Source organism: Ailuropoda melanoleuca, chromosome 17, assembly GCF_002007445.2.
Source record: "Ailuropoda melanoleuca isolate Jingjing chromosome 17, ASM200744v2, whole genome shotgun sequence".
Classification (NCBI taxonomy): Eukaryota; Metazoa; Chordata; class Mammalia; order Carnivora; family Ursidae; genus Ailuropoda; species Ailuropoda melanoleuca.
In genome coordinates this window covers 22,286,993-22,359,081 of record NC_048234.1, presented here as the reverse complement: position 1 = coordinate 22,359,081, position 72,089 = coordinate 22,286,993, and positions in this window count along the sequence as shown.

Here is a 72,089-nt window from a genome sequence, read left to right as displayed (position 1 = left end):
CATGGAGGGGCTGCTTCCTGGCAGACTTCCATGCCTTCCTTTCACTCCATGTTACACCAATCATTCTAGCCATGAGCAGATGAAGGGCAACCATGCCATGGGCAAGAGGCAACCCCCTTCCAGGCCTAGAACTTTCTCTTTTTAGACTAGAAAATGGCAAATAAATAAATAAACTCTGTATAAATTTAAATAATTGGAAGGCAGCTTGACTGAAAAAGACACTTTTCTTTTTCACCACAAATGTCACCATCTGGACTTTTCCTTTTTTAATTTCTTTGGGACCTGACAAGTCACTGGGCTGATATAATCACACCCAGTCAAAAATGACAGACACATCTCGGCAACTTAGCCTGGGCACAGTTCCAGGGTGGCCAGCGAGGACCCAGAAACCAGTGGGAGGGTGGTTTCAACACCCCTCCCATCCCCTGCCTCCCCCAAAACACAAGAGCTCCTGAGTGTGATCAGCTGAAACACGCCCCCATCCCCCCACCCCACACACACTTGTGGATGTGTGCATGCTTACCACATAGCATTCAATTAACTTCCTAGTTAACTCATTTTCCAGTAAAAACTAAAGGGCAGGAAAGGCCATCCAGCAGACTGTGCTGCTATTAATAAACTACATGTGGCCATCCCGTTTCTGTGCTTGTCTTCATTTCTCTCAAGCAGCCCTTCACTGAGCAAGGCAGGAATAATCCAAGGGAACCAGCACAGTGAATCCAATTTCCTCTACTGGTCAGCTGAGAAGCTTTGTGTGGCCACAGGTCCAGACATACTCACAGCAATCACATATAGACATTCCTAGCCACAAAATCATCTTATTTACTATTTTATTTCAGCTCTTTCTGTGTTATTCTGGTTATAATTATCTGGAAAATACAATGCCTACCCTGTAGATCTTGGGGTCAGTATTTTTTTCAAAATGGGGAAATCGACCATTTTGCGAAGTGTCTTTTATGGCAATTTACAAAGGTCCAGTCTTTAGGATTATTTGCATATCACGTACTTTATTTGCATGAAACTTAATGTGTGTCTCCACACACATACATAACACATATATATGAATACGTAGATTCATTTGCTGCATTTCCGCAGTGTACTGGATGTGTGTGCTATGCTAGAATTACAAGGCCAACGTGTACAAGGGCAAGTGCTTTCCTGACTTGAATGTGCCTGTGCATCATCACCTTAGGAAATTGTTCACATGCAGAGGCTCAGTCCATTGTCTGCATTTCTCTGACCCCAGCCTACGGACCACACTGTGAGTAGCAAAGAGTTGGAGGAATTAGACATGATTTTTATATTAGAAATTTGTGAGTCCCCTTTGGGCATTTTCCTTGGCTTCACACCTTCACACCCCACACCCAATCATTAACCAGAGTAATCACTTCCTAAATACCTCCTGAATTTATCTTCCAGCCCCATCCTCACTGCCACTAGCCTGGCCCATGTCTGTCCCAGTCACTTGCCCCACAGCCTGGATCTGTGACCTCCCAGTGGCTTCCCATCTCTAGGCTTGTCTCTCTTGAGGCATCTGTAACACTGTAGCCAGGGTGATAGATGTAACATCCAAATCAGACCGTGGGCGTCTCTTGCTAACACTCTTAGATGGCATCCTATTGTTCTTAGGATGGTATCCAAAATTCTCCGCATGGCCTGGAAAGCCCAGGGTGACCCAGCTCTTTTCTGTCTTTTAGCCCCAACTCCCACCAGGCTCCCCAATCCGTCACCATACTTCATTCACCATGGCCTTCTTTTGGCTTCCTGCATACGTAAAATATCTCTCAGGGACCTCAGGCTTGACATTCGTACGCCCTGCCTGAAACTGTTTCTCCCCATTCCCTCTAATTCACATGAGCTCCCTTCCCACCAGCTCCCTCCACCCTCTGCCTCCATCATCCTCTAGGCCTCAGGGAGGTTTTGTTGCCCCATTGGATGCTATCAGAGCGTTCTGCATTGCGTTCCAGGGCACTTGGTAATGGATCATTCACATAGCTGTGTACTTATGGTAAGCTCCATTAGGGCAGTGGCCAGCTCTGCTCAGCCAGCATTGAACCACCAGCACATGGCCCAGAGAGGCCTCCTAGTGAGCAGTGCCTCTGAATAAGCGAGAAGAAACAGCTAGTGACAGGGGCTCTTGGAGTGGTGTATGAAGCCCCAGGGAAAGCCGGTAGTCCCTGAGAGTTTCCCAGGGCCAGGAAGGATAGGAGTGGAAGTCAGATGTTGTGATTCACAGAGGGCAAGGGTTTGCAGGGAAGGCACACTTGGGGGATACTGGAGGAAGAGTAGGTGCTCCCTGGGCACACATGAGGGCAGGGTCATTCCAGATAGCAGCAGGAGAGGGAAGCGGTGACCAAACACAGAGGACACTTTATGCCATGGCATACACTTTGGTCTTGACCTATAGGTGAGGTGGGGAGGGGGTCATGAGAGGTTTCAGATCTGCAGATGATGTAATTGATTTTGTCATAAGGAAATTTGTGCTGCGGAGACACCTCAGTGAAAGCATCATAAAATACAGGAAAGGTAAATATAGGATGGGTAAGGAATTCTGATATTAGCCCAGGTAAGACATGAGCAAGAACAAATACCTTCATAGGAAGCAATATTTTTCCCAGCATTCCTTGTAGCTCGGGCCTAAGCATGTGACCTGGATTCAGCCAATCAACTCCCCCTACTCCAGACTTCGAATTGAGAACCAGTGACTCAGAGAAGTAGGGGCAATTGAGAATCAGTGCATGCATGCGTGCATTCATTCATTCATGTGACAAATATGTACTGAATGCTTACTGCATGCCAGGTACTTTTCAAGGTACTAGACAGACAGCAGAAAACAAGGCAGACAAAAATCACTGCCCCCTAGAGTTCATATTCTCTAGGGAGAAGAAAATAGACAAGTACATGAGTGATCTGTGTGGTATAGCATATGCTTACAACTGATATGCAAAAAATAAAAGCAAACATAATGGATTAGAATATGCTGGAGGAGGGGCAGATGTGAAGGGTAAAATTTTAAATAGTATGATTTTTGAAGGCCTTCAAAAGGATGATATTTGAGCAAACACTTAAAGCAGATGGAGAACAAGCCACATGGCTTTCTGGAGGAAGGATGTTTAACACAGAGGAAAATTAGGTGGCGGTTACATTAACTTCATCCAGGAACAGCAGCAGCTTTGGTGCCAGGGGCCATATCCTTGCTCAGAGGCAGCAAGCCCCAGCTGTGGTTCAGGGTAGCCAGGGCCACTAGTGGTAGTGGTCTCACCCAAAAGTTCTGTGATATGATGTCGGCTGTGGTTCTGGCTACTGCTTGGCCTCCTTTTTCTCTTCCTGGTTTATGAACTTGTTTCTCCAGGCTTTCTATCAATTCTCTGAGCACCCTAAAATCCTTTTACTAAATTCCTATTCTTATGTGAGGCAGGAGTGGCTGACTAAGGACCCCAACTGCCGTAAACATTGAGTATCCGGTCCCCAGGGAACCAAGGCCTTGGAAATTAGGAGGAAACTTCTGTCCACTTCCCTCCCCTGTAGCTCTTCTTCAAGGTGGCATGAGAGATATTTAACTTCTGTGTCATGCTGCCAGCTGCCTTCCCCAGAAGAATGAAATTGCATGTGCATTTCTAAGAACAAGTGGATAGAATCACAGTCTTGAGATAAAAATGGGAGAACAAAGGGCTTCCTTTGGAAAGGACACTTTAGTGTCAGAAAAAGGAAGGACAAAAGAGACCCAGTTAAGACACCTGGGTAAAGTGCCATAGCTCCTGAGTTGAGATAATGGAACAAGAATCAAACCACTATGCAAAAAAAAAAAAAAAAAAAAAAAGGAGGAAATGAGGGGTGANCCTGTATCCATTAGGAATGTGTGTTTTCTTGGTTCTGAGTTGCATTATTATTATTATTATTATTTATTTTTTTTTTACAATTTAATGGCACTGAAATAGGCATGCATCTTACTTCCAGTTGTACATAAATGTAGTGTTGCTTCCCTCCACTTCTGGAAATACGTTATTAAATTACAGTACACCCTCTAATAGATGGCATTAGAGAATCAACAAAACAGGAACAGATGGCATCTTAGACCAGGGAGACTGTCTGTGACTTACACTCCTCTCCTGGTTAGCATACATACAGCTTAGCTCCAGAACTTAGTGAACGTAATGGAAATGCCAGTAACAAATATGCAACAAGCTCATTTTTGAACATGTAGACTCACGAGGCACACAGGACTGACCGGTTCTGTTTCTGGAGCTCACTGCTTTTGGAAAGGCCACTAACAAGACAGTGCAGGAGACGGTGCCCCAGAAACAGCTGCTTCCTGGATAGATGCAAAGTAACTTAGAAATCTCTTCCTCTGGCCTGGAGAATGGATCTAGTCCAAAGACATAAGAAGAAACTCACTGGGAGGAGAAAACACATGGTAGAAGCTTTATGAGGAGCAAACCCGCCGCGCTGATGTGCAGAGAATTGAAAGTCTCCCCGTCACAAGGCCCCTGGGGCACGGAGCATATTCTAGAAAGCAGAGACCTGGTCCTCTCCCTGTCAGTCATTCAGCCTGAGCCAGACTTCACTTTCTTCCTCTGATATCTCTCGTTCAGCATCCCCCATTTCTGCCAGGCCTATTTGTTCTGCTTAGAAAGGTCGTAGTCGGAAAATCCAGCAACTACAAATGGAACTGCAAATCCACCAACTGGGCGGCTTCGGACCAGCCATGACAGTCTCAGTTTCTCACTTTTAGAATGTGCTCATCAGCACCATTCCGCCAGACCTAAAGTATTATGATTTTGACTAAGTTATTGATGGGCTGTTATCTGAACTGGAAGGAACGGAGAGGTTCCTTCCTGAGGCTGGAGCCGGTGCCGTCTGTCTGTTCTCTGGCTGTTGTCCGCTTTCTCTATCTCAGCCACCTGCAGGAGGAGGTGGGATCACCGGAGTCCCTTTACTGTCTGTATTTGTTTGCCACGTAGCAGGCAATCATAAGGTCTTAGAGGCGCCCAACACCCAGCATTTATTTAGCTTATGTCTGGGGGCAGTGAGTGTTGGCTGATTCTGCTTGGGTCGGGCTGGGACAGCTCAAGTGAAGTGACTGTCACATGTGTCTTGTTCTCATCCTGGACCAGAAGGTTCACTTGTAGAACAAGTTCTCCTTGTAGAGCAAGCCCAGTTGAGCAGGTAGCTTCCAAGCCTTCAGTCACATCCCGCCCACAACATTCTATTGGCCAGAGTAAGATATTTGGGCAACCGCAAAGTTGAGGCGCAGAAAAGCCCCCTCCAGCTTGTTTCCCAGAATCCATGGGTTTTAGAGGGGAGGGGGGTGGGGGAATGGGCTAGCCTGGTGATGAATATTAAGGAGGGCACATATTGCATGGAGCACTGGGTGTTATATGCAAACAATGAATCATGGAACACTACATCAAAAGCTAATGATGTACTGTATGGTGACTAACATATCATAGTTAAAAAAATAAAAGAAAAGCCCCCTCCAAACACAGAGGAGCGGAGTGAACGGGGGTACTCACTGCCTCATTCCTAAGACTGACTGGCCCCAACAGGTGATCACTGGGTAGTTGCCGGGTTTGGACTCCACCTGGTTCTGATCTACTGGACTGCCCTGATCCTGGTTTATGGTTTCAATTCTTGTAATTAAAACGGATATTTATTAAGTATCTATGATAGGTAGGGAAGGTGCAGCTTACATGGTCTAAGCCTTAGTACGTGTCAGACCCTGTGCTGTGGACGAGGGGCTTTTGCTGCATTCTGTCATCCGTTCAGCTACTCCTACAGAGTAGTCGTCCTGTTTTAGTGAAGAAGGTGATAGTCAAAGTGGGTTGGTGCCTTCCAGGCTGTACTTGAGGTATGTTGAGAGGGTACAAATTAAATAAGCAGACTAGCCCATCACCCTCTCGGACATTACTGCTGTCTGGATTGCTTATTGTCCAATTGAAGCAAAATTCCTAATTTCATATATTCTTAACCATCCAAACCTTAGGTGTCAGAACTCCTGCTAACCCACCGTCCACCGTAGTCCTGATGTGATCCTTCAGAGGACTGAAAAACAGCTCATCTGTAGCACCCTGCTCATCATACCGACATAGCTGTCATACTTATTCCTTATCCGAGCTGGAGGGAACTGAGAGGCTTCATACTGAGGATGGGAGTGCTGATACTTTCTGTTTCCTAGCTGTTGTCTACTTTCTCCACCTAGAAAGCCGACGTGACAGAGTGGGATTCATGGCATGTCTTTGCTGCCTCTGTTAGTTTGCTGCATGGCAGAGAACCACAAAGTCTCAGAGGCTCACGACAATGAGCATTGACGCTTATGTGTCTGGGGTGAACGTTGGAACCAGACCCACTAACTGTGAATGTGGCTTGGCCGCCATTTTCCCATCAAAGAAGTGAAACTAGCAGTACCTCTCCTCAGCACTGGTGTGAAGATTTGCTGGATACCTTTGTGAAGAGGTACCTAATATGGAGCCTGGTATGCAAAATATTTATGGGTTATCCTCTCACTCTATATCCCATGGTTTTTGATCTCCAGTGGTTGCAACTTCAGCCGCTCACAAATTCCAGCATCAGAGTTGCCAGGACGAAAGAAATAATGCAACAACTTGACTCACGATGCTTTGTGGAGCCTTCATTTGAGTGAAAAATATGTATGTGACACCCATATAATGAATGCTTGATTTGCGTGTGTGTGTTAGAAAGGTGGGAGTGCATTGGGGGAAATGGAACAGAGCTAATAAGTTCCCGTCTGTGATTTGACCTGCTCTCCGCCTGACTAGCTGCATATTCATGTCAATTTTCTCCCAGTTACCTTGGGCAAGAAATGAAGAGGAAAGATCTTTAATCATTTTTTTATTCTAATTGAAACATTTTCCTTGCAAGTGGAGAGAGAACAGGTGCCTAACGAGCCCACATGATGATTCACAAGGTAGTAGATATCGCCACAGATATAATTAAACTGGAAGATCAATGAAAATTTCCTTTTTGGACTACTGCCAGGTCTGCACAGACTGGGATCCAGCTAGCTGTATTTATGCACAGCGATATCCAGAAGTGTGTACTCACACAGGTGTGCCCTGCAATCTCATATCATGATAAATTAAACAGCCACAGACTCACACATCGAGGATGACTTATTTTAAAAAAACACCGCTATTTCTATGTACAGTTAATGATCCTGGACTGCAAACATCATCTGTCAGAAAGGCAGACAATTGCTGCATCCTATCTCATCTTACTTTCCCTAGTCCTCTATTATGTTTTTCATTTTTGGTGGATAAAAAACAACCACATAAATAAGCTCTGGCCCAAAGGATCAAGACCTGAAAGAAAGGCAGGAAGGGGGAGAAATGGAGGGGGGTGGGAAGGGAGTCACCAGGGGAATGAAGCATTGTGAGCACATGGCCTCTTCTTTGGAGCTCCCTAAAATTGCACTGCATTTATGCCAGGATGTCTGACCTCTCTGGCTCTCTGGCTCCTCAGGCTCAGTCTGTAGATAAAGCCCATGCCCATCTTGCATCGGGGGTCTTCTGCTAAAAGGAGCGAGGGAAGAACTTAGGGGTGAGGGTTGGTGTTTGAGATCGGCACCAATGCAGATTTTGCAGACCGATAGAACTTTCACAGCCTTGTACTTCTCGAAATATTCTTGCAGAAGTGAAAAAAAAATCCAGTAATTCTTTTTAGTTGTTTTGTAGAAAGATTACAATTGAAAAAGAGCCACTCCTTGAGTTAGATACTGTCTTAGTCAGCTTGGGCTGCTATAACAAAATGCCATCGGTGGGTGGTTTAAACAACGGATATTTATTTCTCACCATCTGGAGGCTGGGAAGTCTGAGATCAAGGTGCTGGCAGATTTGTTGTCTGGTGAGATCCCTCTTCCAGGCTTGCAGATGGCTGTCTTTTTGTTCTGTCTTCTCATGACAGACAGGCAGCTCTGGTATCTCTTCCTCTTCTTAGAAGGGCACTAATCCCATCCTTGGGGGGGGGGCGGCCCTCGTGACCCATGAGCTCTTCTAACCTGATCTCCTCCCCAAGGCCCCACCTCCAAATACTATCACATTGGAGGTTAAGGCATCACCACATGAATTTTGAGGACACAAAAACACTCAGTCCATAGCAGATACCAAACGCTTTTGTATGAGTTCCGCAAAATAGAGGTTAAGCCTGATGCCTAAAGCTCATAGGAAGATCAGTACTTTGTGCATGTGTCAGCTAAGAGAAGACAGTGGAAACCATGTCCAAATACTGTGTACTCGTATCTTGCAAAAGAAAAGAAAGGATGTAGCAGAATTACCGAAGAATACAAATTCTCGTGTTAGAAAGATCCTTGAAGATAACTGTAGACCAACGTATCTGTTCTCATGAGGATAGACTAATTGCTGCCACAATTTCAAAATTGCAGTGGCATAACGGAAAAAGGATCTGTTCTCATTCACACAAAGTCTGATCCAGAGGTTCCAGGTTGGCAGATCTCCTTCATGCACTGAACTTAGGCATCCAGGCTTCATCTAGCATGAGGCTCTCCACCATTTCAGAGATTTTCAGAGTCCTTTGGAAAAGGTGGAAAATCACACGTGGGATTCCATTTTATGTCCAGGGTTGGAAGTGGCCCATGTTTCATGGGCCAGAGCTCAGTCTCACAGTGTCCTCTAGATAAAGGGGGGCTGGGACTCTGGTGTTCCTGTGTATGTGCGGGAAGAACCCCGAGCATTATCTCTTCTCTACCCTCCATGTTCCAGAGGAGGGAAGTGAGGCTCTGTAAACAGATCAGGTTTGTTCGGAATGAATCAATGGCAGAGCCAGGACTGGAACTCTGGTCTCGTCACTCCATCTTCTTTATTTCCTGTTGTCTCCCAGGCTCTTTGAAGAAGTACAACAGGACTTAAGGTTTCTGAAGGACAATCCATAGCCACAAGGAAGAACTTTCTTCTCAGCATCCAGTGTCAATCTTTAGTACACTTATCAGAGGATACACCTAGAGAGAATTTATAAAAATAAATTATTTGATTTCATCATTAAGTTTTTTTTTTCAAACGATTTCTTAGATGGTTCTTTGACTTCTGCAAAAGACCACACATTCCCTAAGGATGGGGGCAGCATGATACTTCTCTTTGATCCCTCATAATACCTAATTATAGGGTATGTGGTCATTGCTTAATACGTATTTGTTGCTGGGTGTGGTAATAACGGAGTCTGAAAAGATACCTATGTAAGAAAAGTAAGAGAAAGACAGGTGACTTTTTGATAAAAGGGCAGGCAATGATTCCATGGAGTCATCAAATACTGGTGAGGACCGAGTACATGTCCAGCATAGTCCCAAGAGCTTGGATATGGTGGAGAAGGAAACCGTGGTTGCTCACCCTCGCCTGATACCTATAATCCAAACTCTCGGTTCTCTGATGGCTGATTCTGCATAACACATGGGCATGCTTACTGGTCCTCTTTACCTCCTTTTTGTTAGTCGTAAAAAAGGGATAGCAGCAGTGATCTCATCTCTCTCTAGGCTGTTAGGCAAATGATCATAGAGCAAGTGGAATTTGAAAATGATAGGAAATAAAAGACCCAGTGATAAAGTTTCAAGGGAGGCAGGTTAATGGGGCATGCATGCAGAGGGCAGCCCGCCTTGGCCTCTACAGGCCATTATTAATCCTTTCTTCATAAGGGCTTAGCTTTGGGTTGCTGCTTCTGGAAAGAAGGTGGCAGTGACGGAAAATGCGGGGCAGCACCAAAGAAAGGGTTTAAGACAGCCATATTCATATGAGGTGAGTTCATCAAGATTTCTGTCATGACAATAAATCACTAACAGAATTTATGACAATGAGGTCATTAGGAAGGATTCCGAAAAATGCAGTTAACTGGCCACTGTGACCTCATCGTTACCGGCCCCACAGCTCTCAACTCAAGACAAATGTATACACCTTCAGGCACAACTAATTTCTTTTTCTTTGTAAAGAGACATTTTTTATTTGTTTCCATGTGCAAAGCCTCAAGATTCTTTAGCTTGCCATTTGAAGACTGAAGAATACTGAGATGGCTAATCGTGAATAAATAAGTCCCAGACTACCCAGAAGGGTCATTAACTTGACTCCTAACTTGATTCCTTTTGAGGAATTATATCAAGAACTTACCTCGCTAAGGCTCTTAACTAGTTCCCATTGTAAACAGCAGTCCTCCCCAATACCTCTGTCTGTCTTGGCCTCTGGTTTTGTGTTTTCAGTGTGTTTTATATCCTTCTTAGACCACACGCTCCTTGCAAGCAGGGGCGGTATCCTGCTGAGCTCTGCGTCTCACATGCCTTCCATGGAGACTGCCTCGTAGTACACGCTCAGTAAACATTTGAGAGCAAGTGACTGTGGGTTTTCAGTGCAACAGCAGTGTCTTGTCATATGTATTTTTTGTGCGTCCAGCACGTTTTGAGGATGTGAGGGTCAGGCTCCTGATCAGGGGTCAGCAGACTTTCTGTTAAGGGCCAACAGTGACTGCCCTAGAGCTCAGGTCCACACAGCCTTAGTGGAAACTACTCCTGTAGCACAAAGCAGCCACAGACAATACAGAAATGAATGGGCATGGTTGTATTCCAAGAAAACTTTCTTTAAATACACTGAGGTTTCAATTTCCTATAATTTTTACCTATCAAACAATATTATTCTTCTTTTGACTTCTTGCAACCCTTTCAAAATGTAAATACCATCCTTGGCTCACAAAATCTAGAAAGTCAGGTGGTAGGCCATTTGGCCCGTGGGCCACAGTTTGAAGAGTCCCACACTAGATCATGGGGCTGCTGGTGCTGGTTTTGGTGGTGGGACTTACTAATGAGATGAAGCTGCTTTCTGGAACCTTTCATTCCATTTCCTTAGGCTAGTCACAAATGCTCTAGTCGGTCCAATCCCTAAGAGGAGAATTACTGTGTTATCTGACTGCTGTCTTCAAGGACATTCTGTAATGAATTGAGGTTATGGAATTCTTGGGCAAGATACACCATCTTAAAGCTAGAGAGTTATGATTAAAATATTAAAATGGAGGAATAAAATATAATTCATGATTTATGGCGAATCATCTTAGATACTTCTAGGAATCAATAACCCATATCATCATTCTCATTTATCCCTGTGACATTCATTCATTTCACAAAGCCAGAGTTCCTGATAATATAGAAATATATATATGCCAGACCACATGTATGGGTCAAGCTGAATATTCACCCAAAATTCTGGTGCTTTTGTGAGACGTGCACAAAAAATAAATACATCTCCTAGTAACTTTTGAAAATCATGTTTAGATTTTTAATATATTATTGATATTTACTGTAAAATACACCAGTTTGATGATAATTTGCTACACAAAAATATATACTCAAAAATATGGTCGGTAGCTTGATGTAAGTCAATACAAGTAACAGGGCTATTTTAAAAATCAGTTAGAACCTAGCAGCTTTACTCTAAGAAATTTGGTCCCTCATTTTCCATACACCTGTTGGTTGAATAGAAGAGAAAACAAGACTCTGTCTTTTAGCTGCTGCTATTTCAGAGAGAATGACTCTGTTAAAAAGTTGATTTACAAGTAAAATTCATACCAGTTTTTTCTCAAACTTACTTCCCCCCAAATTCTAGTAACTAAAAGCCTACACTCTGGACTCAGACAATCCTGGGTTCAAATTCTGACTTTATCACCTATTAACTGTGTGACCTTGAGCAAATTACTTAACCTCTCTGAGCTTCAATTTCTTCACCAAATCATGGAAACATTAATAATGACAACGGGTACAAGTGAGATAATGCACATAAAGTACCTATTGTGGTTGCTGCTCATTGATAGTAAACATTCACCAAAAAGCAGGTATCACTGTTAATAAATTTTGTCAGTAGAAAAAATAAAGTCCTTTCTGCAGTGAGTTAGCAAACTCTGCAGAGGCGTAATGTAATTTCAAATACCAGACAGTGTTGGCATTCCAAAAGACACTTCACGTTGCCCAGGTTTGGGAAATGGCAGTGATGCATGTGTCTCTGTGTTGGGTCCGTTTAATGCTGGTGCCATCATGCTTTGGTTTTCTTGTTGGCTGTTTTCTTGCTGCATTGGGGGGGTGCTAGGGGTGTCCCCTAGAATTTCAACTGCATCTGTGCAACTTCTCTTACCTAATATTTTGGAATTCCATCTTAATTATATTTTTCTCATTCTGATTCTCCTCTAATTTCTCTCTGCTTATTTTACTGATTCATTATAATTTATCAGAATCTTACTTATTCAAAGCCTCTGATTTCAAATTCTTTTTATTTTATTTTATTTTATTTATTTTAATGATTTTTTTAAATTATATTATGTTAGTCACCATACAGTACATCCCCGGATTCCGATGCAAAGTTCGATGATTCATTAGTTGCGTATAACACCCAGTGCACCATGCAATACGTGCCCTCCTTACTACCCATCACCAGTCTATCCCATTCCCCCACCCCCCTCCCCTCTGAAGTCTTCAGTTTGTTTCTCATAGTCCATAGTCTCTCATGTTTCATTCCCCCTTCTGATTTGATCAAGCTGTTGCTCATCTACCTAAGTCAGTGTGCTGAGTCAACCAGTGGATGGACGGTTTCACATCCTCATCTCCTTAGACAGTGTTAGCATATGCAAACCCAGGATACCTAAAGGTCATGTCAGGGAGATACGAATGTTCATTTATAGCCTATTGTGTACTCAAAGCCATGGAATGTGATAGAAAAGGTATAGATTAGAAATCAAAGTATCTGGATTTGGGGGTCTTCTCAATCAACACAGGCTATGGGCAACTTAGCAAGTCATTCAATCTCTCTAATTTCAGTGTATTCATCAATAAAATGGGGATGATTAGGATACTTACCTCGTATAGTTTAAAATAAATAGCATAATGGATATAATAATCACTTTGTAAGCTGTAAATCACCATGCATACCGCGACAGGGTTATTATTGTGGCTGTCATTATTCATCCCATGCTTCCATGTGTCCACAGGATACCATTCAGGGAACAAATAATTTGTGGTGGTTAAGAGTAAGTCCCACCTTTTGCACTATCAAGGTGTATAACCTGGGGCAAGTAATTTATTTCACTACTAATTTCTGTGTTTGTAGAATATGTTAGATACTCATCAGTGTCTCTTCCAGCATGAAAGGTGGGGGCTTCACAAGTCCCAGGAAAGAGGCATGAGTAGACAGGCTGGCTGAAGTCTTACCAGACAGGAGTAGTGTATATGCAATCCTGCAGTCATTGGGGCCACTGTCATTATAGAAGTCTAGAGATAGCATGGGGATAGGGGCTTCAGAGGAGATTCATTGGATAACAGAGTGTACAACGGGCTCAAAGGAATGTCGCTTCATGCAGAGCCCACCTAGTTCCAAAACTGACAACACTTTGAACTATACCTAGAGCAACTGAAGGAAAGAGAAAGACTGTTGACCATTACCTTGTCTAAAGTGATGAGGACAGATCCACGTGTTTTCCACATAAGAAACAAGGGAGAGAAGCAGAGAAGGTTCAGAAATTCCAGCCTCCCGAATGAGCTTCATGCCTCTTGTCTCTTTTCTTTCTAGTTCATCCCCCACGTTGCCACCAGAGGGACCCTAAACTCAAATATGGTCCCACCCCTGTCCAGATTAAAATCTGATTTCTTCCACACGGTGCTCAGTGTCACTCATCATCAGGAAAATATAAATCAAAACCACAATGAGGGATCACCTCACATCTGTTTAGATGGCTGTTATTCAAAAAAGAAAAGAGAAGTGTTGGTAGGAATGTGGGAATGCAAAATGGTGCATCCACTATGAAGAACAGTATAGAGCTTCCCATTTTCCAGAGTAATATCTAAACTGCCTGCTTACAGGTCCTTTACTGTGTGTAGGCTCTGTCCTCATGTGCAGCATCTCTTCCCCAAGACCAAACCACTCTGAACTTGGTTTTTTTGTTTTATTTTTAGCTCAGTGCCTTTGCACATGCTGTTCCTCTGTCAGAAATATCCTTCCACAGTTCTTTACTTGGGGAATTCTTTATTTTCCTTTTGGACTCAGCTCAAGTATTACCTTCTTTACCATGTATTATATTACCTACCATAAAGTTCTCTCTCTCTTTTTTTTTAAAGATTTAATTTATTTATTCGACAGAGATAGAGACAGCCAGCGAGAGAGGGAACACAAGCAGGGGGAGTGGGAGAGGAAGAAGCAGGCTCACAGCAGAGGAGCCTGATGTGGGGCTTGATCCCACAACGCCGGGATCACGCCCTGAGCCGAAGGCAGACGCTCAACTGCTGTGCCACCCAGGCGCCCCCTCTTTTTTTTTTTTAAGGAGGTGTTTACATGTCTGCTTTTCTACTAGCATAGGAACTTCTGGGGAGGAGCCCATGTTTTGTTTTATTGTTCTAGTAGGTGCTTCATTAATTTTTCATAGAGTTTACTAATGATTAACTGGAATGATCCAAAGGGTGAAGACATCTGGAGAGTACAAATAAAAAACAGGGCTCTTTAAAACATAAGCAGACAAAACTTAAGAAGGGACAGACTTGGATTCTATAAAATTCTAAACAAGATAGATAAAGGACAATTTTTCCAATTAAATGTTTGACTCAGTAAATATTTAGTAAATGTCTCTTATGCACCAGTGCTAAGGATACAAGAGCAAACAAGGCTGACTTAGCATGTTTCATTAACTAAAATACCAGTATTCCTAGACCCACTGGTCAGTGGGGAAAATAGCATTGTAAGAGGTGGAATACCAGGGAAAAAATCACCCGAAGTCTTGCAAGTTAGGGTGAGCACTTCACTTTTATTTTAAGCGCAGTGGGAAGCCTTTGCTTTAAAATTTGTAAGCAGGGGAATGAAACAATCTGATGGGCATTTTGGAGAGATCATGCTGGCTCTTCTATGGAGAATGGACAGTTAAGTAGGGATACCAGTTAGGAGACCAGTACATCAGACCAGGTGGGAAATGTCATTGGCCTTGTGACCAGAAAAACCAGGGATGTACTGTATGGTGACTAACATAATATAATAAAAAATATTATTATAAAAAATTTAAAAAATTTTAAAAAAATAAAATAAATAAAACACAGATTTCTGGGCCTCACCCCCAGAGTTTCTGATTGTGTAGGTCTGGTGGTGATAGAGGTTGGGTGGAAAATTTGCATTTCTAACTAGTTTGCAATGATGCTGCTATTTGGAGACCACACTCTGAGAACCACTGAACACTACTGTGGTAAGGATCTTGGAACAAAGTGGACTGATTTGAAATGCAGTCTGGAGATTACATTAAAGAGACATGCTGATCTACCACTACTAGGAAAGATTAGGACAAAATATATCCCATGAAACTTGAATGAGATAAAATACTAGGAAATTCTAGGAAAAGGGTATATTGATCACATGAAATTTGAATGAGATTAAAAGAAAAAAAGCAAAAAAAAAATGCCCTTCACACATTAGGCAGTACATGTATGGACATAATTTACCCCCCTCTTCATACCGACAAATAAAAGCAAATGGTTTTTGAAGTGTTTGAAGAGTTTGTGTATTATAGGACCAAAGCAGCTCCTTAAAGTTTAGTGTCTTATGAATGGTTAAGATTGAATAAGAGAGGGTAACTGTACTTTTTTATGGTCAGACCCTTGGAGAATCAGATGAAATGGGGGAACAGGGTGAATGAGCCTTGGGTTTGACTGAGAATGATCCTTTCTAGGGTTCTCAGAACACTGGATGCTTACCTCCCCCCCAAGACAGCTCTTCTGCTCTAGCACCCAGGGAATTGTCTATATCTCTTCTCAAATGGACTCCTTACCTTAGCACCTCGAGCTTCAGAAGTCCAGACAAAAAACAAAAACTCCACATGCCATTGCCTCCAGGACTCTGCCCAGGCTCTGTTGGTCTCCTGCTCGCTCTATCTCCAGTTTCGGTCCTAAGCTACTTTATTCCTGCCTTTTTGTGTAGCTATGTTAAGGGCAGAATTGTGTCCCTCAAAAATTGATGTATTGAAGTCATAACCACGCCCCCCACCTCTGCAGTACCTCAGAGTGTGACCTTATTTGAAAATGAGGTCACTGCAGATGTAATTAATTAAATTAAGATGAGGTCATTAGGGTGGGTCTGAATCTAATAAGACTGGAATAGATTCTACCCCAGAGCTTTCGAAAGGAGCCAACCCCGCCAACTTCTCGATTTCAGACTTCTGGCCTCCAGGATTGTGAGACAATAGATTTCGACGGTGTAAGCTGGTCAGTATGTGGTACCGTCTTCCACCAGCCCTAGCAAACCAATACAATCCCCTTGTGATTATTTCTTCAGTGCCACGGTTGACTTAGCTCTTAACTCTGCCTTCTTTGTCTCTCACATCTGCCCATCTTCTGTGTTCTGGGGCCAGTGAGCCAACACTGACCCTTCCATAGAGTAGAGACCAGGCCTCCTGTGACCCCAGTCAGGGCACAATGTCCCAGATGCCCTCCTTTCTGGATGTAGGATTCTTATACTCTCCCCCACTGGGCAACTGCCCCATTGAGAGTTTGTTCTAGTTTGTTCTATGTTTTGTTGTTCATTTTGTGTCCTACTGGTGGTCACAGTGTCTCAAATGTGTCCAGTGTGTTTGTTGAATGAATAACAAAATTTACAAGGTAGTAATTTTTTATTTATTTTCCCTTTGGTAAATGGAAAAACTCAAGGGCTTTTGACCTTCACGTCAGTGTCTTTTCATCAATACAATGAGTGGTTTATTTGGAAAGCATCTGTTTTTGGATCACATTACTCAGTAAATGCGTATTCTTAATGAAAGTGATCAGTGCAGATCAAGCTGACATCAACACTAAAGATATGGAGGATTGCTTTGGTGTGCAAATGGAAATGGTTTGGTGCCGGGGGATAATGAACACAGGAGAATTAGGACTGGGTTATTAAACTTGAGGGGATGAAACTTGTCATTAGTTCCCACTGCTTCTTGGAGTTATTGTTAATAGCTGTTTGAGTGAGGAGCCGGGAACATGTGGAGAAGAGGATGTGAAGAAACAAATGTGTAGATAACGTCTGCTCCCTGAGATATGTGGTATTTGGAATTGATCATCCTGCAGTTTTCACTGAGAGGCTAGTGATTTTGAACTGATCTGTTTCCCCAAACTCAATCAGAGGTGCAGGCAGCTGACAGCCCTGAAGATTCTTCCTGGTCTCCGCACCCGACTTTGATTTCCAATGAAATGTGAGGTTCACGTGCCACATTTGGGTGCCAGACTCTAAAGAATGATGATCTTTATGTTCATCCAGGGAGGGGTTGTTCATGGAAGGGGGGGATGGTAAAATTACCATTCACATCAAATTATTTTTGAGAGAGGCACATCATTAATATTTAAGGAGGGACAACAGACATAATTCGGGTTAATCCTGGGCAAATGAGAGAGCACACTCCCTCTTTTGATGGACTGCCCAAAACCCTGTTAAAATTCAACTGAACTCCCCTGAGTCCTTTCAATCAACATTAACTAAGTGCACTTAGTCATTAACCATTAGCTTCTGCCAAGGATTCACCTTTCTTTCTAGAACTTTATATACAACAAGAAAGATTCTCATTGAAAATCCAGCATAATATTTTGGTCTATGTTGTTTTGTGAAATGCCCCAAATTTTCAAAATTACTTTTAATTTCCTTATATTTAAAAAAATGAGTTGTAAAGGTTATGCTACCATCTCCCAGCCACTCACTATGAATAGTTAGAAAACTAGAGAGGGAGAAAACAGTAGGCACAATTAGAAAAATTAAACTATTCTTCAGGGGATATCCAAAATGCAACTCCGTTTTGCTTTTATTTTGCGTACAGTGTGAGAAAGTGGCCCAGTTTTATTCTTTTGCATGAAGCTGTCCAGTTTTCCCAACACCATTTGTTGAAGAGACTTTTTCCCGTTGTATATTCTTGCCTTCTTGTTAATTGACCATAAACGCATGGGTTCATTTTTGGACTCTATTCTGTTCCATTGATCTTTGTGTCCATTTTTGTGCCAGCACCATACTGTTTTGACTACTACAGCTTTGTAGTGTATCTTGAAATCTGGCAATGTGATACTTCCACTTTTGTTTTTTTCAAGATTATTTTGGCTATTCAAGGTCTTCTGTGGTTCTGTACAAACTTTAGGATTATTTGTTCTAGTTCTGTGTTATTGTTGGTATTTTGATAGGGGTTGCATTAACTATAGATTCCTTTGGGTAGTGTAGACATTTTAACAATATTGGTTATTCCAGCCCATGAGCATGGGTTGTCTTTCCATTTGTTTGTGTCATCTTCAGTTTCTTTCATCAGTGTTTTATAGTTTTCCAAGTACAGGTATTTGACCTCCTTATTAAGGAGTTTATTCCTAGCTATTTGATTATTTTTGGTGCAGCTATAAATGGGATTGTTTTCCTGATTTTTCTTTCTGTTACTTCATTACTGGCATATTGAAATGCTGCATATTGCTGTATATTTTGTATCCTGCAACTTTACTGAATTCATGTATCAGTTCTGGTGTTTTTTGATGGATTCTTTAGGGTTTCTTGTATACGGTATCATGTCATCTACAGATAGTGACAGTTCCACTACGTCCTTACCCCTTTGGATTGTCTTTTACATCTTATTGCTGTGACTAAGACTTCTAGTACTGCATTGAATAAATGTGGTGAGAGTAGACATCCTTGTCTTGACTCTGACCTTAGAGGAAAAGCTCTATTTTTCACCATTAATTATGCTGTTATCTATGGGTTTGTCATATAAGGCCTTTATTATGTTGAGGTATGTTCCCTCTAACCCTACTTTGTTGAGAGTTTTTAATCATGAATGGATGTTGTACTTTGTCAAATGCTTTCTTATATCATACACAAAAATAAACTCAAAATGGATTAAAGACCTATATATGAGACCTTTCTGAAACCATAAAATTCCTAGAAGAAAATATAAGCAGTAATTTCTTTGACACAATGGCCATAGAAACATTTTCTTTAGATATGCCCCTCTGGCAAGGGAAACAAAAGCAAAATTAAACTATTGGGACTACACCAAACACCAAAATAAAAAACTTTTATACAAAAAAGGAAATCATCAACAAAACAAAAAGGCAACCTATTGAATGGGAGAAGATATTTGCAAATTATATATCCAATGAGGGAGTAGTATCTAAAATATAAAAATAATAGATACAACTCAACACCAAAAAATCACAAATAATCCAATTAAGAAATGAGCAGACCTAAATAGGCATTTTTCCAAAGAAGACATGCAGATGACCAACAGACACATGAAAAGATGCTCAACTTCACTAATCACCAGGGAAATGCGAATTAAAACCACAATGAGATATCATCTCACACCTGTCAGAATGGCTAAAATGAAAAAACAAAACAAAACAAAAACCAAAAACAAGAAACAAGTGTTGGTGAAGATGTGGAGAAAAAGGAACCCTCATGCACTGGTGATAGGAATGCAAATTGGTGCAGCCACTGTGGAAAACTGTGTGGAGGTCCCTTAAAATATTAAAAATGAAATTGCCATATGATCCAATAAGGCCACTACTGGGTTTTACTCAAAGAAAATGAAAACACTAATATGAAAAAATATATGCAACCCTATGTTAATTGCAGCATTATTTACAATAGCCAACATATGGAAGCAACCCAAGTGTCCATTGATAAATGAATGAATAAAGAAGATGTTATCTATTTTAATGGAATATTACTCAGCCATAAAAAAATCAAAGATTGCCATTTGCAACAACGTGGATGGACCTAGAAGGTACAATGCTAAGTGAAATAAGTTAATCAGAGAAAGACAAATACCGTATGATTTCACTCCTATGTGAAGTTTAAGAAACAAAACAATCTAACAAACAAAGAAAAAAAGGAGACAACCCCCCCCCAGACTCTTAAAAAGAGAGAACAAACTGATGATTGGCAGAGGGGAGGTGGATGAGGAGATGGGTAAAATAGTTGAAGGGGATGAAGAGTACACTTGATGAGCACTGAGAAATATATAGAATTGCTGAATCATTATATTGTACACTTGAAAGTAATGTAACACTGTTTGTTAATCAAACTTGAATTTAAAAAAATAAATTAAAAAAAATGCGACTCCAACAAAGGAGAAAATCACTCAAAGGAGCCCAGAGTGCATGGAGGTGGTAAAGTGATGAAGCGTGTGGCATTAGGAATAAAAACATCTTGGGTTGAATTCCAGCTTGATCTTCCCTAGATGTGGGATAGGGGAAGGTCATTTTTCACATCTCTGAACCACAGTTTCCCCGTCTCTGGAATGGGGCTAATGTGTGCAGTGTTTTTGTGAGGATTGAATAAGTAATGTGTATAAAGTGCAGACTACAGGACTTGACATGTTAGTGCTCAGTTCATGGTAGCTGCTGTTATTAAAGCACACATACTCTGATTTTACTATCAACCATTTAGATCAGCTGTGATTATTCTGATCAAATATTCTTAACTATAGGAAACAAACAGGGTTGCTGGAGGGGAGGTGGGTGGGAGGATGGAATAATTGGGTGATGGGCATTAAGAAGGGCACTTGTGATGAGCACTGGGTATTATATGCAGCTGATAAATTATTGAACACTACATCTGAAACTAATGATATACTACAAGTTGGTGAATTGAATTTACTTAAAAAAAGAATATTCTCATATAATGGTTCTGGTACATATCTGAACATTAATGACCACCCCCCCAATCCATGCTGAAATTTGTTCCCTTTTTGTGTGCAATATACTAAATCATTTTGAGAAGAAAATCAGAATTTTTCAGAAATTCTTGCAAAGCTGAAAGATAAACCAAAACTATTCATCATGAGTTGTACCTTGTTGCCTGTGTTGTCTCCTGTGGCCTGAAAATAGTAAAATTAAATGATCTCTGGAAAATACAGTGTAGCAAAGACTTGTTGGAATTTAGTTCACAGAAAAATCAGGAAATGAGTTTTCCAAATGATCATTATATGAAGATATTTATCTTCAAACCATACCCTACATGCAGGAAATAGACTCTTACACTGTTGGTTTCTATGACCTGACATCTTTATCATGAGTCTTCACCATGCAGCTCCCGAACAGTCGGCTGTACTGTGGAAGCCTGTGTACTATGGCCCATAAGTGGTTGTGTAGGAGTGTCACTTGAGGCAGGAGACAATGTATACTGGCATAGCAACTAATTTTTTCATAGTTTATATGTATCTGTCCAAAGGGGATTCTTTTTTTCTTTTTTGCATACTTTATTTTTTTTAAGTTTTTTATTATGCTGTGTTAGTCCCCATACAGTACATCGTTAGTTTTTGATGTAGTGTTCCATGATTCATTGTTGGTGTATAACACTCAGTGCTCCATGCAATACGTGCCCTCCTTAATACTCATCACTGGGCTAGCCCATCCCCCCCCCGAAACCCTCAGTTTGTTCTTTCTTACTGAGAGTCTAATGAGGAAGGGACTTCATACCACCGGAAGTAGAATGTGCATCCCACGATACCCCTATGCAAACTATAGATGGAAGAGCCAGTCAGCTGGTGGTTAGCAAAGCTCTAAGAGGAGAGTGGAAAGATCAGTGGTAGGTAAAGAGGATGAACACGAGGTATTTTCAGATGGGGGAGAGAGCAACTTGTCAGAATCAAAAAGGAGAGCAGTGAGGGGAAGGGAAAAGGTAGTAGCAGTGGCCTGTGCTGAGGGCTAGGGTCACAGCTGTCACAGGGGGTGGAAGGGATGAATGGAGAGGACCACTCAGTGTCCTGAGTGCCCAGACTTTACCACCAGTATCCTTGCAGAAAGACCAACATACCCTTAGAGACAAAAATGGGGCTGACCAAAACTTAGGGAATTGGAATCGGTAACTTCACATTGCAACAATGGAATAAAGTGTGGTTTATATAAATGGCAGGTATTCCTCCACAAAGCTCAAAGTCAGTTTTCTTTGTTTTTCTAAACCAAACACAGTTAGGCTCTGGGCCTCATCCACCAGGGTTAGCAAAAAGCCCGATGTCAGTCACTTTTCAGGAGCCCCTCTCACTCCCTTGAGGTCATACCTCCAGTTTGAGGTCTACACTGTCCATGCATTTAGGACAAATCAGACGTCCTTAGTCCTGTAGCAACTTCCCCTCATGTTCCTCGTTCATTCCTGTGCATTCCTTTGGTGCATTCCAATGGAAATAAATTTCCATTGTACTTGAGTCATCACATATTCTTAAATTTGTTTCATTGACGCTGTTAACAGCAGCTGAGCCTCCCCTAACTAGGTTTTTCTTACAGTATTTCTTACACTCATCTGTGGCTCAAGTTCTGTCCTATATGACACATTTTTCCAGGAGAGGAAGTGGGGAACCTGGCAACTCATCTATATTCCATAAAGCTAATCACTAGGGAAAAAGTTGTGAAATATAATTCCATACATACTGTCAGAGCCAAAGAACATTGGTTCGAGATTAAGTGTTCCAAGTAGAGAAACAGCTTCAGAGGCCAGTAGATCCACAGAACTCTTTCCAGAATTAGCAAGTAGAGTAGACAGCTAACTCTTTGCAAATCTCCTTAGAAATCCAGAAACAAAGATATATTTACAGTGCATTTGGACACCTGAAGAAGCAAAGACTAAGAAGTTTCTTGATAAAAAGAAACTGGAACAACAAAAAAATAAGAAACTCAGACAGAAGCCCAATGTACATATAGGGTGTTTATATAGATTTATACCCAAATTAATTATAGTAGAATGTGTATATAGTCCTCATTACCTAAGTTTGGCACCAAACACTTGCAGTAAACATTTTTGTCATTCCCATGAAGTCCCAACTTCATTAACCCATCCAGGTACTATTGTGTATGGATTTCTGCAATGAAAGAAGGCTATCTGAGCATTTTAGTAAAGACCCTAGTCCCCCAAGAGGACAAAAATGAAGCATATTCTTCTAATAAAATATAATATTAACTAAATCTGTTTCTATCTGGGCATCTGAACTTTACAGTGCTGTTTAATTATTCATTCAAATGTGAAATTTTAATATTTCAGAATTTGGACAAATTAAAAATACAGACTCAGGGTAGGCCACACTGAGAATCTGGCCCCAAATATCCATTATTATTGATATTCTAGGTACACTTGAAATTCATAATCATTTCCCTGTAGCAGCAATCAAGTTATTTTTATTTGAAAAGAACTATGAGTGGTAGAACTGGGTATAAGGAGGAAATATTTCCATTTCCATCATTATATTACTCACCACTGGGTATCACTGGGGCCCAATTTGTGGCAAAGCACATTGTAAGAACATGGTAATTATTTATTGAATAAGTGATGGAAAGAAAGATGGAACAGGAAAGATTCAGAACGGAAGGGAGTGTCGGTCTTAATGGTCGCAGCCATAGCGAATTCTACTGTACAAACAACAGAACAAGGGACTGTCAGCTGTCTTCAGGGGCTAAATTCCGGGCTGTAAGGACGTGTCATTACACAGACCCCCTTAACCTCTCCAGCCTGAGGCTGCTCTGCCTGGCTGCAGCCCTCACTGCATTTTTTTCTATTGTTGTTTTTTAATTAAGCAGGAAGGTTAGTGCCTGGGTTAATAATATTAATGACATTCTGAGTCTTGATTTTTCTCCATTTTTAATCAGAAATAGAGACATGTCTTTTTAATAGTTTTAATGATTTCTAATTTTAGGAATGTTTATGAAATCAAATAGTCTGCATTTTAATGGAGCTACGGGTATCAATATTGGGTGATTTTTCTATTTTAGAAATACCCTAGTTTCCAGTAGAACACAAAATGTATGTAAGATTTACATAGCCTTGTAAAATTTCCACTCATTTATCCTCACAAAAACGAAATAGATTGGATGTCTTATTCTATTAACCTTTTTTAAAGCAGACTCTGCTTCTTAGCTCTCAGTGGAATTTTAAAGTATTGTTAACTCACAAATCAACAGTGTGATTATCAAGCTTCTTGAAGCCAATCACCAGAGTGCATTAAGTAACTAGCAAGATTACATGGTGTTTCTAGCCTAATGTGGCACAATTCAGATAGCAATAATTGGTGCCCAGTGAAGAAAATTATCTGTCAAATCAATAAGCTTACTCATGTACATTGATAACTGAGCCTGGCTGTTAAAAGTCATTGATTACCTTGAGAACAGCTATTAAAGGAAAGAGACCAATAAGCTGACTGGGACATTTTACTGTAATAAAAAGTAGCTCTCCTAAAGTAAATAATTGTTGTTTCTAAGCAATAAGTCAATGTCTGGAAGAGCACATCAGTTATTTCCCAAAGCAGACCTCCTCAGTCATGTTGGCCTGCTCAACCTGTACACGTTTCCTTCTAATTCCATTCTGCTGGGTTTGATGGCAAAAGACAGCATGGGGAGGAAATATTTTTGATGTGCTGTTGCAGTGTTGTGCTAGATGTGGCGTATTGGCACTCTTAGCATCATTGTCCGGCCCTTTCTGTGTTCCCTGTTGTGGAAGCCTCCGCTTGGCCACCTCACCCGCTATGATCCCTCTTACTCCACACTCCAAGGACTCAAAGAGAAGGTGGTACCAACTGCCTCTTCTGAGTTCTTAGGTTATATAAATACAGACCAAATAAGTGACTACCAAATCGTAGGTAGGTTTGTAGACTTAATTGGCCTACGATCACCTAGAGCTTAACCAGGGCTGCATTTGTAACCTGGCTGACATCCGCTCCTAGTGCAACAAGGGTGTCATGATGGTGCTTTGGATTTCTGGGTGTCAGCATCCATTTGGATACTGTGTTCAGTGGTTTAGGGGATGTTGATGTATTCCCTTTTCCCTACTTCACACTCAAGTAAATGGCCATCGGTCCCTTTGCAGAACAACTGGGGGCGTTGTTGCCATCACACTGGCCAGTTACTGCAGCATCCTTACCCAGGGGACACATCTCTTCTTTAGTCAGGGGGTTCCCCCTGGGAAAGCCAACTCAGGTTTGGAAACTGAACTGGGCAATTGATCATAGCTTTTCATCGGAGTCATTTCCCTCAACTTCTTGATCACATTGGCCCAGCTCAAAAAGCCCTCTTCTCATCCCAGTTGTTGTGGGTTGGGTTCCCTAAGAAACAGATGCTAAAGTGCAATTCCCATGTTTGTTTTGGAGTGGCTGGGGAATCAACACTTCTGATAGGGGAGAAGGTGTGGGGGGTCTTACTCACCCAGAGCTCTTGAATACTGAGCCAGAACTCTAGAGTCCTTTGGATGCACTAAGAGCCAGGCCTTTATAATTCCTGAAAGTCACTGCATGCGGGCAACTCCTGGAAAGAAATGTGACTTTGAAGCAGGTCTCTGCAGCTGAGGGCCATCCCTAAAGGGGCAGAAAGCCACAGGCCATTGGTACACAACAACTAGTAACAAGTCCTTCATGAGAGGGATCTGGGCAGCAAACCCCATGTGCACAACAGTATCCATGTCATTTATCATGTAAATCAGGACCCCTTTTGCGAATGAAAGGGGACACTACTAATAACGGTGCAGTAACAACAGGCATAACAAGGGGTGTAAACCTGTCCAAGGCAGATTTGGGCGTGTGGTCACTCTTGCTATCACACTCTGATGACATCTCCCACCCCATGCACACACACACTGACAATCACCACAATACATAGTGATGTGCTGATGTGAAATCACTCATCCTTCTGTTGCCCTTGGAGCCTCTACTTAGCTATGGGGAGGGATCAGTTCTTGGAAGGATATTAAGAAGGATATAATATGAATCAACTCCATGAGTTTGCTGACTGTAAGAAACACTTTAATAACCGTTTTCTCAAGGTGAGACTATGTGGTTTTGTGTAAAGCCCTTAAAGGTAAGTGAGTGACATTAAATTAAATATTCCTGGGCTTATTTCTCTGAATCCTGACCTAATAATGTAGAAATTTTTGTACCTGAAAATAAATGTTCTTTGGTTTGTACAGGTGCCCCTTAACACAGATTAGCAGTGCTGACCCCCTGTGCAGTTTAAAATCAATGTATAACTTTAATTTTTTTAAATGTTAATTCTAGTATAGTAAACATACAGTGTTATATTAGTTTCAAGTGTATAATATAGTGATTCAACAATTCTATACATTACTCAGTAATTGTCAAGATGAGTGTACTCTTAATCTCCTCCACCTATTTCACACATCCCCCCATCCACTGCCCCTCTGGGAACCTTCTGTTTGTTCTCTATAAGTTAAGAGTCCATTTGTTGGTTTATCTCTTTATTTTTCATTGTGTTTTGTTTTGTTTTGTTTCTTAAATTCCACATATGAGTGAAATCAGATGGTATTTTTCTTTCTCTGACTGACTTATTTCACTTACCATTATACCCACTAGATCCATCTATGTTCTTGCAAATGGCAAGATTCATTCTTTTTATGGCTGACTAATTTTCTCCTCTCTCTCTCTCTCCCTCTCTCTCTCTCTCTCTCTGTGTTTGTATACCACCTCTTTTTTATCCATGTATAACTTTTTTATTCCCCCGAAACCTAATTACTTGTAGTCTGCTGTTGACCATAAGCCTTACGAATTACAGAAACAGTTGATTAAGACATATTCTGGATGTTATGTGTTATATATACTGTATTCTACAATAAAGTAAGCTAAAGAAAATAAAATGTGATTAAGAAAATCTTCAGGAAGAGAAAATACATTTCCAGTGCTGCACTATATTTACCTAAAAAAAAAAAAATCCGCATATAAGTGGACCCACTCAGTTCAAACCCATGTTGTTCAAGGGCCAGATGAACCATCAGTTAATTAAGAGGTGTTTGGTACACGAAGGCTTAAGGAATCTATCTCTTACCTGATTGACTCCTTACAGAATATTTTTACCTGTTCGCATTTATTTGAATCATAGTGTGGTAAGGCTGAAAAATCTTTCAGCCCAGCTCCTCATTACTCTGGCAGTAAGGGAATGGATAAACTTGGTGTATTCCTACACTGAAAAAATATACAGTACTTAAAATAAATGACATCCACATGTGTCACCATGGATATGTATAAAAACAAGTAGATTGGAAAAGACAAGGGGCAAAAGATATGTAGAGTATGGTATGATTTATCTTTCATTATTTATTTTTTTATTTTAATTTTTTTTATTATATTATGTTANTGTTAATCACCATACAGTACATCCCCAGATTCCGATGTAAAGTTTGATGCTTCATTAGTTGCGTATAACACCCAGTGTACCATGCAATACGTGCCCTCCTTACTACCCATCACCAGTCTATCCCATTCCCCCACCCTTCTCCCCTCTGAAGCCCTCAGTTTGTTTCGCAGAGTCCATAGTCTCTTATGTTTCATTCCCCCTTCTGATTACCCCCCCTTTCTTTATCCCTTTCTTCCCCTACCAATCTTCCTAGTTCTTATGTTCCATAGATGAGAGAAATCATATGATAATTGTCTTTCTCTGCTTGACTTATTTCACTTAGCATTATCTCCTCCAGTGCCGTCCATGTTGCAGCAAATGTTGAGAATTCATTCTTTCTGATAGCTGAGTAATATTCCTTTGTATATATGGACCACAGCTTCTTAATCCAGTCATCTGTTGAAGGGCATCTCGGTTCCTTCCACGATTTAGCTATTGTGGACAGTGCTGCTATGAACACTGGGGTGCATATGACTCTTCTCTTCACTACATCTGTATCTTTGGGGTAAACACCCAATATTGCAATGGCTTGGTCATAGGGTAGCTCAATTTAACTTTTTAAGGGACCTCCACACTGTTTTCCAGAGTGGCTGCACCAACCTGCATTCCCACCAACAATGTAGGAGGGATCCCCTTTCTCCACATCCTCTCCAGCAATTGCTGTTTCCTGCCTTGTTAATTTTTGCCATTCTAACTGGCGTAAGGTGGTATCTTAGTGTGGTTTTGATTTGAATTTCCCTGATGGCTAATGATTTTGAACATTTTTTCATGTGTGTTAGCCATTTGTATGTCATCATTGGAAAAGTGTCTGTTCATATCTTCTGCCCATTTTATGATTTATTTGTTTCTCGCATATTGAGTTTGAGAAGTCAGTCAGTTTGAATCGCCAGTCATTGACCAATTTCGTAACCATGAAACCAGCCCTACAGGAGATATTAAGGGGGGGTTCTAGAAAGGTTAAAAGGCCCCAAGAGAGATACAGAACAGAAAGTCACAACCAATAGAAACTAAGACTTTACTGGCAAGATGGCATCATTAAAATCATATCTCTCAATAGTCAGTCTCAATGTAAATGGCCTAAATGCTCCCATAAAACACCACAGGGTTGCAGATTGGATAAAAAGATAGGACCCATCCATTTGCTGTCTACAAGAGACTCATTTTGAACCTAAAGATACATTCAGACTGAAAGTAAGGGGATGGAATACCATCTTTCATGCAAGTGGACCTCAAAAGAAAGCTGGGGTAGCAATTCTCATATCAGATAGATTGGATTTTAAACTAAAGACTATAGTTAGAGGCACAGAAGGGCACTATATTATTCTTAAAGGATGTATCCAACAAATGGATATGACAATTATAAATATATATCCCCCCAACAGGGGAGCAACAAGATACACAAGCCAATTCTTAACCAGAATAAAAGACATATAGATAAAAATACATTAATAGTAGGGGACCTCAACACCCCACTATCAGAAATAGACAGAACACCCATGCAAAAACTCGGCAAAGAAACAAAGGCTTTGAATGCCATACTTGAAGAGTTGGACCTCATAGATATATATAGAACACTACACCCCAGAACCAAAGAATACTCATTCTATTCTAATGCCCATGGAACATTCTCAAGAATAGACCATGTTCTGGGTCACAAAACAGGTCTCAACCGATACCAAAAGACTGAAATTATTCCCTGCATATTCTCAGACCACAACGCTTTGAAATTGGAACTCAACCACAAGGAAAAATTTGGAAGAAACTCAATCACTTGGAGACTAAGAACTATCTTTCCTTTAAACAACACCTTATACACCATTTTATGAATAGTATTTAATACTGATTTTTGTATATACCTATTGATTTTGCATACACCTAGGGTATCTTTATATGTTTTGGAAGGATAGACCCCAATTTCAAAATAGTGGAAACTTCAAGGGGGAAGGGGAGGTGGAGAGGGAAGATTTGAGGACAATGTAGGTTTTACCATAGTATCGGTGGTCTAGTGTCGTGCAACAAACCACCTCAGAGCTTAGTGGCTTGCAAACAACAACCACTTCTTACTGCTCAAGATTTTGTGGATAACAATTTGAGCTGGGACCGGCTAGACTCTTCTGCTCTTAGCTGGGTTCACTCATGCATTTGCAATCAGCTAGCAGATGGGGAGGGGTGGGTGGCGGCTGTCACTGGGTGATGGGGGTGACAGGGTCACATGTCTCTCATCACCCAGCAGGACAGTCCAGTCCTGTTCACAAGACAGCTGACAGGGTTTCTCTGATGCCTAGGCTCAGATCTGGTGCACACTGACCACATCAAGTCAAAGAGTCACATTCTATTGGCTAAATCAAGTCACCAGGCCAGCCCAGTTTCAAGGAATGAGAAAAAGACTCTACCCTTGCTGTGAGGAATTCCAGTCACATTGGAGGAGGCCGGCAGAGAAGTGGAAAATGATATCCCTGTGTATTTTGTCATTGACCACAGCCACATCTGTAGCTTTATTTTTTTTTAATCTGGAGAAAAGAAATTGTCAAAATTTTATGGTTCTGAGTAGATGTATGATTACCTGTTATTTTTGTACCTTCCTACATGTTTGAAATCATTCATAATTGATCATTTTAATAACAGTTCACATGATTATATGATCATCTTTCCACACCAGAAATATTTCCTGGAATCACATCACATCAATGCAACAACCCATAGTCACACACCTAAGAGTCTCATCACCTGGGCCTTTTAACATTGTATAGATAAAATTCGCAGCATGTTAGGGACCTGGCTGAATTTCCATTTAAATAGCAACATTTAGTCTTCTGATTTGCTCCTGTTGTTCTAATTACTTACCTGGAGAAATTGTTTCCTCATTTTCTAACCTGTCCTTCCACAGGCCTCTGCTGTGCCTGGTTAGACCCTGGCTACAGAAAACATCTGTAGACTGCATGATAATGATAGCAGAAATGATTGCATAGCTCTCTGGAAAGGTCTGTGCTTGTGTCCGCAGACGTGCCTATTGCCACAAAAGGAAGGAAACAAAATGTGTCATAGATAGGAAAGACATGGCTGTCGCTTCTCCATTATCTACAGAAGGGTTTATCTGCAACCGAATTTTAATCCCAGGCTAGAACCCTCAAATGTAATCTCCGGCTTTCCTTTCCTGCTGTAAGTTGTCTGTAAGGGGAACACAGCTACTCCTGCAGCAGCCTAAAGGAAACATAATTAAGGATGCAAACACGATGCTGACCATACATTACAAATGCCAACACATATTCTGTTGGCTAATCTGCTATTTTGGATTTTCCCTTTGTTTCTATGGGTAATTGAGAGTTCTATTTCCATTATTAACCCCCTCATCTATCTATAGCTAAGCCCTTTTTTTTTATTCAACCTAAAATGAGACCTGCTGTACCCAAAGAATACCAAAAATTAGGCTTTTTCCCCGCCACCTTTCCAGACCTCTGGGTCTCCCCATTCAGCCACTTGTGACAATCTGTCCCAGAAAATTGGAAAACCGTTCACTTTAATTGGTTCTAAAATGGAGGATTCAGTGCCTGCGCTGAGTTTGAGGATGAAACTAACATTTTTACAAAGCCCAGCCCAGCAGCAGCTGCCCTTTGGGATTTGGGACGTAGAGCAGCAAGTCATTCTGGAATTTAGAGCTTTATTACAAAGAAGTGCTAACTCTTCTGGTTCTGCTTATAAATGGAATAAAGGGGGAATCTGGCTCACCCATGAGCGCTTTAACCTTGTGCATGCTCAATATCCTTATGAAATGCAATATCTTATGATCCTTTAAATAACAAATGACCTTATTCCCTTTTATGGGGTCATTAAGGCCTCTAACGGTCCTGGTATAAATCCCAGCTACTACTGCACATCTTAATTTACTATTCATATGTGAATCTCTCTTTGGTTTTCAATTACTATACAACAGCAACTGGCTCATCAAATTATCCCCATCGGAATGTGTCTGTTAAAGACATTGCAGTTTACATCTTAAGGCCCTAATTAAAGTCACAATACTTGATAAACCTTGAACAACTAGTAATTGGAAACTAACAATTAGTACCAGCCACCTTAGTTGAGATCAGCTCTGCTGCTGGCTACATGACTAAGCAAAAGGAAATGAGTGTACCAGAGATGGCTCACATGCCACATACGTGTTAACGTCTACTCCTGCATTTCAGCCAAAGTAATGGAAAGAACTTTGCATTAAAATATTATTATCTAAAAGTCTTTATATAGATATCTGTGTCATGGAATAGATCAGTCTGATCTCCCTGGGGCTTTTCAGCCTTTATCATGTTCATTACTCTTCTCATCATCCCGTCTCTGGGTATCTGTGTCATGGTGCTATAAGACCACTGCTTTGAGCTTTGCTTCTTCTCAAAAGCCTACAGCTTTGCTTACTTTCTTAACAAAGCACATGTCGCTTTGTCCTACCACATTCTGCATATCTTCTCCCTCTTCATGCCCCTTATTGTCTACATCTTCAGAATATCTGAGACTCAAGGTATGGCAGGAAGCACACGGATTGATTTGATGAGTCCAAGAGAAGCTTGAAGGACTGCAGGAACTGTGCCATGTGTCCCAGTTAGCCTCCATACTGTTCTGAGACCACACACTTTAGAGAGCAATGGAGAAGAGTGTATTCCAATTCCCTGTCCTGGAAACTTGCTGATGGGCCTTTTCCAACTGGAAATGTGTGAATATTGGCACTTGGCATTGGGCAACAGGTACGAAATCTCCTTACAGTGACCTTCTGTTTAGTTGGTCAGCACTGCATCCCTGTTCTTTTATTCCCATTCCATTGAATAGCTAATTAAATGGGATATTGCTCGAAGGCACTTCAGCAGGCTTGATGAAGCATCCCAAATGCCTTCTGCCTAATCTGCTTACCTCGTGATTTTCCAGGAGTTCTTGGCAATGGGAGAAGTGTGATGTTTCAGCAGTCTTTCCTGAAAACACTGCTTCAGTTACCATGGAAGATACCATTTGGAATGGTTTTATAATCTTTTATCATTCTCTTCTTCACTCCCTGCCAGAGAGCCCACATGGTTATTCCAAAGTATTCCAAGAAATGGATCACACAAATGATGAACTTGGCACATTGCTAGCACTTTGTGTTCTTTTATAAAGCGAACAAGTATGTCTTAAGAAGTTTTGTAGTTTTATCGCAAAATAAATACGTGTTCTAAACCCTCTCACTGCTCTACAAGGCTGACAAAGAAAGATTTTGCAAGAGCAGTTGGGTCCAGATTAATTCCATGGCAGGCTCTGGGATCTGCTTCAAGCTATCCTCATGTAGCACTTGGATCTGCATCAAATAAATTTTCCACTCTAACCTACCATGGGGAACCAAGCCCAGAAGAGAGTTGGGTCAAATATTATCCAACATCAAGTTACTACATACCAAAGATTAGATGCTCTCTTTGTATAGAATAGATCCTTGTTCTCTGCACTGTCTTCAAGATTGAACTACAAAACCATGATTCGTGTACACGAACTGGAACACTACATAACGGGTTTTGTACAAAGTTTGTTCATACTGTGAATCTAAACAGTGCTCCTTTGAACTATTTAAAATTAGATCTGAACTCTGTAATTTCCTGTCAAACAGAAATTTGAGGCTATAAATAGATACTGACCAATGTATGGTAGTTCAAGAAAGACAATGACTTTTCTATGGGCACTTTAATTAGCTACAAACAACCCTCATCAAAAACATCAAGTGGATATATAGAACCCTCTCTCCTCCCTGTTCTGCAGCTCTTGGCTCTCATCCTAGAGTCTCCCTTTTCTAGAACTTATCCCGTAGTATTAGTGAAGGGAAAGCTCAGCTGGTTGAAAACCAATTCACTTTAAGAAGATTCATGATAACTATAAAGGTTACTTGAAACTCTATAACTGTAAAGGTTAATTGAAGACCCAGAAGCCATCAAAATAGATAAGAATGAAACTCTGATCATACAAGTAGTAAACAAGTAAAGAAGGACAGCTAACAGAGAGACTTGACAAAAGAAGCAACAGGCAAGGGAAGATATCACAGGAAACTGAAGGATAAATAGAAACCCATCCTTTGTCAATAGAAAAAGAATTCTGTATCATACCAAATAGAGTTTGTAGAGGGATGTCTGCCAGTCAGCTCATGGAATCTTCAGTTCTTGGGTTTGTAGAACTTAGAGTTTATTTAGCCCAAGATTTTTTCTAATGTATTAACCCTTCTTGGATGGTCACTTAGCCTCTGCTTGCATAGCTTATAGGGACACCCTGTTGCTGAGCAGCTCTGATTGCTTGCTCCATATCGATATCTGCTTCTCAGCACCAATCTCCTGTTGGTCTTGAATCTTCTCTCTAGAGATACTCAGAATAATTTCTCCTTCTTCTTATTTTGAGGGAGTTTACTTGTCATTTAAGCCTAACCCCTAACCTCCTGCTATTCTCATTACAATTTTTTCCTTATTTTAGAAGATTAAGAGAAAAATATCATAGTAAACTACAACCAGATATAACCAGTATGTTAACATTCTGGTATATATCTCCCAGTTCTTGTATCTTTTTGTGCATACTCTTTTTAGAAAAATTAAGATTATAGTGTATGTATTGTTTAAAACAGCTATTTTCATAATTGATCAAAAACACATTTTTGTGTCATAGAAGTTTTTTTCTACAGCATTATTCTTAATAGCTGTATCATATCCTTTTGTATTATTAGATCATATTTTATTTCCTCTATTCGAATCTATGACTAAGCAGTTGGGTATCTTTTGATATAAAACACTCTAATTCATTTTTGTTACTATATATATGTATATACATTACTCTATGTATGTATGTATGTATGTATGAATAACTATTGAGTGCTCCTTCTGTGATAGCAGTTGTCCTGGGTGCTGGGTAACAAGGGGCTGAAACATTCCAAATTAATTCCTGCTCTCATATGCTCCTGTGTTTGAGCCTATTTCCTCACAATCTCACAAGCATGGAATTTTTGTAATTTTGTGAAGTCCTCCAGATTTGATAGGTTGACTATTAAACCACATTGTTGTTTTAATTGAAATTTCTTTAAGTTCTAGTAATTTACTGTTAAAACAAGCCACATTCAGCGTATTGGAATACCATCATAAAATGCGTTTACTGGGATAAAAGAAAAAAATAGTGTCCCTTCATAAGCTAATAGAATTTAAATTAAAAATAGAAAATACTTGTGACTTCATTTCATCTTGTCCTTGAACTAAGTCAAACTGTTTGCTTGCTTCTTCAGGCGACTGGTTTATTTTTCAGCAAATGTTGCAAGGTGTTCAAAAAATGAGTGCTTTCTTTTACACCTGATTTCTTCCACTGAAAAGCCTTTGACCCCATGAAAACAGGTTTTAATAGGGTTAATTTAGTTATTCCGCTTGTCACAGTGACTTAACTCCCCATTATCTTGTGGTGGTATGTATTTATCTCAACCTACACATTATTTTAATGTAGCTGTGTTTAATAGCATGTGGAGAGAGTAACTGTGTTTGGTTTTGTTTAACAGAGTAGCATATGATCTGTTGAACAGCCACCATCGTGAAACAGAGAACAGTGGGTTGTTCTTAGAGCATGAGAACAGGGGGGCTAAAACAGGAGTCCGGGCCTCAGGAATGTTGGCAGGTTCCTTCTGCGAGTCTTGCTGTGAACTTTACCAGAGCTATTGCTGTTGCTGAGATGGAGTCATAGGGAGGTAGCTGGATACTGCTTCGCCACACTGCCCCTGGGTGTGTGCCCTTCCAGTGAATCAGCCAAGCTTGCCTGGGCCTCAGACATGGTAGATGCCCCAAACTGTGAGCAAACCCCAGAGGGAAGAAGACCCAGGCAACCTGGAGCAGTGGTGGTTTCTGCTTGGTCTCTAAAGAACGAAACAGACTTACCTGCTGCCGGTTCTTTCCTCTGTTCCCCTGGCCTGTTCACCCTCGCCTTTCTGCCATGGCTCTCTCTCCTTCCCTGGCATGGCTGGAAAGCTTCATGAAGGTAAGCTGGTAACATATTTGGCCCATCTTAGATACCACTTTTCCATGAAGCTGCTTTCATCCTTTTGAATGAGTGTAACGGACCCTTCTCTGAAGTCCTGAGGTAATAATAGCAAACACGTCCATAGTGTTTATTATGCTAGACATTCTTCTTCTAATCAGTTCACTGAATCCTCACAACAACTCTGTGGGAATGGTATTACTACCTCCCTTTTGTGAATGAAGAAACTGAGGAACAGAAAGGTGAATATCTTGTCTAAGGTTACACAGCTGATAAGTAGGAATGCCAGAATTCCAGCCAGAATCCACCAAGTAATACATTTTACTTATCCTCTAGTGGATTTACTCAAATGCCACCTATTTGCCCTGGCAAAGATAATCCATTTCCTCCGTTTCATAAGGCAAGCACATCCAGAGTGATTTGCCCAAAGTCATATTTTCAATGAGAGGCAAAAGTGTAATTAAAACCAGATATCCTGGCTCCTCCTCCAGTATGTGGCTCAAGGAGAGCACCAAGAGTCAGAGTTATGATATCTTAAATGGTATCTGGTTTTATAGGTATCATACTTACCCTAACCATATTCTGGATTATACACATCTACAATATGGTATAAATGTTGTTTATAAAAGTTAATATTTATATTTCACCTTCCCTATCTGTAATATTCTTATTTTAGTATTTAATTTAATTTGTATCTGCTTTGGTTTCATCCTAAGAAATAGTATCACTGAAACTATGTCTTTGTGGTGCTAATTTTATTTATTTTTCTAGGATGTGTTAAAATAAATACCTCCTGTTTTTCTAGGTTTGCTTGTATGCTTACTAAAATATGGGGCCCACCATCAGAAGAAACAACTTCATAATCAGGAAACACTAGGTTAGTGGAAAACACAAAAAAATACATATTTAGAGATTGGGTCAGGTGCTACCTCTGTCTTCATCTTTTGGGCTGATCACCAGAGCCCTGTTCACTCTTTTGTAAAGAAGGTCAAAATGTCCTTGTCCTGTTTATCTTCCTGGCTAGAGGTGAGGATCAAATGAGAAAAGAGATGGTTCTTTGTGAACTTAGAGCACCATTGTCACTGTCATCACCATCATCGCTGTTGTCACCATTATTAGCATTGTCACTATCATCACCATCATCACTGTCATCACCACCATCACCATTGTCACCATCATCACCATCATCACTGTCATCACTATCATCACCACCATCACCATTGTCACCATCATCACCATCATCACCACCATCATCATCACCACTACCATTGTCACCATTGTCAACACTGTTATCACCACCACTGTCTTCACCACGATCACCACCATCATTCCAATCAACACCATCATCACCATCATCACCATGTACTCTTGTATTCCCTATAACACCAATCCAAACACTTGTGAGTAACAGATACTCAGGAATGTTTATTGAATGAATAGAAAAGTTTTTTACATCTCCGTAACTCCAAACAACCACTGGAAATTCACAGAGGTCAAAAGAAGTTTACATCTTGTCCCACTAGCTCCCTTGAATCTGCCCTTTAGAAATTGTCCCCTGGTGCACTGCATCACAGCTCGATTCTAATTCTCATCAAAGCTCCTGCACCTTCACTGCTTCCCATAAGAAATCCAATCACTCTCAGCATTTCTTGAGTTACTAACTTTACTGAAGAATTGGGAGATTTATGGAATGGTATCAAATCCCAATCTACACCTTCTGTGAATTCCCTGGTTTTCATTTTCCTTTATATTCTTTCATATTCTGCCTTTCTCTCTCTCTGTGTACCTCTTTGTCTTTCTCATATATATATATATATATATATATATAGAGAGAGAGAGAGAGAGAGAGAGAGAGAGAGAGAGAGATGAGATTTACTAGAGCAAGTTTGAGTGCTGATGATATTAATATAATTGAGAAGGAGATGGACTATGCAGAGGTAGGGGTAAAATGAAGGCTTTTTCATTTCTTTTCAGTACCTTTTTACAAATCTCTTCCTTCCCCATCTCTTTTTCTTCTCTGTCTCTGTGTTTTTATCTATCTGTCTGTCTATCCGTCTGTCAGTCTCTATCTTCTCTGTCTTTCTGTACCTATATATCTTTTCTTTCTGTCTCTCTGTATCTATCTGTCTTCTCTATCTATCTCTCTGTCTGTCATCTATCACACATGTGCACGCACTCACCCCTCAAGTTACCAGTCCCTTAGTACTTGTATGCTATATCCTTGAAAGCCTAGCGTGCAAGATTGCAGTCCACAAAAGCCAGCTTACCTTCCCTCAGTTCAAAATTTAACCTCTTTCTCTCTCTCTCTCACAACTTACCCCTTCGAATTGTCATGTTCCTTTTCTGTCAGAACATTGAAAAAAAATTTTTTTAAAGATTGTGTTTATTTGAGAGATGGGGGGGCAGAGAGAGATGGAAAGATAGTCTTAAGCAGACTCCCCACTGAACAAGGCCTGATGCAGGGCTCAATTTCATGACCCTGAGGTCATGACCTGAGCCAAAACCAAGAGTTGGACACTTAACCAAATGAGCCAACCAGGCACTCCAAGAACATTTTTGATCCCACAGATCATGAAGTCCTTCAGGCCAACAAATTTAGATCAAAGTATGAATGATAATTTCAGTTATGTCATTTCTCAAATTAGCATTTTTTGAGAGGTAAAATGGAAGTGGTAATCACCCGGTGTATTAGTTTTCCATTGCTTCTTAACATGTTATCACAAACTCAGCAACTTAACACAACACCTGTTTATTATTTCAGTTTCTGAAAGTCAGTAGTTCAGTGTGACTCATCTGGATTCTCTGCTTAGCGTGTTATAAGGCCAAAATCGAGGTGTTGGCCAGCTGGGCTCTCATCTGGAGGCTCTGGGAAGGCATATGCTCCAGGCTCATTGGGGTGGTTAGCAGAATTCAACTCTTTTGGTCGTAGGACTGGGCTCTTCCATTTCCTTGCAGGCTCAAACCTGGGGACTGTTCTCGGCTTCTAGAGGCTATAAACATTCCTTGGCACATGGTCCCTTAATCTTCAAAGCCAGGGACAGCATGTCGTATCTCCTCATGCTTCAAATCTCTGAATTCCTTGAAGAGCNCTATTATTCAACATAGTACTAGAAGTCCTTGCAACAGCAATCAGAAGACAAAAAGGGATCAAAGGTATCCAAATCGGCAAAGAAGAAGTCAAACTGTCTCTCTTTGCAGATGACATGATACTCTATATGGAAAACCCAAAGGAATCCACTCCCAAACTATTAGAAGTTATAGAACAATTCAGTAAGGTGGCAGGATACAAAATCAATGCCCAGAAATCAGTTGCATTTCTATACACGAATAACGAGACTGAAGAAAGAGAAATTAGGGAATCCATCCCATTTACAATAACACCAAAAACCATGCGTTACCTTGGAATTAACTTAACCAGAGACGTAAAGGACCTATATCCTAGAAACTATAGATCACTTTTGAAAGATATTGAGGAAGACATAAAAAGATGGAAAAATATTCCATGCTCATGGATTGGAAGAATTAACATAGTTAAAATGTCCATACTACCCAGAGCAATCTACACTTTCAATGCTATCCCGATCAAAATACCGAGGACATTTTTCAAAGAACTGGAACAAATAGTCCTTAAATTTGTATGGAACCAGAAAAGGCCCCGAATCTCCAAGGAACTGTTGAAAAGGAAAAACAAAGCTGGGGGCATCACAATGCCGGATTTCGAGCTGTACTACAAAGCTGTGATCACAAAGACAGCATGGTACTGGCACAAAAACAGACACATCGACCAATGGAACAGAATAGAGAACCCAGAAATGGACCCTCGGCTCTTTGGGCAACTAATCTTTGATAAAGCAGGAAAAAACATCCGGTGGAAAAAAGACAGTCTCTTCAATAAATGGTGCTGGGAAAATTGGACAGCTACATGCAAAAGAATGAAACTTGACCACTCTCTCACACCATACACAAAAATAAACTCCAAATGGATGAAAGACCTCAATGTGAGACAGGAATCCATCAAAATTCTAGAGGAGAACATAGGCAACAACTTCTATGACATCGGCCAGAGCAACCTTTTTCACGACACATCTCCAAAGGCAAGAGAAATAAAAGATAAAATGAACTTATGGGACTTTATCAGGATAAAGAGCTTCTGCACAGCCAAGGAAACAGTCAAAAAAACTAAGAGACAGCCCACGGAATGGGAGAATATATTTGCAAAGGACACCACAGATAAAGGACTGGTATCCAAGATCTACAAAGAACTTCTCAAACTCAATACACGAGAAACAAATAAACAAATCATAAAATGGGCAGAAGATATGAACAGACACTTTTCCAATGAAGACATACAAATGGCTAACAGACACATGAAAAAATGTTCAAAATCATTAGCCATCAGGGAAATTCAAATCAAAACCACACTGAGATACCACCTTACGCCAGTTAGAATGGCAAAGATAGACAAGGCAAGAAACAACAATTGTTGGAGAGGATGTGGAGAAAGGGGATCCCTCCTACATTGTTGGTGGGAATGCAAGTTGGTACAGCCACTCTGGAAAACAGTGTGGAGGTCCCTTAAAAAGTTAAAAATTGAACTACCCTATGACCCAGCCATTGCACTACTGGGTGTTTACCCCAAAGATACAGACGTAGTAAAGAGAAGGGCCATATGCACCCCAATGTTCATAGCTGCATTGTCCACAATAGCCAAATCATGGAAGGAGCCGAGATGCCCTTCAACAGATGACTGGATTAAGAAGCTGTGGTCCATATATACAATGGAATATTACTCAGCTATCAGAAAGAACGAATTCTCAACATTTGCTGCAACATGGACGGCGCTGGAGGAGATAATGCTAAGTGAAATAAGTCAAGCAGAGAAAGACAACTGTCATATGATTTCTCTCATCTATGGAACATAAGAGCTAGGATGATTGGTAGGGGAAGAAAGGGATAAAGAAAGGGGGGTAATCAGAAGGGGGCATGAAACATGAGAGACTATGGACTATGAGAAGCAAACTGGGGGGCTCAGAGGGGAGGGGGTGGGGGAATGGGATAGACCGGTGATGGGTAGTAAGGAGGGCACGTATTGCATGGTGCACTGGGTGTTATACGCAACTAATGAGTCGTCGAGCTTTACATCGGAAGCCGGGGATGTACTGTATGGTGACTAACATAATATAATAAAAAAATCATTAAAAAAAAATCTGTATTGCATGGTTGCACTGGGTGTTATACGCAACTAATGAAGCATCGAACTTTGCATCGGAATCCAGGGATGTACTGTATGGTGACTAAAATAATATAATAAAAAAAATCATTTAAAAAAATCTGAATTCCTTTTATGCTACCAGCTGGAGAAAACAGTGCATAAGTAAGGCCGCCCACATAATCTCCATCATATCTTAAAGTCAACTGAATTAGGACCTTAATTCCATATGCCAAATCCTTTCACAGCAGTGTCTAGACTAATGTTTGACCAGGGGACAGGAATCTTGAGGCTATCTACCACACCTTAAAGAATTTCTATATTCTTCCAGAAACCTCTTCTATCTGTAGTCCCGTCTAATGGACACTGCTCCATCCAGAGCTCTGCAGGCAGCCAAGTTTTGTACCATGTGACACTGGGGCCATTGCCTCCCCACAGTTTATTGGGGTACAGGTGGCCTCTGGCCCATGGAGTGGACTCAGCCCCTTATAACTTTCAATCCCTGGCCCTGGTCCCTCAAGAAACATGTTTGTATTTCCTGGCCTTGAGTTCAATGAAATAAGTTAGTTTGTCTTATGTTGAAGCCAGTTTGGAGAGATCCTTGTTACTTGAACCAAAGGAGATATGATGAAGAGACTTGGGCCCTTGGTCAGGACACCCTGCAACCATTCATTTCAAGGACGTTTAGCATCTTCTGTATCCAAGCTAGCACCAGGATAGAGGGAAAGGAAACAGTGTCTCCATTTCTTGGGCAGAGCTACTCCCCAAGAAGTACAAGATTGGCTGAAATGATAGTCCCCAGAAGTCCTTCCTTTATCCATGCCCTGAAGCCCTCTTATATCTGTGGAGTTAGAGTCCCCACATTTGTCTGACATTTGGTTCAACCATGTGGCTTCCCTTAGCCATTAGGATGCTAGCCTACTTGACATAAGCAGAGGTTTGAAAAAGCAGCAGCGCATCTTGTTTCTTCTCTGAGAACCCTATTACCACAGTGAGAAGAAACCTGGGCAGCCTGCAGGATAAGAAACCATATGGGTCAGAGCACAGCCTACCCTGGACCTGCTAGCTCCCAGCTGACCCTACAGGTCAGCCCAAAAAGATGCATGACAATTCCCACCCAGATCCACAGAGTCACCCAACCTGTCTATAGATTTGTGGGGGAAAAATGTTGCTGTGTTCAGGGATTAAGCTTTGGGGTTCTTTCTTATGTAGTTATAGGTAAATAGAACTGAAAAAACCCAAATACAACTTTAGAATTGTGCGCCAGATCTTTTCTAACATACTAAAATTATTTGGAGAGAGGGGAAAATAAGTTGCCTAAGATTTATGGCTTCATTCATTTGAGAGACTTCAAGGGTAAGGAGGCCTTGACTACGTCAAGTACAGCCCAGCTCTCCCTCTGTTCAGATTTTAACAGATCTGCCAGCTTTTTCTGGCATCAGAATCAGGTCTTTTAATTAAGTAATAGAAAGGTAATTAAGACAGAAACATGATTATGTGGGTTATTCGTATGCACCCACAGAGGAAGCAAAGCAGGGAGTGCCAGCTGCAAACATCTGCAGGAAAAGAAGTCTTGGGACAAAAAACAGTTTCTGCTCCTTCCTCCTCCCACTCTTTCAGAAAACACCAGTCGTCTAGGGCAGTAAATCAGTGGTGAGTTACTAGCAGCATGATACGTGCTGTCCATCTCATGAGATATTAAACCGAGGTTCCTTTTGCTCACATTCTGCGCTTGTCACCAAGTGTCCAATAAAAATCCTATTCTCTGAGGGCATGTCAGGAGAGAGCAGGGCACAGATTTGCCCAAGCCTCCCTCAGCAGACCAGGAAAGCCCCTCAGGCAAGGCGGTCCCTGTGGCCTGTCCCCAAGGTGGAGGCATCAGAGGCCCTCATCGGCCAATCCCACCTGACCTATGGCCACCGGCAATCATACAGAGCTCAGAGAAATGAGTGTAAATGCAAGGGAGTGTCTGTGACACACTCAGGTCTCTGTATTTCAGAGGGTCTAGGGAATTTCTGGGGTAGACCTCGCCTAGGTAGTGGGTTTGGATGGGCATATGTGGCCAGAAGTCAGGAGCCCTGGATTCAAATCTTCCTTTTATCATTTACTCCCCATGTGTTCCTGAACAAAATTCCTAACTTCTCTGACAAATCTTCTGTATTGTCTGCCTTAACACAGAATGATAGCTGTTTGCCAACCTCACAATTCCACTTGATTCTTTATATTGATAATGTATGGGAAGAGTGGCTTGAAATGGTAAGAAACACCCTCCAATGGGACACTCATTCTTGAGTCATGAGAGTGATCTCATATTACATGGGTAAGCCTACCTGGAGTCAAGTCTCTGCCTCTTAATGACTCCTTGACCTTGAGCCATTACTTAACTTCCGTCATCTGTAAACTGGGGTTATAATAGTACTTATGTCATAAGTTTTGCAGATTGAATAGGTCATGTATAAAGCCACCAGAAAAACAGAGTTGGAACATAGCACACAGTTGATGGTCACATATTATTATTTTGCTGTTATTTTAAATATTATTAATCTCTCCTCAGTGTCTGTGACATGTTTATCTATGCTTTGTGGAAGACATAACTAAGAGGAAAATAGATAAATACTTGGATTCATATTCCGGGTCCTCAGCTTCTGAATCCTAAAGCCTGGAAAACCGTTTAACTTATGTGTGTCTCTTTGCCTGTCCAGTGATGGAATAGAGAGGATTAGGTGACATAATCCACATAAAGTACCTGGAACTAGCATTTACTCAATATTACTTTTTTTTGTAATTGTGGTAAAAACTATATGACATAACATTTACCATCTCAACCATTTTTAAATGTACAGCTGGTAGAGTTAAGTCTGTTTTCATTGTTGTGAAACAGATTTGCAAAACTTTTTTAACCTAGCATATCTGAAACTCTACACCCATTAAACAACTCCCCTTTTGCCCTCCCCACCAGGCCCTGACAGCCACCATTCTACTTTCTGTCTCTATTAATTTGATTACTACATATAACTCATATAAATGAAAACATACAGTATTTGGGTTTTGTCCCTGAGTTTATTTCACTCAGTGTAATGTCCTCAAGGTTCATACATGTTGTAGCATGTGATAGGATTCCCCAAATACTATTCTGTTGTATGCATATTCCACATTTTTTTATCTAATCATTCATCAGTGGACATACAGGTTGCTTCCACCTCTTGGCTGTTGTGAACAGTGCACCTACAAATGTGGGTGTAAAATTGCCTTCCTTTTATCTCCTGTGCTGAAGCAAATAATTAAGTGACAGACATATATATTTCCTTTTCATTTTTGTCTTTTCAAAGCCAAGGCAAATTATAATGGAATAACAGTAACATTATGGGTGTTATATTTTTTCTTAATTTTATTTCTTAGTAAAGATTTCAAGGTGAAATTAACAAAAGATAGAAAAAGAGAAACTCTCATTCTGCATTTATATATTAATTTGGTATCATATTTAGTTCCTTCTATGTGCTTGGTATCGAGGGAAGAAAAAAAATCAAACTTTGTTTAAATGAGATATAATCTATAGTCCAGTCTACGCTACCAGAGATGAACAACTGTCAACAACCATCCTGTCAGAAATACGGTCCAGTTCTGATTTCTTGTTTATTACCTGTTTTTACTCTCCCTAAATCTCCTGTCCCTTAGTCAGCGTCTAGCACATAGTAGGGACTTAATGACTAGCATAAATCAGTCCTGAGTGAATGATGTTTTCATTAGGAAGCAAATGACTCGAACAGGGAACTATTACATCTCAGGGTGGAAAAGAGAAATGTGTTATACTGGAAAATTAGGAGGGGGGAAAAACATTATTTTTTCAAGGAAAAATAGAGTTCTGAAGGGCTAATTCAGCACTGTTTTCCTATATTGAAAATGATAAAATGTTTTTAAAAAATCTTTCTTGAGTTAAGCACCTTTCCATCAAAGAGCTAAATGTACCTGAGGGATATTTTTTGAATTCGTGTGACTTATCTAGTCAATTCGTAGTCTGTAAGTCACTAAGCTTTAATATTTAAAAGTACAAGTTTCTTCATTTTTCTATTAGTACTTCTTGTCTGAAAGATTTCACACCAGTAATCATTTTAGCTCTGTATTATAAATGCCTCTACCTGGTTGAGATTACAGACTACAACAGAAGCCCTTTGGAAAACTCAATGCTGCACATCCGACAGCTCAGTTAGTTGACATTTATTTAGAGGCATGTTGCCTCATTAATGTGCATTCAGCATGACAAGGGTAAAAGGTAGAGAAGATCAGCAAAAGCAGTTTGTAGAAGGGACTCTCTATCATCATTTTCCCTGTGCCATCCTCTTCCCGGTTCTTGAGCTCAACGGCTGGGGCAATGGGAAATGGGCACAGAGTGGAGGCAACCTTCCCTAAGCATTGAATTTCCGCTTAGATTGACATAAAACATCATAACTGAGCTGTAATTATATTGCATTGTCATGCCTGAATAAATACAGACATCATCCGGAACCATATCTCATCATAGATCTAGATGTTGTATTAGATAATGTGCTAGATTACCTCTAAAGGCTTTTCAGCTCACTGTAATATAAATCTGCAATTAAAGAATATGTTCAAGGTTATGATAGCTGATAAGTGACATCACCAAGACTCAAGTTCAAGTTCCAGTCTCCTGATCTCAGATTCAAGACTTTTGGATTTATGATAGGTTGGTGGATGGATGGATGGATGGATGGATACTTGCATGTGTCCATACATACTCCTGAGACTTTACAAGAATGAAAAAGCCAAATCCCTGATCACATTTTGCCTGTCACATATAGTATTGCACTTTTTAAGAAGTCTGACTCCTCCTCCCCAATTATGTTTTTCAAAGAATGCCAGGTTGATTATCTAATTGCCCTGTCATAGAAACTTAAACATGAATTGCTCTCCCATCAGCCCTCTGCAGTCTGCCTAGCCTGTGACTGGTCCATCATACACTCTTGCCCATTTTGTGCCAAGGTCACCAACATGTGGTATTTCATGAGGTGCCCAGCCCCCAGCCTGACAACATCATCCTGTGCCACCATGGGGGGGAAAAGAAGCCGACCAACCCACCCCCTAGAAAGGCATTTTCTAACTGCCCACTAGCAATTGTTGAGTGATAACACATGCACTTCTCCACATGTTTATGCAGAGTCTCAGATTTATCTGACAGTTTTACACCCTCAGGCATGATACACAGTAATTAAAATTAAAAATGTTTTGACAGCCTAAACAAATGGCTATATAAATTAGAAAGCTGTAAAAGCCACAGTAGCCAAAAATAAAGATATATAGATAAATCATAAAATTATAAACAAGGAGAATGTTTTAATACAGGCATGTTTATGCCCAGACACTTAAAAATACAGGCTAACTTTTGCCTGAAGGAGGATGGTGGTGAAAAGGAATTGTGGAAACTAATAAAACCATTCTTTCCTGCTTAGCAATTCTTTACTGTACCCTTCTCTGGTAACTAAAGAAAGGAAGAAATTTGTTGAGGTTTTCCAACTTCCTTTAAATCTATAATCAGCTGTAGAATCTCTAAATTTTAAAAAGCACCTAAATCAGTTGCCTAGAATTTTTACTACTAACCTTCCCAAATGTGTAAAATGATGTGGGCTATGTAAAACTTGGCTTGATTTCACATTTCTCGAATGCATGGCATAAAACGTGTGTTTATGAAGTGAGCCAAATATATGATCTGCATGTGAGTATAATTTCTTTGAACTAGATGTGCACAAATGTTAAAGTATCGTCTTTCACTTAAATATATTAGGTTGATGTCAGAAGAAGCCATCATATCATCTGGCCTCAATATTTTTCCATTTCTCCCAAAGTAAGGCTGCTCATCACTGCCCTATGCATTGAAGTACTAGGGCATTTCAAAAGAGGGAACAAAATAATTGGAAGTAATCAATGGGGTTTTCTCTACCTAGAAAGGCTGGATTGCCAGAAACCAGCCATATCATGTGGATAGTCTTTATGATAAATTTTCAAAGAAGTCCTTTATTTGGCAGAGTTCCTAAAGATCCATTGCCACATCATTATCATGTCTCATGCATCCATGGATTAAGAAAGAACTGCAGAAACACCAAAGCTTTTTCTGGTAATCATCCTAGACCCCTCCCGCTTTGTCCTGACCTCTTGCTTTCAATCCTTTGTCCTCTTGGCTCCATTTCTTATTCTTGATTCCACCGCTGTCTGCCTCGACTTGGCAATGCTGTTTGCTCTTCCCAGCTTAATGCTCTACTCCACGCCCTTCCCCCAAACAACGGACATGGTTCAGATCTGCTCTTCTGGAATTGTCCCACTGTGAACTATCTTTTGGGGATGTTCAACCTGATCTGCTCCTTGGACTAAACTCCCATTCCACACTGGTACCTACTCGGCCCTACCCTATATCCAGAAAGGAAGAGAGAATTTGACCTTCTTTTGAAATATAAACATATGGTCATAAAATGACCGTGTTTGCAATAATCCATGATTGGAAGTCTTTACATTTTAGAATATTCCATTTATTTCTGATGAGCTGACAAATTGAAGAATCATGGGAGTTGTATTGTTTATTTTAATTTTAGCAGCAAAACTCATCCAGTGAAACCTTTGAATAACAACAATAACAACAACAAAAGACATCCAATATATAAAAAGACAGTTCTTGATAGAACAAGGATGTTATAAGATGAACAGAATCATTTCCTGATAGATGGAAGCCTGGGCCAAGGGTAGCAAAGTCAAATGCCTATTAATGTTTAAATGAATGGGACAGATCAAGTCTAAAGCAACAGAGTCACAAAAACAGGGCTGTGTTATAAGATCTTTTGCCTTTTAAAGAAACTAACAAATGAGTTTTTTAAAAAAGATTAATTGGCAATTGAATTTTTAAAACCATCCATCTGTCCCTCCTCCATGAAACAAAACCATATCAGCAGGCCAGAAATGACACTCTAGCCCTCAACTTGCAACCTATAATTTAGGCTTTTGTATTAGTTTTCTATTGCTATGAAACAACCCCCAGATTTAGCAGCTTCAAACAATGAACATTTATCCCCCATAGCTTCTGAAGTTCAGAAATCCAGAGGTAGCTTAGCTGGCTGGTTCTGAATCAGTCTCTCACAGGTTACAGTCAAGTGGTTGGTTGGGACAGCAGTCCCTTCAAGGCTCACTGATCTGAATGCTGGCTGGAAGCCTCTGTTCCTCTCCATATGGATGTCTCCATTGGCCACCCTAGTGTCCTCACAACATGGCAGCTGGTTTTCCCCAGAGTGAGTGATCTAAGATAAAGAGCAAGTCAGAAGCCATGTTGTCTTTTATGACTGAGTCTCAGGTTATACAGCATCACTTCTGCCTAGTCCTGGTGGTCACATAAACCATCCTAGAATAATGGTACTACTCCACAAAGGCATAGTACCATGAGGTGAGGATTATTATGGGCCATCTTGAAGATTGGATACTGCAGCTTTAAAACATCAAAATGGGCCAAATGTTTGTCATTCAAATTTGACTCAGAAATTTATACCTTAAAACCAGTGCCCTCTCTTCCAGCTTCTTACCTTCACCATTTATTCATCATTTTTGTCCTCCCTCATCACCACCTTGACTCAAAGGAAGACACATGTTTTCCTGTTCAATATTCTCTTTGGGTTAGAATTCATCAGCTGATTCCTATATTTCTGGTCCTCCAGTCTTGGTGAAGTGAACTGCCCATGAGTTTAACTTTTGGCTCCAGCTGCAGTTTGTAGTACCATAGTTCAGGGGTCTGAGGGGCAGAGAGTAAAAATTGGAATTAGAAGCCTTCAGGTAACTGTGACTCAGATTCTAAGACTGTTCCGCAAACATCTGCAGAAAAAAGAATAGGTGTAAAACTCTGTGCCAGTATTTGGGGATTGAGAGATAAATCAGATACAGTGGAGAAATCAGGAATCAGGGATCTAGGTGGTCACATAGAGGGTTGGGGAATTCACCAGGAGGTGTGGTGATGGATGGGAAATCATCAAAAAGGTTGCAGAAATGTCTGGTGGATGTGTTTACAGAGTTGCAAAGAGATAAGAATGTAAAAATCAGAGAGAGTTGATACATAGCACACTTAGTAAAGAATATGTCTCAGTTTTCCAGTGGCTGCTTTCTCTAGGAGCTGGTGTCAAGGTGTGACGGTCACTGCACCCAAGCATGAAAAAGGATAATATAGCAGCTGCCTGAGGGAAAGGCCACTCTGACTTCAGTTGAATATATATGATGATTGACAACTTGGGGTGATTTTGGCTTGGTTCCTTCATCTGTAAAATAGAAATATAGTAATACTAAATATTACTATTTAGTATAAGATCAAATAAATGAAAAGAAATATAAATATGAAATCTCACAGGTTTGTTATTAAAATTAGCTTAATTCATTTGATATATGCAAGGCACTTATCCCTTGTACATACTAAGCACTATATAAATGCTATCATTATTCAGTAATTGGGGCCCCATTTCTTAATTCCATAGGGAGAATTTTTACAAACCTAGCTAGCTTAGATTAAGTGTCTATTCAAGAGAATTGGTAAGAAAACCCTGGGACAGTATGTTGGGAGGAAATATGAATTCAGTCAGAATGCTGGATAATACCAACAAATAAGAGAGAGAAAAATTGTCTATTATTCATTTTTATTTTTTTAGGTTTTTATTTAAATTCCAGTTATCATACAGTGTAATATTAGCTTCAGGTATACAATATAATGATTTATCACTTACATTAAACACCCGGTGCTCATCACAGTTGCACTCCTTAATCCCCATCACCTATTTCCCCCATCCCCCCACCCACCTCCCTTCTGAAAACCATCAGTTTGTTCTCCGTAGTTAAGAGTCTGTTTCTTGGTTTGCCTGTCTCTTTCTTTGTCCCTTTGCTCGTTTGTTTTGTTTCTTAAACTCCACATATGAGTGAAATCATAAGGTATTTGTCTTTCACTGACTGGCTTGTTTCACTTAGCATAATACTCTTTAGCTCCACCCACATTGTTGCAAATGGCAAGAGTTCATTCTTTTTTTATGGTCGCGTGATATTATGTTGTGTGTATATACACCACATCTTCTTTATCCGTTCTTCAGCTGGTGGATGCTTGGGCTCTTTCTATAATTTGGCTATTGTAAACAATGCTGTTGTAAACATGGGGGTTCATGTATCCCTTTCAATTAATGTTTTTATATTCTTTTGGTAAATACCTCGTAGTGCAATTACTGGATCATAAGGGAGTTCTATTTTTAAATTTTTGAGGAACCTCCATACTGTTTTCCATTGCGGCGGCACCAGCTTGCATTCCCCCCAAAAGTGCAAGAGGGTCCCCTTTCTCCACATCCTTGCCAACACCTGTTGTTTCTTGTGCTGTTGGTTTTAGCCATTCTGACAGGTGTGAGGTGGTATTGTAGTTTTGATTTGTATTTCCCTGGTGATCAGTGATGTTGAGCACTTTTTCATGTGTCTGTTGGCCATCTCTGTATCTTTTTCAGAAAAATGTCCATTCATGTCTTCTCATTTTTAATTGGATTATTCATTTTTTGAGTGTTGAGTTTGATAAGTTCTTTATAGATTTTTGGATACTAACCCTTTATCAGATACGTCATTTGCAAATATCTTCTCCCATTCCATAGGTTGCCTTTTAGTTTTATTGACTGTTTACTTTGCTGTGCAGAAGATTTTTATTTTGTTCAAGTCCCAATAGTTTATTTTCGTTTTTGTTTCCCTTGCCTCAGGAAACATATCTAGTAAGAAGGTGCTGTGGTCCATGTCGAAGAAGTTACAGCCTTTGTTCTCTTCTAGAATTTTTATGGCTTCAGGTCTCACATTTAGGTCTTTAATCCATTTAAAATTTATTTTTGTGTATGGTCTAATAAAGTGGTCCAGTTTCATTCTTTTGCATGTTGTTGTCCAGTTTTCCCAAGACCATTTGTTGAAGAGCTATCTTTTCCCCATTGGATATTCTTTCCTCCTTTGCCAAAGATTAATTGACCATAGAGTTGTGAATTCATTTCTGGGTTTTCTTTTCTGTTGCACTGATCTCTGTGTCTGTTTTTGTACCAGTACCATACTGTTCTGATTTGCTGCAGCTTTGTAATATAACTCAAAGTCTGGAATTGTGATGCCTCCAGCTTTGTTTTGTTTGCTTTGTTTTTGTTTTTTGTTTTTTTTTTTAAGGTTGTTTTGGCTATTCAGGGTATTTTGTGGTTCCATACAAGTTTTAGTCCACTCTCACCACTTTTATTTAACATAGTATTGGAAGTTCTCGCCATAGCAGTCAGACAAACAAAAAGAAATAAAAGGCATCCAAATCAGCAAGTAAGAAGTAAAACTTTTGCTATTTGCAGATAACATGATATTATATACAGAAAACCTGAAATACTCCACCAAAAAACTGCTAGAACTGATAAATGAATTCAGTAAAGTCACAGGATACAAAGCATACAGAAATATCTTGCGTTTCTGTACACCAGTAATGAGGCAGCAGAAAGAGAAATTGAGTCAATTACAATTGCACCAAAAACAATTAAGTTACTTAGGAATATACCTAATGAAAGAGGTGAAAGACCTGTATTTCAAAAACTCTAAACCCTAATGAAAGAAATTGAAGCTGACACAAAAAAATGGAATGATATTCCATGCTCATAGATTGGAAAAACCAATATTGTTAAAATGTCCGTATTACCCAAAGTAGTCTTCAAATTCAGTACAATCCCAGTCAAAATACCAACAGCATTCTGCACAGAGCTAGAACAAACAATCCTAAATTTGTATGGAGCCACAAAAAATTGTGTATTTATTCAATTTTAAATATGTTTGGTGGAAACAAACTCTCTTGAATGGATTGCACATCTCTGTTGTTTCTTAAAGCATTCTCAATATGGTGTACGTTTTTCTTGATTTCACAGGTTACATTTACATTTTTTATTTTTATGCTAGTGTATGATATCATCATACCTTTTAGATCTTTTGTTATGTGAAATGCTGGATCCTATACTAAATGATCCCAGACTTCTAAACTTTTTAAGTTCCTATATTTACTATTATGTAAAAGTCAGTAAAACTACCCTGCTAATTACTTGTTGGTGCTGTCAGAATCCCAAATTCAGATGACTCTCTCTTCTTTCCAATCTACTGCTTCTGTTCCTTCCTTGGGAATCGATGGCCAAGCTTATTAGGATTAACTACAAGTAATTAGGCAGATTCTAAGTAAGAACATGAGAAGTTTTCCTGTGAATAAAGTGTATTTGGTCTTTCTTATATCTATGTAGGTTAGATAGGGCTCTTTCCTTGCTCCTAAATGGTTGATCTGTCCTGGTAAGCGACTGTATCACTCTTAGGATTTCAAATAGAAAAAGATTTATTGAGTCTTACACAGTGGTAGGCAGTGTGGTAGGAATGGCTGGAGGAGTACAAATCAGGAAGACCCCTTGGGGGGTGGGGATCAGGAAGTGTAAGAATCACGGGGAAGCTGCCAACAATGATTCAGACTGTCTGCAGCACTGACTTATGATTCTCATGAGTTGGGGGCCCAGCAGAGGCCGGTTCTGGTGATTTCAGCTGTCTGCAGCACTTCAGGGGTGAGTCTCAGAAGACTTCACAGGAATCCATGGGAAGCCCTACAAATGCCTGATTTTAGGAAAATGCCCAGAAGCCAAGGGAAATTGTTGCAGATCATTTCAGCTGTCTACTTATAGCTGCTGCTGGATTAATGACTTCTCTTCCACTTTCAAATTTTTCACAACTGCTTCTATCCCAGAAAATACCCAAAACCATGTAATGAAAGGGATTCTATGAAATGCTGGTCCAGACTTCTTCCCTACAATGGGAAACAAAATGTAGAAGGGATTGAGGGTGGTGCCTACTTGACAAAGGAGTTTGACACAGCGTACCACTCTATGTTTTTCTCAGTAATTCTCATTCTTTAACTCAATGAGCCTTTTTAAATATTCTGTAACTCGTAAAGGAAGAAGTTATTGATTAATATATATAAAAATATATAGCAAACCTAGGAGCAAAATATGTATATTTACTATAGTCCTCGTTTCTAAAACTGATCATTATTTTTCTTTTACCATGGCTTATTCTATAGACCATTTACTTCAGCTAGGATTGCAGCTATTCTGACCCAGAACTTCATTTCTAGAGCCATTAGTGGTCCTTCCAGTACTGCGTTGCCATAGTCTCTCAATAAACTTTACTCTGTACATGTAAATTCTAAGAGACTCACAAAAGATTATCCTACTTTGAGACATATTCCTCATGCCCTACTGTATAACATTATGAAACTGCCCCCCATTTCTCCTTCATAATCAGGCAAGGCTGAGATCTCCATCCGGTACCATAGTGCTTCTTTACCTGAAGCATGAGGCATTACAGTATTATGTCTAGTGGCAAAAAAAGACCAAAGCATGCTTGGTGATAGCCTCAAATTCCAGTTACCTGCAATCATAGTAGTGCCTCCAGAGGAAGCACTCCTCCCTTGGAAATTAATATCTTTAAGCCAGAGACTCCAAAGTTGCAAAATCTGGAACAAAAAATTTTGGAGTGAGTTATTAAGGGATGATAGAGAAAGAAGCCAATTTTACCCTTATATCCCCAAAATTGTATATTCTAGCTATAGGAAAAACATCCCCATGATTGGTTCCTGGCTCAGGAAATACATGGAGCCATACTGCTTTTTCCCCAATCCATAACTGGTAGCACCATAATTGGGACTTCAGTAGATTGTTGCACTATTCCATCAAGCCGGTTATTTGGGGGTTATAAGATAGGTAAGACCAGTGACTTTTGTGATTATGCATCTATTCTTTTGTTGGCAAGTGAGCTTCTTTGCCAGAAACAATGTTGAATGTGATGCCTTAATGGTGAAAAAGATACTTAGTAAATCCACAGATAATGATACGGGTAGAATCACTACAGATTATGGGAGGGCAAGCAAATAATATATAGAGTAAGTGTGTAAAAATTTCCAGTGAGTAAAAATTTCACACTTCATGATGAAAAGTTCCAATGTGATTATTACCACCAAGGGGTTGATCAGTCTCCCCAAGAAATGATGCCTTATTGAGGACTCAGTGTTGTCTCTGTTGTTAGTGTGTTGGGTGCTCAACAGTGACTATTACCTGTGTTGTTAAATCCATATATAATTTTAACTTAAATCTTTCCTGTGAAAGCCACTTTGTTCTTAAACCCATGACTAAAGAAAAAGGCTGACTGAGATCCACCGAACAGATGATTTTGTCTACCTAATAAGAGACTTCATTACAGGAAAGCCTTTTCGTGAACATTCACGTGGATACAAATATTTTCATGCCTTGTGTCCCTTCTCTGATAGTTCCAACCATGTCCTCCCTCAGTCCTCCTTGTCATTTGCTTCTCAAATTTACTTCCGTTCATCATCTGGCCAAACCATTGGCTGTTGCCCGTTAAAGTAACATAAACTTTACCTCTGCTTATCTATCCTTCCAGGTACAGGTAACAACTAAATGCATGACTGATGACTGGAAGTTCTGCTGGGAGTATTCCCTTCCCAGATGTCTTCCAGAGTCATTACAGTGTATTCTTATACAGCTGCAGGGCTCCAACGTGGAGTTGTGACAGCATTCCCTGTGGAATCGCCTTTGAAACAGGCCTAAATTCATTCTTTCTTATAATTAGTGGCATGTGCAAATAAAGAAGTTTTACTTCTTCCTTTCTAATCTTTTTATTTCTTTGTCTTGCTGAATATCCCCTAATAGAAACTTCAGTATAATATCGAATATAAGTGGTGAGAGTGTACATCTTCATCTTGTTCCTGATCTAAAAAGGAAAACTTTCAGTCTTTCACCATTTAAATGTGACATTAGCTGTGGGTTTTTTGGAGATGCCTTTTATCAGGTTGAAGAAGTTCCTTTCTATTCGTAGTTTGTTGGGAGTTTTTATCATGAAATGGTGTGGAATTTCGTCAAAGCTTTTGCATTCTATCGGGTTGAACTTGTGGGTTTCATCCATTATTCGATCAATATGGACTGTTATATTGATTTCTTGATTTTAAACCAATCTTGCATTCCTGAGATCAATTCCCCTTAATCATGGTGAATAATCCTTTTAATATGTTGCTGGACTTGGTTTTCTAGTATTTTGTTGAGGATTTTTGCATCTATATTCATAAAGGCTGTTGGTCTATAGTTTTTATTTATTTTTATTATTTTTTTATGTAAAGTTCCATGATTCATTAGCTGCGTGTAACACCCAGTGCACCATGCAATGCGTGCCCTCCTTACTACCTGTCACCAGCCTATCCCATTTCCCCCCACCCCGGAAGCCCTCAGTTTGTTTCTCAGAGTCCATAGTCTGTCATGTTTCATTCCCCCTTCTGATTAACCCCCTTTCTTTATCCCTTTCTTCCTACCGATCTTCCTAGTTCTTATGTTCCATAGATGAGAGAAACCATATGATAATTGTCTTTCTCTGCTTGACTTATTTCACTTTGCATTATCTCCTCCAGTGCCATCCATGTTGCACCACATGTTGAGAAATCGTTCTTTTTGATAGCTGAGTAATATTCCATTGTATATATGGACCACAGCTTCTTAATCCAGTCATCTGTTGAAGGGCATCTCGGCTCCTTCCATGATTTAACTATTGTGGATTAGAAAGGAAGAAGTAAAACTTCTTTATTTGCAGATGACATAGGTCTTTTATATGGAAAAGTCTGAGGAACCCACATACACACACACCAACCTTAGCGCTGATAAACAAAATTAGCAAGTTTGCAAAATGTCAATATACAAAATCACTTCTACTTCTAGCAATGAACAACCCAAAAGTGAAGTTAAGAAAACAATTCTACTTGCAATGCCATCAAAATGAATAAAATACTTAGGAATAAATATAATGCGAGATGTGTGCAACTTGTACATTGAGAACTACAAAGCATTGTTGAAAGAAATTTAAAAATCTAAATAAACATAAAAATATCCAATGTCCATGGATTGGAATAATTACTATTGTTAAAATGGCAATTCTCTCCGAGTTGATCTGTAGATGCAAAACAATCCCTATAAAAATTCCAGTTTTGTGTTGTTGTTTTTGAGAAAATGACATGCCCATCCTAATTCATATGGAAATACAAGGGACCCAGGATAGCAAAACACTCTTGGAAAAGGAAGAGAAAAATTGGAAGGGGACTCACACTTTGCAGTTTCAAAACTTACTGCTAAACTACCATAATCAAGACGTTATGGTACTGGCGTAAAGATAAACATTAATCTATGGAACAAAATTGAGGGTCCAGAAATAAATCTGTACACCTATCGTCTATGATTTTCAACAAGTGTCTCAAGATAGTTCAATGGAAAGAAGAGTTTCTTTAATAAATGGTGCTGGGACAACTGGAAAAAAATAATCAGTGGCATGAACTTCTCCTTGGGGTTGAAGGAGAAGTGCCTGTGTATCACCAGGAGTTAGCATTAGAGTCCGCTGCATGTGAATTTACTTGCTCCTTAACAACCTAAGTCCAGTCTTCTGTGCAACACTTATATTTGGTGCTGAAGGATTGTTGCACATGACATGACCAGAGCTCTGCTTGGAGGAGCACACAACACTGCCCTCATGAGATAGGACTCAAGTGGCATGGTGCCTTGGTGTTCTTTAGCCAGTTGTTCAGTCTCCAGTAGGGCCTTGTTAACAGGTCAGGCCCCGTGTTTTCAAAATAAGACTCTTTCTCTGAAAAACTTCTATCCAAATTCTAGAGTTACGCTCTGTGATTCTGTTATTAGGATTGCCAGAGGTACCATTCCAAAACCATATGAATTACAGATAATTAGATTGCAATTGTATCGGTGAGTCCTGTGGCTAAAATGGGAAATCAGCTTGCACCGCAGTCTGGACCTGTTACAAAATCTCTTCTTGCTCTGAGCTCCAGTCACAGCTGGCACCACTGGTAACCCAGATAGATACTCAGGAAATGGGAGGAATAACACTTTCTTATGTTGTCTCTCTGGCTTCCAAAAAGCAAACATCTTTGCCGGTCTTTGTGACTTTATCTTAGGAGTAGAAGGCCAAGATACATCAACTTGTCTTCCTCTTTAAACAGGATATCTAAACGTTTCCCAGATCGCTGAACTCCAGAGGCTCCTGAATTTCTGTAGGGCTTATTTCCTACCCTCTCACATGTGTACAAATTTGCCTTGAGTAACTTTCTCCTTCCAGGTCCAATCAGCATTGTCATCAATGTGGGGGACAGTATGGTGCTCTTTGTGATGGTGATGTGATCAAGGGCGCTTTAGACAAGATCAGTTCTTTTTAAACTCTTAAAAGGCTCCAAATCACCTGCCGATTTTGTTAAAATGCAGATTTTGACTTCGTAAATCTGAAGTGAGGCCCTGAGTTACTGCATTTCTAACAACTTCCTGGGTGTTGGTAATCAGACCTTAAGTAGAAAAAGATCAGTTTCTATGGGAGAGCCAGAAAGTTGACATATCCCCGAGGAAAGTTTTTGATGGTATAGTGCTGTTTCTTCCGTGAAAACAAACTTCTTTTGGTGATCCTGTTGATTGCTATAGAGAAGAAAGAAGGTGTCATATTAATGTCTGCATATCAGTTTGCAAGACTTATGTTGGGTATGCCCCCCCAAAAAAGAGACCACAGTTGGAACAATAAATGCAATTGGGTCACCACTTAAGTTTCTTGTAATACACTTTCATTCTCTATAAGCAATCTATATTCTGCACAAATTAAATAAGGAGATAAAAGAGAATTAATAGAAATCAGCACCTGCATCCTTCAAGTTTTTGATGGTGGAACTAATCCCTGCATTTCCGCCAATGAAAGCATTAATATTTTAAATTTACTATTTTGATAGAAAATGTATTCCAGGTGGTTCCGTTTGGCCCTTCCTACCATAATAGCCCTCGATGCATAGATGAAGGGTTAGCCAGAGTATTCAGTGTGTGTGTATGTCTTCCCTGCTATGCATCTCAGAACTAGAGAAATAACTACAGAGGGGTTGTGGATCCATGGGTCTTATAAATAGACTCAAGCTTAAAGTTCATTTATCAACTGAACTTCTTAAGTCCTGACTCTGACTAATATATCAGACACATAAAGATTAGTGTTTGCATTAGTTTTTTTTTTTTTTTAAGATTTTATTTATTTATTTATTTGACAGAGAGAGACAGCCAGCGAGAGAGGGAGCACAAGCAGAGGGAGTGGGAGAGGAAGAAGCAGGCTCCCAGCAGAGGAGCCTGATGTGGGGCTCGATCCCAGAATGCCGGGATCACACCCTGAGCCGAAGGCAGACGCTTAACGACTGAACCACCCAGGCGCCCCTGCATTAGTTTTTAAGTGATATACTATAATCTCTGAAAAGTCTGGATATTTCAGTTCACCCAATATACCTCTGATGTAGCCACTTCAGGGAAATGCTTTGAGGAAAATACATAGGTCATACTTGTGGCAAACATGTAGAGTCCTTCTTCAAGTAACCCATATTTACTTCATTCAAGAAATTCTGTGTCTGTATGGCTCAGGGATTGAATAAAGAGTCGTAATTTTCTCCTTTGTTGTCTGAAGTCAGATAACCATTTGCTGGGATGCGAGGGTGTTTTCTCCCTGACTTACATGGATGAAGCCCATCCTTACAAGTCTATTCAGCTATTTCAGTCATAAGGACATCATGGCTGCTGCCAAAGATTTCCACAGGCTAAAGCAAATCATTCTGAATTTAGTTGCAGACCTGATACCTATTCCACTGGTAGCATTGATCTTATCCTAGGCACTTGGTCATCTCCCACTGCTGGATGCCTTCATCCTCCATTGAAATCATGGGATCTTCTTCAGTGGCTACACCCCTTTCCATCATTCCTGGCTTGCAGGGGAAAGCCACCACAAATGTTTTTAGGGGTGCTGGTACTATTCTCAGTACCTTAGAAAAAAGTGTGCCCTCTCAGCCCTCCTGGGAGCATAGTGGGGGTGAGGCTGTATGCAGGAATTGATACGATAAATCAACTTTATTATTCATTTTAAGTCTTTGAATTCCTTCCTCTACCAAGAAAGTTCTCACACTTCAGTCATCACAGAAAGTAGGATAATGTTGAGTCTTATTGTCTGTTAAGTAAATTATTAAATACTAGCATATTAAAATAACACATTGAAGGCAAAAACTGTACTATGTACATCCATATCGATACATTTTACATTTCTTTTTCCCTTGTTTTACACTCTTAAAATCCATTTCCCTATACATTCTCTAGGCTCTGCCAATATAAATAGGCAAAAACCTTCCTTCAGTGGATATGCTACTTCTGGAGTTAGGCTTTATAACCTTCTGTAATCTGTGGGGATTTATCTCAGATTATGAACCTGGAAGCAACACAAGATAGTGGAGGTAGGTCTTAAGTGGAATTAACAGGGGCACCTGGGTGGCTCAGTTGGTTGAATGTCTGACTCTTGGTTTTGGTTCAGGTCATGATGTCAGGGTCCTGGAGTGGAGCCCTACAACGGGCTCCACACTCAGCGGGGAGTCACTAGGGGATTTTCTCTCCCACTTCCTCTGTCCCACTCCCCGCTCATGCTTTCTCTCTCTTTCTTTCTTTCTATAATAAAATAAATAAATCTTTAAAAAAGAGGAAGAATTAGTATAGTATCCCTTTGCAAGGCATCTGTTTCAGAGGAGATGTCTTGTAGGTCTTCAGACAAGAGAAGGCTAAAATTTTTAGTGACCAGTGGGTAGTAAAGCCAACAATCACAAACATATTTATGGAAAGAGAGGCGGTCCATTCAGTCAGGACCACTTATCCTGTGGCCCCAGGCAGACACACCTTAGTTTTGTACAAAACTGGTAATAAAAGTTTACCTGTAGTGTAGCTGAGCTTTATACACTTTGAAAAAAGTATCTTTAAATGTAAATCCATTTAGTACGGGGCATTAGTAATTTTTGTCACTATATTCTCTATAAACATTTTAATTATCTAATGTATAACCTAGAGAGAAGAGAAAGCTATACTATTTGTTGAGATAAATTTACTTTGCTTATAAATTTATTTTGTTTGTAGTTTCCTTCTGTTATTTTTGTAAATTGTATTTAAATGTTATACTTTCCAAGAAATAACTTTAAAAATTATAAAATGACTTCTTCTTCCCCTGCACTCAGATTCACCCCCCCACCCCGCCCTTGGCTGTCCAGACCCTGATTCAATAGACTTCATCTCAAAACTAGTGGAAAAATCTGGTTTCTTCCTAGATTTACATAGAGGAACCCAAACTTTGACGACTAGTGGAGAAATGCTTTACTTTATTTGAAAATATTGCAATAACGTATTTTCACTATGACATTAAGAAATATTAAATCATATCATAATATTTGACTATATATAAACACATATGGTCATACTGTGGACTGGGATTCTTTCTGGGGAGGTGCAAAGAATCATTATTTAAGCTACCATTTAAATTATCTTAAGATTAACTTCCAAACAGAACAACATTAAAATGTATAATCTTCACCTGCATAATGTTGCTCTGGAAATCACGGTCTCCACTTCACAACTGCTTCTATTTAGCAAAGATAAAAAATGTGCCAGTGTTTAATTCTCTAGACAGGCACCATGGAATGTGTATGCATGTCCCAAATAAGGAAGCAACTTCACTGAAGCCATTTTTTCAGCTTGTATAAAGTTTATAATGGAATGCTAATTCTCTTGACATTAATGCATGTTTATTTATAAGCAACCAAAAATGATTGAAAATAAAAAGTGTCAAGTAATAAATTATGTGAAATAGACATATTGAAAAAGTGAAATGATAGAAAACCACATACAAAAAATAATCACGGCTTTTTTTTTTTCTAAATGGATGCCTGATTGCTTTTATATTCCCCCTGAAGGTTTTCCGTCAGCCTCGAAGGATAAATTACACAAAAAGGACAAGTTTTCATTAATCTGCAGGCTGACATTTTTATAATAAAAAGAGAAAAATGTTTAAATAATACTATGGGTTGGTCAGAGTGGCAAAAACCAGGAGACTGGAAAGGAAAGGTTGGTGTGCCATCCTTAATTTCTGTAGGCAGAAATGAGCAAATTTAAAACTAAAACTCTATTTTGCTGGTGAAAAGTTGCCTATAAAATAATCAGCCCTTCAGAATGCATTTAGTTTTTTTTTAGATCATATACATTGATTGGATTAATTAATGGCTTGACTTATTAATAATCCTTATATGTAAACTTCAACCCAGGAATCAGAGATTTGCACGGAGATCTAGCTCTTTGTAGACATCAGTTCTGTTTTAATGCCTAGAGGAATCAATGCCTAAATCATCATGATTGTGAAAATGGGTATATAGTAGCTGATCATGTATCTGAACACAGGCTATGACCGTGAGTCCTAGATATCTAAAAAATATGGCCAATCAGAAAAGACCATTCACATGTGCTAACCACCTCACCTGCCATTGCCCTGTGTCTGCGTCTGTATTACCTGCCTCCTGTGAGGAAGGAGGAGCTGCGCACCTGTCTACTTGAGACCCACCCCTGCACTCATGTGCCGGGTCTTATTTTTTCCCATCCACTCAAGGACATTGCTCTAGCTCTTGCCCCCTTTCTCCTGTGTTTTTATTTTATTCCTCTGCAAGATAATTTGCATGATTGGGAAACATTTGGTAACATCTGCATCTTCTCAGAACCCTCCCTTCTGCCCTCAAGCATCTGCCATTTCTCTGCTCCCCTTTAAAACAAAACTTCTCAGAAAAGTTGAAAGTTGATTGTACTTGATCTCATCGCTTCCTCATGCCCCATTTTCTCTTGACCCCGCCTCCCACCAAAACTGTACCTACCCATCACTCCCAGACAGCTCCTGTCAAGACAGCCCAGGGCCACTGCTGCCAGATCCAGTGGAAAATGTTTAGGTCTCATCATACTCCACCTTCTCAGCACTGTGTACTGGCCACTCCCGCTACAAGCTGCCCTTTCATTGCCTGCCAAGGCACCATTCTCACTGGTTTCTCTCATCTGACGGCCGCTCTTTCCCAGATGTCCTTGCTGGTTCCTCCTTACCTCCACAACCTCCAGGGGTGGACCTAGGCCTCACTCCCAAGGCCTCTTCTGTATCTAGCATTTTATTGGCATGTCTGCTGAAAACTCCCAGCGCCGTAGCCCAGACCTCTCCTGTGAACTCCAGACTGGTACATCCACTGCCTGGTTGACATCTACACTTGCATATCCCCCTGATATCTCGAACTCATCATGTCGGAAACTGACTCCTAACTTGTCCCTTGAAACGCGGACCTCCTCCTGCCTTCTCATCGCAGTGTGTGCAATTCCATCCTTTCAGTTTCTCATTCTTTTCTTTTTCTCTTCTAAAACATCATCAAATCCTGTCAACTGTACCCTGTCAATTGTCAAAATCTTTCAGAGTCCCATCAGCTGTCACCTTCTCACTACTACTGTCCTGGTCCTAATCACCATCATTTCCTGAAGTATTGCAAAAACCTCCTGTGGGATCTCCCTGGTCCCCACCTTTCTTACCTTGCTTTTCCACACAGCAGCCAGTGGGCTCCTTATAAACAGTAACTCAGATCATAGCGCTCATTTGCATGGAACTCTTCAATGGCTACTATTTTAGAAGTAGACATTGAGATGAGGATTTTTGGTCACATGACTTATTAAAGAAATGTTCTGAGAGGAGATCATCAAAGGAGCAGGGAGAATACGGCATGGACATGGAAAAAGTCAGGGAGCGTGTGATATCAGGCAGTGTCCCACCCTCGGCCTGATCCCTTAGGGGACATGTGGAATATAAGTTTTACCCGAGTTTGTCCTACACACTCCCCCACCAGTCAGTTATTTGCTTGGGGCCACTCTTCTTGCTGTGCCTTCCCTGTTTCACTGTTCCTCTACCTGAGATGTCTGTGCTTGGAGATCACGATGGTCTGCTTCCTCACTCCCTGCTCATCTTTGCTTTCATATACCCTACTGCCCTGTCCAAGAGAACCCTGTCTCCCACACATGACCTTTAACTGATTTTATATTTTTCTTAGCACTTAGTATCTCTTTACATAAATATAGATCACATTGGCCTCCCCCACTGCAGGCAGGAGCACTGTTTTATTCACTACAGTACCCCAGAGGCTAGCACAGCACCGGGCACATAGCAAGCCCTCAATAAGTATTTGCTGAACAAAGGAGAAGAAATGAAGACATCACACATCGTCTCTGGGAAGATGAACCTTTGGGACAACTGAGACCTTCTCCCTTAGGACAGGAAGAAGGACTTAACTGCTTTGTTTATATCAAGTCCTCTGCCTAGAGTATTAGAAAGCAGCTCTTTTCCACCTAAGTCATTACAAAGGAACACACAGTGACGGCAATTCCTGTTCATTTCTAGCTCACTCTGCAGGTTGGTGAACATTTCCCTTTGGCCCTTCGTCATTAGGGGCATGAGCCTCTTTCATTGTTATCCTACACACACAGTTCTTCTGGTGACTAGACTTGCTGCCACTCCAGGAAACAAAAACAAAACAAAACAAAAAGGCAATAGAAACTTGAATGGACAAGGTGTCCTGGGTACCAAGAATGAGCTGCTCCAGGTCTGACATCTGTCCTACTGTCTCTCCTAAAACCCCCGAGATTCTGAAACCAATTATTAGAGATAGAGACGAGACAACAGAGTGAAGCTTTTCCCACAGTAAACCACAGACCCCTTCCCACTCCCAGTAGCCACGATTCTCCCCAGCATCTTTTCACTTAGACATTTCCAAATGTGAAAGAGATGCTAATAGGAAAGAGTACAATTATTATTATTGTTATTTTTTTACAGGTAAGAAAGTATAGTTCAGAGTTGGAGTAATGCTAGAGCAAAGCGTAACATAACTTTTCTTCTGGATAATTAGCATTAATGACTTATCTTTGAAAGTCCAAGGGAGGACAGAGGGAGCACAAGTCCACAAAGCAAAGATCTCTCTCCCACAGGGATTCAGGGACCTTAAGCTGCATGTTCATCTGTGCACCCAGATCCAAAAAGAAGTAGTAAAAAGCCCATTCACAGAGGGCCCTCCTACATGGGGGTGTTCTCCCTATGCTTTCTTATTTGCCTGTATTTAAATACTGAATGAGTATTCCCACCTACAGTGTCCTCTGTAAGTTAGCTCCTTTATCCTCAGTAATAGATTCTCTACAATGACATGCTTAAATAAAAGAAGAAATGGCATAATAGAGAAAATTGGGTCTATTGATTTCAGTACTGGAGTAAAAAGCATGACATCACCATTCTTCTGGTATTTGGGTCAAGTAACAGCCAATATTTCATTAAAAAGGGTGAGATGATGGCCATCTTTTGCACCACCTGCACTTGGTGCCTCTCTGGACAGAGGCCTCGGTACCACTCTGGTGGACCTCTTGGCTTTGGGTTGAGTCTTTCTAGGCAGGATATTTATGGGATGAAGTCCGGTTTAAAGTAAACTGAAAAGATATGAGGAAAACGGATCTGTGTTGTGAGGAAAATGGATCTGTGTTGTGAGGAAGCAGAGGAGAGGGCTGAGGACAAAGCCCAGCCCTGGGATGAAGTCCGTCTTAGTTTGCTAGGACTGCTGGAGCAACATTGCCATGGACGGGTGGCTCAAACAGCAGAGATTAATCATCTCACAGTTCTGGGGTCTAGACATCCAAAGTTAAGGTGCCGGCAGGGTGAGTTCTTCCTCAGGATATGAGGGAAAATCCGTTCCATGCTCCTGTCTTAGCTTCTAGTGGTTTTCTAGAAATCTTTGGCGTTCTTGGGCTTATGACAACACAGCTCCAATCTTTACGTGGTATTGCCCCTGTGTGTGTGTCTCTCTCTGTTTCCAAATTTCTCCTTTTTCTTAGGAAACCATGATAGTAAATTATTACCCAACCTGATGACCTCATCTGATCTGACCATCTGCAAAAACCTTATTTTCAAATAAGATATCATTCATTGATACTGGGAATTAGGACTTTCATGTCTTTTGAAGGGACATATGATTCAATCAATAACAAATGAGGGCATCAGATTCTGTGGGAAGGGATAGAAGTTGGACCTGAGAGATGTCCTTACCCTGTTCCCTCTTCCCTTATCCTTTTATGAGACCCTTATCCAAGTATCTGTAAATTTATGGGGGTACAGTTGGGGACTGCACTCCATTCAAAGGCTCCTTCAGGAGGCTCTGCAGTTAGACTGAGGTCCTGACTCTGGAAAAAAAATGCAAATAACTAAAAAATATAATATGTCCAAACTCACAGGAGACTAGGATATACGAACTGAAACAGAAAAATGTACTAAAAGGACTATAAATCGGGGAGTGACATGGCCTGAATGCTTTCTAAAGGAAAGCGGCATTATTTTAAAATTTTAACATCATATATTGCTAATGAACTGATATCAAGATTCACATAGTTCAGATTTAAGTTTTTCGTAGTAGAAAAGAACGAATTGCACCCATGAAAATATCAGTATATAAAAATAACTTGGAATTCCTTGAGACTCCTGCAATCCTCATTGGGACTACATGCCTAACTGGAAATAAGCAAACAAAACCCCATTCCAGTGATTTCCAGGGACACCTTATATGGAGCCAGAATGAGTGAATATTTAGAATGCAGACCTTTGAAAAGAGGGTAGGTTTAGAAGTCAAATAGTTTGAATGATTCCTGCTGAAAGGAATTCTCTGACTCACCTCTCTTATACCAATGAGAGGGTGACATCTATAAACTCCCAGCAGGTTAACCAACCAGTCTGGCCAGGGAAGGCTTCTTGGGACAAAGGCAGGCCATGTAGGGTCACAGTTTGATGCCTGTCCTTTGGAGATGAACACAAACCAGTTCTTACCTCAGTGCCACTGTCCTCTAGCTCTGAGCTTGGCCAGGTCCCCTCCCATCCCCAGCCTCAGTTTGCACACATGCCCAACGAATGGATGGGCACGCAGCTTCTCAAGGGCCGGCAAGATGATGAATGCACAGCTCTAAGGCGCCAGCACCTTGCCCCGCGTATTGGGAGGGCTCCATAAACAGTAAGCATCGGCATAAAAAGCTGAGGAGAGGGGCTTCTTCAGCGTCTTCAGCTCTGTGAGAAACACTGTGATGTATTAACTTCTAAACCAATATGCCCTTGCCCACTGCCTTTTGTGCCTCTAATGAAAGGACATGCCTTTTTTCAAATGCCCAAAGTCCCACAAAGGAAATAACTGAAAATCGCATACTTATGCCACCTCAGCACCCCGCCCTCCCCAGAAAAGAGACCAGCTTTTCATTTATAACCGCTGGACATCTTAATCCAAGAATCCTCATCATATTACAGACCGATGTCGTCTGAACAAAGCCTATTACGAATCAATACCACCATGCATCTCTCCTAGTTGTCCCAAATTTCAAAGGGCTAGATTACCCTGCTGTGTATTTCTTTTTCTAGTTCAAAGCTTCCAAGAGGCTGACAAGAGAAACTGGCCCATATAGTTCAAGTGACTTTAGTGAGAAACAGCACGTTCACTGGGTAAATATAAAAACGAGACTCGGACCTCCCAAGGCCCAGGATTTCCATGCTAGTTGACCTGTCAGAAAATATATACCAAAATAAATAAAGATTTTTTTAAATGTACAATTCTTCACGATGCCCATAGAGAATAGTGGTATCCAAAATTAAGGTGATGCAAAGGGCAAAAAATTTAAAATAAATGTTACAAAGCAGACATTGATGTTTTCTGTGTATTTAAAGCCAGTGTGCTCTGTCTCTTTTCATGTCTTGCATCTGCTCTGATTCTTCAGTTTGGTTTCAAATATATAACTATGTTCTGACTCCTACCAATTCATTTATTTTTGATAGAAGGCTATCAAGAAGTCAAAACTCTCTATAAGGCTAATTTGGTTCACATTCTAGGACAGCACATTTCTTCTCCTCCAAGATGGCTTACTTTGTTGCCTCAGTGTTAAGAATATGCCTTTTTTTTAAGACTTTTTTTTTTTTAGGTAATCTCTACACCCAGCAAGGGGCTCGAACTCATCACCCTGAGATCAAGAGTCACATGCTCCACCGACTGAGCCAGCCAGGCAACCCCCAAGAATATGCTTTTTGAGGTGGCATTGAATTGGCCATGTTACTGGAAGGGCGTGGTTTCCTAAAAGCTCGTAAGATAGGCTCCTTTGCCTGAGCAGTCAATCAGTGCTAAGATGTCCAGGGCCTGTGGGAACTACAAAGACACCAGCAATTTAAATGGGAGGAGATGTTCAGAGACGACAAAGACAAAAGCTAGTGTATGGTATGTGTGCTGCCGTCGACTCGCAGTCTGTGTGTTCACAGAGGGAGGGGTGAGGAGGACTGAGGAGGACTGGAAGGGTGTCAGAAGTTTAGAGCTGAGGAAGAGTGAGAGTCCTGGGCAAAGCTGTGGCGTGGACGTGAACTAGATATGGTTGGAAGGAGGAGACTTGTGGCCTGCTTTGAGTTGCTTAGGAGACACCATTGATGTTCTGCCCGTGGCCCCCCTGAGTTCACCTACATTTGGGGGAGACAGGTTTGGACACTTAGGCAGCTACCTGCTTCAAGTTCTGTTCTCTCTGCTTCTCTGCCTGAGATGAAAAAATGTAGAACTCTGTGTGTGTGTGTGTGTGTGTGTGTGTGTGTGTAGGCTGAACACAACCAGAGTAAGCCTCAACCCCCAGCAGATGCAAATTGAAGAAGTGCCCACCCCCTGCCCTCAACTTGGGGATTCTAAAGTCTGGGCCTCTGTTCTCCCAGGAGATTCCAGTGGGATCGAGCCCCAGGCGCCCATATCAGTAACCCACTGGCTCACTCAGCCTTCACTGTCTTCTTTTCCTTCTGTTTTCTCCTCTGTTCTTCATAAATTACCTCCACCCAGTACTTCTCTCAGGGGCTGCTTGTGGGGACACTGAAACAGAGTCAGGCAGGGTGCAGAATGACACCCCATGCTCTGGTCCCTGCAGATGCCTCTCCTTCTTGTCATGACCACCAGCACTGGGGCCCTACCCAGCCGCTCATACCACATGCCCTTTGCTGTGCCCTGCACACAGGGAGACTAGTCCAGTCTGACTCCAGTCTGCCTATAGAAGTACTGTTTATCCCTCAAGATTCAGTCCGGGCGTGACCTCTGCTGTGAAAACCTCCTCAACCACACTTTCCCAGTCCCTTGTGGGGTAGGGCATGCCTTCCTCTGCATATCCAGGCCTCTCTCCTCGCACTGAGCTCATGGTTTGGAAACAGTTGGTCAGCCCACCTGTGACTTACTGTGATCTCCTTAAAGGGCAATCCAGACATCTTTCTTTTCTCTAAATTCTTAGGACCTTCCCTTATCCTGGTAAAGAAACAAACGCTCAGTACATGTCTTTTTGAGATAACAGTGTCCTAGGGGTGGTGCCTCCCGTGCCTCGTGGTTTTTCTGGATTCCTAGTGGGAATCTTGGCACCTGGATTTTATTTTCAGAAGCCTCTGTTTGCCCTTACTGTCAACCCCAACTTCTCCGGCGTGGGAAGCACAGAATTTGGTTAACCTCCTAACCGTGGGAGAAGTCTGCTCCTCTCCCGAGGTCCAGTTTAGTACCTGTGGCCCCCCACCCCGCCATGGAAGAAATGCAGAAAAAGCTTACTTGAATATTTTTGCCCTCATTGTGACAGTCGATCTTCTGGGAACTATAGTTTCCTTTTTACAACACAGTTTGTCGTGATAGCCTCGTTCTCAAATTTTCCAGCTGCCTCCGTCCATATTTTAATGCTATTCACTACTTTTTCTCATCTCATCAGTTTAATTCTCATAGATTTTTCCTCGTCCTGCCTATCTCCAGAGTCAGAGCTTTTGTTTGATTCAAGTTCCTGAATTTATTTCCCACTAGCTGCCTAAGTCAACAAAAAGCCCCCCCAAAGGATGAGGCCTCAAATGATAAATTCCAAAATCCATCCTAGAGCCTGTGGCTGGCTTAAATTAGATCTGGTGCCTTGTTTTTTGCTAACCTGTCCTGATTTCCCACGTTTATTTTGAAGTCTTTCTTTGGCCTCCCCTTCTCCTTTTGCTTCCCCTGCACCCTTCCATGCGGGAGTCCCTGTGTGCTGCCCTCAGTTTCTGCTCTGCTCTATGCTGGCTCCGGGCATCTGCGTCCATTCCACGCTGCCATGGCACATGCTCAGCGGGAGGCCCCCTTCTTCAGCCCTGGCCCTATGCTCTTGGACAAACTTTGAACTCTGCCATGCCACTTTCCTGCTTGGTGTCTGCACTCTGTTCTCTGGATGACTGAAACTCATGGTAAGAGTTCAAGTCCTCTTCCTTCTCTAGTTCCTGCTTTCTTCAGGCTTCTTGATCTCGGCCGTCTGATTCATCCAGGACTCTTACCCTCTTGCCCTCATCAGCCATCAGATACAAAGTCACAGAGCACTTACCTCTGAGAGATCTGCAGCTGCACGAACCGCCCTGTCCTTGCTCCCACTGGCATCTTTGGAGGTCCTTCTTGCCTTTATTTGGTTTCACTGCAGTATTTTTCTAATTAGTCTTCCCATTTGAATCTCTCCTCCTTCAGCCCACTCTGTTCATGCCCCTAGCTGAATTTATTAGCATCATCATTCAGCATTATGGATCAGGAAGAACCCTTGAATGGATGCCTAGAAACCTGAGTACCAACCAGCTGGGCAATAGTCATTTTCACCCCAGAAGACCTCAGTGTTCCTTCTTTAAAATGTGACACATAGACTAAGCAATTTCTACATCTCTGTCCAGCTTTACAGCTTTTTTAAAAAAAATACCTTTGAGATATAATTTATATACATCAGAAAGTTAACCTATTTAAAGTGTATAGCCCAGTATTTTTTTAGTATATTCAAAGAATTGTGCAATCATTTTCATCCAATTTTGGAACATTTCTGTCACCCCTAAAAGGGATCTGCTAGCAGTCACTCCCCACATCCCCCAACCTCACCTTCCAGCCCTGGGCAACTAGTGCTCATCTGCTTTCTGTCCCTACCTATTTACCTATTTGGGACATGTCATTTAAATGAGATCATACATCATGTGGCCTTTTGTGCCTGGCTCCTTTCACTTAACCTAATGTTTTCAAGGTTTAACGATGATGTCGCATGTATCAGTCCTTGATTTTTATGGCTGAGTAATATTCTGTATATGGATATATTGCCTTTTGTTTATCCATTCGTCTGTTGATAGACATTTGTATTTCTACTTTCTGGCTATTATGAAAAATGCTGATATGAAAGCTCTAAAGTTTTAGATATTATTCCTAGCATGATACCAAGGGATAAGTTGAACAATATCCCATTTTTCATTATTCTTTACAGATAACCTGTAAAGCCATCTTGACATGAGGACAGGGCACTCTCAAAGGAGAAATTGACTGACAAAGTCTAAGGAGGTGTCACACACACACACACACACACACACACACAACAAAACAAAAAAAAAAACCTTGAAGTTTCTGTTACTGCTTTCAATGTAGCCATGTCTATTAAAAGCCACTTGTAAATAGCTAACTTCAGCTCTGGCATGCCATAGATTAGGCATATTTGTTTTCCAGGGAAGATTATAAATAGAGGGGGGAGGGGGGAGCGAAACAGAATGTATTTTGCAAATGAGCCCAGATGGAAAACTAACAGATGGCCATGCACTGTATTTTGTGTGTTCAGACCTACATTTAAATTAAAAATTTTCATAATTATGATTAACGTCTGTAGCAACACTAGTTTTCCTGTGGTGGCATCATATATCATGTATCGGAGGTATCGAGTAGAACATTTTCATGAAAAGGTTTCAGACTTTATACAAATTTTGGTACTTGCCTGCCCTACACTTAAGAAGGAAACAAAACAAAACCTCACTCAGCAGTGATGGAGCGCGTTGAGGAAACTTCAGTACAAGTGGACTTTCTATAATAAGGCCGTCTGCTGCCATCTGGCTTTTTCTCCCATGTTAAAACTCCAAGCCAGCTATTCCGTGCAGAGGGGGAAATAATGGGCCTTTATTTGCATGGCTATTTTTTTCTAGATTCTGATAGGAAGAGTTTTCTCTTGGATCACGCATTTTTTAAAAATTTCTATCAGTACATGGGATATATTTATTTTCTGATGGTAGGTGTCTCATCTTGTATGTTATCAAGCACCCTTTGCTTTTCTCCTTTTCCCTTTTCTTGGGTGATTCTGTGTCTCATGAGTTTTCCAAGTCTTCTTAGTGGTGGGCAGTTTTGAGGGGGGTCCATGAAATGTTTCTCCAGCTAGAATCAGGATTTGGAGCCTGTGCAGTGAGAATATGAAGCTTGAGTCAGTCTTTGTAGGACCTTTGGTCAATTGGGTGGAGTTTGGGTGTTGCGGTTGACTTCCTTGCACCAACTCAGGTTCTAGATGTGTAAGATGGGGAGCTCTCACTGCTCTTCAGAAGGCGCCTGATGTGCTCGACCTCTCTTTGCTCTGCCATGGTGCTCTGCTCTGGGACACGTCCAGACTGCCTTCCATTTTGGTAGTTCCTTATTCTTGCTTCCCCCTCCTCTGACATACTCTCCCATTGTTTTGGATTTTTACCTCCATCGTTACATCACAGCTGTGCCCATTTTTGACTTGCCATTCTGTCTCATGGTTGGCATTTTGCCTTGAATAGGATTCTTCCTCCCTGACGTAATTTTTTCCCCTGGTATCGATTTATCATACAAAGTTCTTTCATTTGGCTCCAACGCAACACATTCCTCAAGGTGACTTCTCCTAGGCATCGTGGCCAGGTTCCCCCATAGTGGAAAGACCCTGGTGTGGACCTCTACCTGGACAAGCAGAGTAATGCACCATCCTACATTACCACTGACCATGGTGTGTCTGCAGTTAGAGGAGGCGGCTTTTACTTTAGTGATATCCTAAAGCTGCTGCATTTCATTTAAGTCACCAAAAAGTAATGACAGATGTTCTGAGTTTGCGCGGTGGTAAGACCCAAAGCTTACCATCGGGATAATAGTTTATACATATTAATAACATCCACTGAGTCTACAAAGTGGAGCTGAAAAGACTTTCTTTTAGGTCATTTCAGCTTTTCAAGAAGTTGTGGGGGGTGGTGCAGGGAATAAGGTGGGGACAAAGCCAAGTTCTGGTCTTCCAGTCCTCAAATTTTTGCTTTCTGGCTTCATGTTCAAAATTTTACCCTCCAGATGTCCTAGAGAGAAGAAGATACACGATGGAGATGAGAGTGTGGACAAAATGAACAACAGTTTTAGGATATTTTACTTACAATTTGGAAAAGTTAGACTTTCAACAACAACAACAAAAACCCCAACAAACTCATTCATCTCATTTTAGGTTCTCAGATATGAGAGAGAACCCAAAAAGGGTAAATGAGAGGGGCAGAACATTAGCTGCCCATGTCATAAGTCAAGCCAGAAGCTATGATCTGTGAATATTCTAAAACATTATATATGCCCATATACTGGAGAACGAACATATTTGATGCCATTAAAGAAGCCTTGGAAGAGCTGCTGAGCATTTAACAACATCACTAATTATTTGTGTAACGTTTGGCAAACAGTCAAAACCAGAAATTTTTTTTCTGGTAAACATATTTTTACACATTTGTCCTCCATACAGAAATAACCCATCGAGATGCATATATTTTCACTTGCCCGTGTTTGCATTGCTGAGGCATAAACCAATCCTCCCTTAAAAGGTTCATTTCAAAGTTATTAGCTAATTCATAAGCCCAGCAAACCTGGGGGGCCACAAGCATATGCTTTGCATTGAAACACCAGCTTGGTAATCAAACGAGGAGCAATCT